This window comes from Chelon labrosus (genome assembly GCF_963514085.1).
Source record: "Chelon labrosus genome assembly, chromosome: 1".
Classification (NCBI taxonomy): domain Eukaryota; kingdom Metazoa; phylum Chordata; class Actinopteri; order Mugiliformes; family Mugilidae; genus Chelon; species Chelon labrosus.
In genome coordinates, this window is record NC_140337.1 from 3,488,312 (window position 1) to 3,555,910 (window position 67,599).

The following is a 67,599-nucleotide window of genomic DNA, read 5'->3' on the forward strand; positions in this document are numbered from 1 at the left end:
TGTCATCATCTATCATTTGGATCCTTTGAATCTGGAGTTTTACACTCTGTGGTGCCCAGAGCCTTGTCCCGTCTCTTCGCTGTTCTAGTCAAGTGCGGACTGTGTATAATCTGAGCCTCTGACTGATTTAAGGGACGCTCTGTTCTGTTCTCCATTGTGCCTCAGAGTGAACACACTGTGATCCGTTATCTGTCTGCCCAATTTCTCCACAGCGCATTGTAATGCCTCCGACACAACGGCGAGCCCACACACACTTGCCAACACAGAAACAGCCAGTTATCAGGCTGTGCATCTTTTTCATCTTCTGTTCTTCTTTCTGGCCTTCCTGCTTTTGTACTTTTTCCAGCAGTTCACAGACACAATATCTTTCACTCCTCTCTTCCCTCACAGATGGAAGGATTATGTGGTATCACTTTAGCAGAGCAACCCGTTATTAATGGCCTTCACATCACCCATCAGAGAATAATGATTTGACTCTTTAAACACATCCAGACTTCCGCCTCGCTTGCTCTCTCGTCTCTGCAGTTAGATTTTTTCATTAAAATCTTGCACCGGTTAGTTTCAGAATATCTGAAATATCATTTAAATTAAATGTGAATTTGTACGTTTTCCATCAACCTGCCGAATGTGAATACAGTCAGGAGGACGTGCCAAGATTAACAACTCCATCACACCGCGGCATTTTAGTGCTGCTTCCCACTAAAATTATTCATGGTTTTTCTGCTTTTATTTATTTATTTTTAAAATGAGTCATTTTAACCCAACACTGCGAGAGAAGCTAATTTGAATTTGTAGCAACAACACAGATGAAAGGTGTGAATTACAACTTATTAAAAACATTAAAAAAAACTCTGCTTGTGAAACTTTTTTTGAAAGTTTTATTTCAATAAATGTACTCCGTGAACTGTACAGTAAATATGAAGCGACTGACAACAGAAAGCCAGAAAGTTTATCAAAGTTATGAGGTTGCCAACAACATACGGTACAGCATGTTAACTCGCGAGCTTTAGCGCTGCTGGTACATGGATTGTTTATGTCTTCAAATCGAACTTGTGAGCTTGTGGTCACAACATGGCAAGTCTTGTACAGAAAGTTCTTGCCGATCAAGCGGCAACATAAGTCACAATTCGCCACTAGGCAACTGTTAACGTTTAACAGCCACCAAGGCTTCTAGATGCCAGTTAGCAAAAGTTTACGACCAGATAACTTAATGTAAGAAATGCATCGGCCATTAGGAATATCAGACATATTATAAAAAAGCAACTCAAACACAAATTACAAATACAGATTAATTGCAATACATTAACTTAACATCGATCTCCACTATTTCTGAACACTTAAGCAAGCTAACGCTAACGTAGCTGACACTAACAGGTAAACTAATCTAGGAAATGAGCTCTGACCTTAATTAAAATTTTCCACCTACTTTCTTCTGGCCTCTTCTTGTGGAAATCGTAAACACAACCCTACTTTAAGGCAGTATGTGTAGGATATAGTTGAGTTAGCTGTTATGTTTGACAACACAAGGTAAGGTAAGATAAGGTGAGGATGTTAGCTTTAAATTTACTGTGATGTGAGATGGAGAATCAATTGAACTATGGATAAAAGTTCTAATTTATATCAGAATTTATTATGAAAAAAACTACAAGAAAATGTTAAATATATAGTAAATATATAGAGTAAAACACGTTTTAGCCTAGTTAAAGCAATGCACATTCTCTGTCTTCTAATTCATCACATCAGCTGACTGACGGGTGTCACTCCCTGACTTTAACACAGCCGATTTTTTATTTAGCTGTTTTTCAAAGCAGTGTCTTTGGTCCCATCCAAGCAACAAACTTCCGAGGTGAAGAAATCAAGTCAACAAGGAAGTGCCAAACAATGCAGTTCCTCAAATGGCCACTTGAGGCTGGCTCTAAAAATGCGTGAATAACCGAATGCCTCCTTTAACTTACTGCGGAAATAAACATCTTTACAGCCTGGCATAAAATAAAGTTTTGTACTCTGTAGCTAACTTCTGCTTTTATGACAATACAGAGATGAATTTTTATTCAACTCACCAGTTTAGAGTGTATCAAGTATTAAACTGATGGGTAATTAAGACGTCGCCTAATTTCACTTCATTCCTGGATTTTCTCCATGCCCTTTATTGATTTTCTTTCTGTCTTTCTCTTTCTTTCAGCTTAATTCAGTAAACATATTGATTTGTCTGTTTGTTGAAAATATAGTTGCACAAAACCAAGAAAACCTTTCTCTGTCTCCTTTTGTCTGTGAGCACAATACGTCTGGACCTCTGGCGTTGACTTTTCCTCCCTGCCCAAACAAAAAATACTATTATGACTCTGCAACATACTTGCTTGCTTACTTTTTCTTCTCACACAAGCTTTTCATTCGTCTGTTTGCTTATTTCCTCTGTATGCTTCGGAGTTATTCTTGACTGAAAATCTCTGATTGAATTTGAAAACCTAAAAACTTTTTTTATTTCGTTGAATAATTCAGAAAGAATGAGAAGAATTTCAGGGTTAAGACGAAACTTTAAATAGCTAGTGTTTTTCTGTGTGTGTGTTTAATCAAAGAAACTATTTAGTGTTGTAAGTAACCCTGTAACAAGCAACAGTCTGTGAAGGTTATTGTGAATACACCCAATTAAACAGCATGCAATTAACTTTTGCTTTGTTTCCCAGCACAGACACACCTGGTTACACATTGTTGTGGAGCTACGTCCTCATATGTTGGTGTCATTTTCAGTCACAGCTGGACAGTGTCAGCGTGTAATCAGTTGAGCTTTTGCTTCTGCTCTTCCTCTTTCTGCATCTGTCTGTTCAACTGCCATGCTCCGCCAACCCCCACCACACAACCTCCATCCAGTCCATCCATCTTGTTCTTGTTAATGGTGCTCCATCTGTGCGGCCCATTAGGTGGCCTCACGGCTTACTGGCCACGCTGATGAAAATGACCCCTACGACAGTCAAACACAATCCCTATCTGTCCAACACTCACCAGACGTGCATCAGATAGTATCACGGTTGCACACCAGGAGACTTGTTAATGGTAATATGATTTGAAAACCTTGCAGTGTTAACACTCTGACGTGACCTTTGGCTGTGTTTTTGTTAGATTTAAAGATTTTAAAAAGGTTTTCTTGTGTAATATGGAAGTCACTAAGTGTCCAATGTGTTCTAGTCCATCGCAAGCACCAGTTTGTGGCTGAATCTGGAAGAACACAACATATGGAGTGAGCAAGGAAAAGTCCCCCACGGTACGATATATATAATTTATATGTTACACATAACATCACTTTTATCTTAACAGTACAGACACACTAAACTCACTAAAAGCAAAGAACTACCAGAAACGAAGGCAGACTGTGACGTCGCCTCGTGTCACCTTTGTCTGGACCAAAAAGTTGCACTTGAACACAAACCTCCAGTGTATTCCCATCATTTTGTTCATGGTGCCAAATGTGGATAATAAAATACATCTTGTAGATGTACCCAAATAGGCAGACGGATAGAAAACTGCATTGCTTGCACTTGAACACACCACAAAGTCTACAATCGCTGCCACATGCTCCCTGCACCTATGCCGAAGGAAATAACCCTCCATACCAGCAGGTGGCAGTAATGTGTATACGTCATTCAAAAGGGGAAACGGGAAGAGCTTCTTTTGTTTGCTTTTGATACTTCTGTTTCTCTTCTTGTGGTTTGATTTCTAAGCTGAACAGCCAATCAGAGTGATATCTGTCAACAACTCATTCCACTGCTTATTCAACATGTCCAATTCGCTGAAAAGCCTAACAAGGTGAGCGGTGCTCCAAAGTTAAGGTCACAGACAGAGAATTTCTGTGTGGTGTTCAGTGTCTGGGTGAGGTGCAACTTGCGGTTCAGTGGTCGAGGACATTTTGACATGTGGTCCAGGAACCTGGAATCAGACCTCTAACCCTTTGGTTCACAAACAACCTGCTTTAGCGCCCAACTGTGACCGTCTCTCGACAGCATTCATTCTTGTTCTGGCGATTGTGTTGAGACGTGGAGGGTGTTTAATCTGCGTTTCAGTGCATGTGATGATTGAAAGACCTGAAGATTAGTGGCACATTCAGTTGTGTTGTTGCTTCGTGTAGGAGCCAGTGTGGTTCCGGAAAGTTTTCAGTCGCTTTTACCTCAGTTTTAAACAGAAATGTTTCGCAAAGGAGCATCAAACGTGTGTGTGTGTTGTTTTTTTTTATTATTCTTTCCTTTGCTTCCCCTGCAGGCAGATGGATGGTGCTGATCCGTCGCTCCGGAGGTGTGGAGTGACAGATGACAGAGGGATTGATTCAGCGGGAGAGAGATCGAAAGAGAGAGGCGACGTCGGAAAGAGTCCCAACCGCCGGTAACAGAAAACAGCAGAAGAGGTCAAGCACATCGATCGGGAGGCGAGGAGAAGTAAGTGACCAGATTTACTGATAGCGGAACGGCACTCTCTCTCTCTCTCTCTCTCTCTCTCTCTCTCTCTCTCTCTCTCTCTCTCTCACACTCTCTCTCACACTCTCTCTCACTGTCGCTGTCTTTGCTGCTGCCGCTACACTACACTCCTCCCCTCGTTTTCTTCTGTTTTCTGGTCATCCATTGTCTTTTCATCCCTCTAAAAAACACAAACAGCCTCCACGGAGCACCGGCAGTACTCCAAAGTGTTCAATAATTCTGACCAAAGCAGCTTTAAAGTTGTACTCAATGCAGCACATCACTCGGGCTTTTTCAGTGCCATTTCTCACAAGGCGGTTGTCTTAGCTGTAAAGCCCGCGGCCGAGGGGGATGTGCCGCCACAGCGCTCCGCTACACCACAACAGTGACTCAACTTATCGTCAGTTCATTTACTATTTTCTCCGGCATTTGAATTATGCATTTCGGTTTTCACGGAGGCGCAACAGGAATTTGTTTGGAAGGAGCAGGAGCACCAGACAAATAAATGAAAACCACAGAATCTGGGTTTTTATAATTCTGCTGACGATTCACGACGCTTAGACTCGCTAGGGTCTGCTAGACAGAGAAAGTGGAAAGAAGCAAAAAAAAAAAAAAAAAAGATTGTGTATCAAATGTGTTTATTTTCTTGCAAACATGACTTCGGGTTCATATTTTGCAAACCGCATTCATGCGTCCTTCCAACACCATTCTTCCTTCCAACGGTTTGTGCTACAGTCCTAAATTAAATGAGTGTGTGGGATGGACTGACCAAATTCTAGAGATATGTAATACTGAAGAGGGGACAGTTCAGACATAATGTTACATAATGGTAATGAATGTGCACAGAAAACAATCCACTGGACCCTACATCTACTATAACCTATATTTTATCATTTAATTGTGTGAAATAGACAATGGAGCTCCACTATAGCTTCATGTACTTGATGTAGTGCTTCATTCATTGCTTTTTAACATTTGCTGGAAGATACGAAGCTTGCAGCAACTGAAACCTTGACTGAAACCGTGATATTTGTAGCAAAGTCCAGCCAGGACCAGCAGCTACACATGTCCAAAGTAATTTCAGTTAATTGCTCTCATATAAAAGGATTAAGCACTTGCCTCATCTGCCCCGCTGCTCTTCCACTCACTTGCCAAAACATTAGGCACATTAGTGCAATTGAATGCATTCTAAAGTGACGCCCTTCGTGACTGTTACAATGTCCAGGAGGTGTCAGAAAGTGTTGAGTAAACAGAAACCTCTTCAAGATGAGAGAGGATTTCAGCTTGTCTGGTGATCCTAAGCTTCTCCTGGAAAGAGGACACTGTGATAGTCGGGCTCAGACGTGAGGAATGGAGTTTATTTCAGCATAACAAGTTATGCAGCAGTAAATCCGAGCTGCCTGCGGATGACAGCTGATTTGTCTTTTGCTGTGCACCTCGTTTTATAGCAAAAAGAGATCATCCCTCTGGGCTGGGTTTTTGCCTAAACCACTGGCTAGTTTCTTCTTGTGTCACAATAAAGACATATTTCTTTCGTAATGGAAAGGTTCAGGCACAGTCCAGGCGTGAGCTGATGCAGAGCTCTCTGCTTCAAATCCCCCTTGCGGCTTCTCGTTCTGTTCTTCACTTCTGACTTTTACCATAGGCAAGTCTATTCTACACTACACCAGTTTATTATACCTAGCATGTACACGACCAGCCATAACATTAAAACCACTGACAGGAGAAGTAAATAACACTGACCATCTTGTGACAATACAACGTTATGCTGGGAAACTTTTGGACCTGGCATTCATGTGGATGTTACTTAGAGCCTGACACAGACACACACACAAAAACGCTTTAGGAAGAACTCAAAAAACATGAAGAACAGCACAAGGTGTTGACCTGGCCTCCAAATTCACTAGATCCCAAACTGATCAAGTATCTGTGGGATGATCCACAGAGGCCCCTCCCCTCAACCCATAGGACCCAAAGGCCCCCACTAACAACATTCTGTTGCCAGACACCACAGGACAGCCTCAGAAGGTTCATGTCCATTCTCTGAAGAGTCCCAACTGTTTTGGAGGCACAAGGGAGACCTCCACAATATTAGGAAGGTGGTCATACATAATGCTGTGACTGATTGGTGTGTATGTCTTCAATACAGGGTATATCTTTTCAATACAGGCTGTATTAAACCAGATGATGAGTAATATTCTACTGCCCCTAAATGATGACAGTGTTTATTTGCAGAGAGAGTATGAAACTGATATTGGATCTCAAGTGCTGGTTGGGGACGAATGGGTGTGAATCTTTTCTCCTAAACCAAATCCTAAATGAAAACCTGACTACCTACCCAAAACTAAAATACTGTGAAGCTACCCCCCCGTTTCTAATGTGTCTATGCAAATCAACATCTACCCAGAGTGATCGCAAGTGACCAGACCTGGTATTAACACGCGTCTCCAGATGCATCTCCAGATCCGATCTCAGTTCCGTACTCTGTGTGCAAATAAACCCAGACATCATCTGGGGCACAGTACAATATTTTAACAGCTGCTGTCTCTAATGGCTCTCTACCGCTGCTCCATAACCGAGAACAGCGCTTTTTTTATGCGTGTGCGTCATGACTAATTATTTAATCATCTCCGATCTCCTTAGACCGTAGACGGGTACTTGATGTCAGTTCTAAGGTGTTAACAGTCACTTCACACAAAGACATAACACAGCGAACTGCTCGGCAACACAATCAACAAATAACACAGCAAGCACGTAGCATTCCAAAGATACGAGAGCTCAAAACAAAGGCGTACCAAGACAACAGTCTGGCAACATGCCTTTTGGATTTCACTGTGAGGCATGTTTCAGTGAGTATAAAGAAAACAAATGCCTCTGCATGTAATTGGATAGACCTGCAACCAACCAGAGGCATTTACTTGTCAACAAATTAAACTCTATCAGGCTCGTGTAGGAGGAGGTGGATGGCTAGAAATCCTGACTAGAAGGTGCTCTTAAATACTAAATTAGTGCTACTAATTTAGTATTAAAAGGTAATATGAGTATCAATATCAAGTCTCAAACTATACGTGCATTTTTGCACAATTAAATACACAATTAAATATCAGTATGCGCAATTTATCAAACTTTCTGTGGCAGAGTAGATTTTTTTGTGTTTAAACATGCAAGAGTTTGTGGTGGTTACAGTTTTGTTACAACTCAACACTAGAGGTGGTACCAAGCCATGACGCTTTAAGCGGGAAGTCGACTAGTCGCTGATCATGTGACAATAACAACACAGACGCCTCCGAGAAGACAGGTGAGGAGCCCAGTGGGTCATTGCAGCAAACTAGCAGTGGTTCATCAAGTGTGTGGAAATAGTTTACTAAAGATGAAGCCCATTCTACCGTGGCATGCAGAATATGTAAGTCAGTCCCGAAATACAACAGAAGTACTACTGCAATACACACTCATCTGAAAAGGCATCCGCTAACGCTAGAAGAGACTAGTCCATGTTGACTAGACTTTGACCTCATGTTAGTCGAAATCCAGTCATTCAACCCCTACTCAACACGTGATTTTATTTGTTTAGGCTACGTATTATGATTATAAAAGAGTGTGAAATTAAATCCAGTTTTAGCTGCTAGTTGGACTGACAACAGAAACTGTCACCCTATATGACAGCGAGCAAGCAACACAGCAAGAGGCTAACTGACCTCCTCTTGTCCATGATGTTAATTTGGCAGTGGAGGATCTCTACATTACCCATCAGTCAAGAGTCAAAATTAAACCATTTCATCTTGATGGTGTACACACTGCTTTTGTATTAAAGGGGAACTACTGATTTTTACAACCTAGACCTTATTTCTGGCATAAAATATGATCGTTTAATCACCCATATAACTTTGGTGTCATTTGGAGTCGTTCGTCAGATATTTAGATCCACGTATATCCATATAGTGGGAGTGACTGGGGCACCGAAACTCAGCCTCTAAATAACGCATTATCTGCTGTGAAACTCGTTCATTTCAACAATATTTTGTTACGATACGCTAGTGCTCCCCTTTAATAGAATGATTGCACACAAACCAGAAAATTCTGTCTGTTAAATGATAGGTTATATATCAACGATATAATGAATTGATTCATTTGTGGTCTGCTATTTGATAGATTCCCGCTCTAAGCCACTCTGTCTCGCTCTACCCTGCTCCCCCATTCCAGTGGGGCAACCCGAAATCAACCTCCCACTGTCCATATCTCCCACTAGGTATGTGACTGACATCAGGGGCGGAGTGGGGCACTAAAATCCACCCCCCTTAATATAATACTAAATAATATATATACGGGAGTATTTGGCCGCTATCCGCGGAGAATTTAGTAACGTCAATGATTCTGATAAGCTCAGGCCGGTCGCGTTCGCCTCACGGCCGCTCAATTTGTGATCCGCTGCGTAAATCCTTCGGCCGGCCGACCGGGAAAAGTCCCGGTCGTCCCGATTGCCACTCCGCCCCTGACTGACATCTAGTTGGAGGGCGTCCACTTCAACCCACAAAGTGAACTCATATCAAATTGACATGACGTGGCGTGCAGGGGGATAGAAAACCTCTCACACAAAGGAAACAAATAGCTCTGGGAGGCTGCCCACGTCACCAGTACCTTAATCTGCCTCTGTTGGTGGTAATGTAGTTTAATACAACAGGATAGAATTTTAGAATTTCATTACTGCTAGTGATGTTGCATCGTTACACGGTATTTGACAGTAAAAAATATTGAATCTTGAAAAACCGAAGAGGTTTGGTTTGAAACATTTGTTTCAAATGTTTGACTTGTCCGCGGTGAAATTTCAGTTGCCACTGTTGAAAGTGAAGCAGGAAGTAGAAGAAGTAAACAAAAATGAACCCGACTGACGCAGCGCCGACTAGTGTTTGGGTGGCATTTTTACAGTTCGAGCCAGGCTGATGAGCGCACAAGTATAAATGGCTCACACCGGCGTAGGCCAAGTGTGTAAGTTAAGGCGTCTATGTCCAGCGGTACTTTAAATGAGCCTTTACTGTCTGCTGATAATTCTGCTAACTCCTACAAAGCAAGAGAAGCACATATGTAAACAGTGAAGAAGAGAATTACCCCAACAAGAGGTATTGTCCTCACAGAAGATGGGATTCAACCGTTTAACAGCAATTATAGGTGCTACTTTTTCTGGCTATGAAACGTAAGCCCTAAATGTTAAGCATCAAACAACACGAAGTGGTTTGCTTTTGTAGGTCCATCTAAGAGGAAGCAAATCTTCCATCCCATTTCCCTGCCACCCACCACTGTTTTATCTCGGAGAACAGAAATGGCTCAAACAAACAAAAAGTGCAGCAGCGGTTTCTCCCCGCGGTGAAAAGTGAAGTGCCATCTGCGCCCTCACCGGGCTCCGGCAGCACGATCCCCTGGCAGTTTCCATCCGCATCTGTGTGACTCTCTCTGGGAAGCGAGGCGGAGGCCGTCTGTGCGCTCACACCACCAATTACACTCTGTAGACGATGTGTTAGGTTAGCCGCGTGCGCTCGCTCCGCGGGCCGCTTCTAATCTTTGGTTTGAAACTAATGAAGTGTGTGTTTTCATGCCAGGTCCAGGATGATTGAAAGGAAGAAAGATTATCGTTGTGAGAATAACAAGTTTGTGTCCTGTGGTGTTAAAAGGTTACACTTTACGTGTCTTTTTATTCCATCTTCCTCTTCCCCCTCCTCACTCTTCATCCTCTTCATACTCCATGAAACACTGCCTGGCCAAAAAAAAGTTGCCACCTGGATTTAACTAAGCTAATAGATACGAGCCTCCTATTGGATAATTACTGCATGGGTGATTATCTTTCAGCTGGCAACAAGTTGTTTAACCCCAACTGATGCAATGAGTAACTTCTCATTTCTTAAACAACCATGTTTAAAGACACATCCTGTTCAGTCCCAGTCCCTTTAGAAGGGAACTCAAGGGACTGGGACTGAACAGCTGTGTAGCCTTAAGAAAACCACTAATCAGTGAGGCCAACCGGGAAAAAATGCTTCAGTTTGCTAGGGAGAATAATTATTGGACTCTGGAGCAATGGAAGAAGGTCATGTGGTCTGATGAGTCCAGATTTACCCTGTTCCAGAGTGATGGGGGCATCAGGGCATCAAGAAGAGAGGCAGATGAAGTGATGCACCCATCATGCCTAGTGTCTACTGTACAAGGCTGTGGGGGCAGTGCTATGATCCGGGGTTGCTGCAGTTGCTCAGGTCTAGGTTCAGCAACATTATGTGTCCAAAGAATGAGGTCAGCTGACTCCCTGAATATACTGAATGACCAGGTTATTCCATCAATGGATTGTTTCTTCCCTGATGGCACAGGCACATTCCAAGATGACAATGTCAGGATTCATGGAGCTCAGATTGTGAAAGAGTGGTTCAGGGAGCATGAGACATCATTTTCACACATGGATTGGCCACCACAGAGTCCAGACCTTAACCCCATTGAGAATCTTTGGGATTTGCTAGAGAAGGCTTTGTGCAGTGATCAGACTCTCCCATCATCAATACAAGATCTTGGTGAAAAATGAATGCAACACTGGGTGGAAATAAATCTGGTGACATTGCAGAATCTTGCAATGGCTTGCCTGCAGTGCTGTTTAGTTTCCTGCAAACTATCCTGATACTCTCCCTAAGATGAGGAGATGTGAAGCAGCCTGTCTGTTACACGTGGAGCACTGCAGCGGTGATAAACACGCACATTCGTGCACATACATATCCACACATATACTTCCTCATTGCCCTTATTTAACCTTGTTTACATTCTTTTCCTTGGTTGAATTGTGATCATGAAACTTACTGTGATTCCGTTGTGCAATCACACAGCAACCTAATTAATGGATGCTCTGTGGAAACCTCACTACTCTGCTGTTTTATTGACTTTATGCTGTCACGTTTTTCAAGTGTAGAAGCAGACTAGACAAATAATCAATAAATCCAGATAGAAAGAGTTCTTTTTTTTTTTTTTCCCAGGTTCTTTCTATCCTCTTTCTGAAATAGGAGATTTCTTCTGGTTTTTCCTGGCTTACTCTGTGGTTTCCTTTTGACTGAGCTAAAAGCACATTGGGCTAAAAGAGTATTGGTGTCAGCTTGACGTGGTCCAAGTTGAAAACCAGTGAACCAGATTATGTTTCCGCATACCACACCAACCCTAAACCTTTTAGAAAACACAGATTACATATTTATCAAAATGTTGGATTAATATGTTCTTTATTGTCCAACATTTAACACATTATGATCACCTTCGGGCAGCACAGTGGCAAGGTGGTTAGCACTGATGCCTCAGGAGGTCCCAGGTTTGAATCCATGGGCCGACTGGGCCTTTCTGTGTGGAGTTTGCATGTTCTCCCAGTGTCTGTGTGGGTTCTCTCTGGGTACTCCGGCTTCCTCCCACTGTCCATAGACATGCTTGTTAGGTTCATTGGTGATTCTAAATTGGCCTTAGGTCTGAATGTGAGTGTGAATGGTTGTCTGTCTTTGTGTTAGCCCTGCGATAAAATGGCGACCTGTCCAGGGTGTACCACGCCTCTCGCCCGATGTCAGCTAGGATAGGCTCCAGCAGACCCCGCGACTCTTACAGGAATAAGCGGTTACAGAAGATGAATGAATGAATGAATGACCACCTTCCTAATATTGTGTAGGTCTCCCTTGTGCCTCTAAAACAGTTGTGACTCATCAGAGAATGGACATGGACCTTGTGAGGGTGTCCTGTGGTGTCTGGGAACAGAAAGTTGTTAGTGGGGGGAGCCTCTGTGGACCATCCAACAGATATGGGGTGGGGGTGCCTGGTCTGGTCTAGGTGGGTGGTACATGTCTAAGTAACATCCACATGAATACCACTTCTAAATGTTCCCAGCAGAACATTGAATTGTCACAAGATGGTCAACGTTATTTACTTCACCTGTCAGCGGTTTTAATGTAATGCCTGTGTATAGGTGTATATCACCTGGTCATTGTGTAGCCTCTCACAACTTCCAGCTCAAGTTACAGCTTGAACTCCATGAGTTCCAGAAAGCAGTTAGCTGGCATAGAGGCTGAAGACAGTGTGGGAAACAGCTAACCCTGCCGTCTCCAGAGTCTGTTTGATTATGTTCCGACACAGAAGTGAGATCAGACCAGAGCTTCAAAAAAATGTGGTGTATTTCCTGGCCAGCTTTTGCACCAAGAGAGCAGAGACTCCCTCGGTGTTTCCAGCCATGGCTCTTATCCAAAGGTTGGGCTGGTCAAGGCCGTCAACCAGTAAAAAAGACACTTGCACTACCGCCGCAAGGCCAGTGGGGGAGCAGGGGCAACATAAAAACTGGGAATACCAGTAGGACATGGCCACCCAGGTTGTCTCCAGCAGGAATGTCCAGATCGAGTTTGTACCCCGATATCAATCAGTATCGGCCGATCTGAGTCTCGATCCAATCTTAAATAAACAATATTTCCTTCCTTGCAGATTCATAAAGGCTTTTCTTATCTTCCTAGATCACGTGTACACTGTGTGTTTCCTATTGGAAAGTTGTGGTAGAGCTGTGGCTGACATGCAGTGTGGAGAGGGTAGCTCTTACCTTGGTTTCAGAAGCTCCAACAGAAAATTTGTGTTCTCTACTCCAGAAATGGCCTGGTCATCCAACGCCATAAAAAATCTGTAACAACCCCTGACTTCTGTGATTTTTGACAGCTTTTACACACGCCATCCATTATTGAAATAGAAGAAGAAGTCTCGGCGTTGGAGTGACATGGTTTTGGTTTATTGCAGATAGGGATGCACCGATCCGATATTGGTATCGGGTATCGGCCCCGATATTGGAAAAAATAGCTGGATCGGGTATCGGTAAAATTAACCGATCCACGGGCCGATCCAGTTTTCTTTTCTTTTCTTTTCTTTTTTTCCTCCGTGGCAGCAAATCCTTCGTCATTCGTTAGCAGCATGGTGGAACGAGTTGGAGATCCTGTAGTAGTCCAGTAGGTGGCGGTATGTCGTAAAGATATGATCCGCCATTAAACAGAAGAAGAAGAAGAAGAAGAACGAGCTGGAGCGTTTAACATGGAGCGAGCGAAAGAGTCGGGTGTGTGGAGGCATTTCACGGGTTATATTCTCAGGTTCAGCTGCTTTTGTATTTTGAATTCCTGCAGTACTTTGCACTTAATATATGTTTTACATGTTTACAGTGTTTGGTAACTTGTTTTGATTACTGTTTTGTTTCTACTACTACATTTTATTTAAATTTATTTTAAGAAGTTTGATTACATTTTATTTTCAATTTGGATGCACAATTGTTCAAATAACAAATAAATAAGTATTCAATACATTACATCTATGTTATTTTGTCTTAGTTAGGAAAGTCTGGTGCCTTTAGATTCTTCTACATGGTGGAAGGAAGGTATAAGGTGGAAGGTATGCAGTTTATTATATTAATTCAATGGTATCGGATCGGTATCGGGTATCGACAGATATACAAAGCCCAGGCATCGGTATCGGTATCGGGACTGAAAAAGTCGGATCGGTGCATCCCTAATTGCAGACCTAAAACAAATAACTAGAAAAGACCAGCCTTCAGACCAGTGATCTGATCGGATCATTTTAAAAATGCCTGGATTGGCCCTGGTACTGATCTCCCAATCGGGTCATCCCTAGTCTCCAGGGTCAGCCTATCACAAAGCACCTACAAATGTTTATAAAGTAAAATAATTACTTTGTTTAATCTATAATCCATGTTGGTAACTCTTTTTAGAACGTAATGGATGCAGAAATAGAATTAATGGTTAATAATATTAAAATGTATTGTATTGAGGGGTGTCAAACTCAGTTTTGATCAGGGGCCACATACAGTCCAATTTGATCTCAAGTGGGCCAGACAAAACATTTTATGAACAACCTGAATATTTTTGGAGTGCGAATTTTGGGTGCAATTTCATTTCATTTCCATTTCATTTCATTGCTGCATCTACTGTTTAGTTCTGGGTCTCTCAGGTTTGTGTTACATTCCTTACTTTTTGTGGACAAACAAGTAATAGGTGCCAATTTCCTTCTTCTGCTCATCTTCCTCCTTTTCCTTGTTCCCTTCTTCCTTCTCCTTCTCGTACTATTCCTAATTTTCCTCCACCTACTCCTCCTCTTCCTTCCTTCCCTTCTTCTTCTTCCTTCTTTCTCCTTTTCATCTTCCTCCTTCCAACCCTCTTTTTCCCCTTCCTTCTTCTTCTCTTCTTCCTTTGCAGATTCTTCCCATGGCCCAAATTGGGCTCTCTGGTGGGGAGGTTTTGGCCCACGGGCTGCATGGTAGACACCCCTGGTATATGGGCTCCTGTTCTAGCATATGACTTCCAAAAATCCAAAAATAAAAACAAGGGGGGAAAAAAAATACAGAAGAAGAATGTTGTTGTGCAGATGTCTGTTGTGTTAATAAACCAGCTGATGGCAGAGCAACACTTTTGGTTATATCTTTCCATCTCAGCACAACAGAATTTTGTATTAATAGATATGCAAGAATATCATATGCAGACTGCTGTCACAGTACACGCTGTTCACAGTTTCCAGCAGCGAACCTCCAAACAAGGAGGAACGTACAAAAATACCACATCAGTTGTTGTGAAGTCATAAAACAGGTACAGATCCATTTCATTTTTGTCCAAAAAACAGAAATGTTTCTCAAAATTCGCTTTTTTTTTTTTTTCACGAAACTGCAAATGTGGAAGATCAGAAGTGATGAGAATAACTTTTAACCCAGGAAGCCAACAGTGTGTTTAATTTTTCTGCACTCAAGTGCAGGCAAAGGCTTGTTTCGAACAACACAAGTAAGAACCCACACTGTGTCTGCCCACACGCACATTAATAATCTGAATGAGTGATAATGTTTGCACACAATCACACCTCGCCAATTAATTTGCATGCGCAGTAATTTACACAAACAAATGCAAAACAGAGACAAATGAACACACTCGCAATACAAATGTTAACATGCCCACGCAGTAGGAAAAAAATAAAATAAATGCAGAGCAGGGCTACTGTTAGCGTGCATATAGCAACGAGTGAAACATGTATACACACACACACACGCATACACACACACGCTCGGAGCGGCTATTCTACTCTCCTTGATAATATCATAGACTCACTGCCCACTAAACTATCGCAGCTGGAGCCCTGGGATCCCTCTGGGTCCCTTTTTTATCTGAAATGGGCTCTACACTCCCACACGAATAGAAGAAACCAACACACTCGGATTCACTTTTCATTCTTAAACATGTCCGCACCTTCCAAAACGTGTCTCACTGGTTTTCACAGTGTTCCACGCTCCATCTTGACTGTTGGACGACATATGTGCACGCACACGTTCAAAGCGCACAGTCGGACTCCCTCCACCTATCCCTGAAGACGTTTATGAGGTGGTAAATCAGTAAGATGTCTCAGTGGTGGGGGGTAATAGAGAGGACAGCCAGTGCTTCAGCACACATAGGGTGTAAACATCAAAGCTTCTGTTTCATTTTGAACTCCATCGGTTTGTTTTAAATGACTGTGCTGTTAAATGTTGGCAGCTGCGCTCTCTGCTTTATTAGGAGTGCAGATAATATCATGAATTAGTCAGGTGAAGCAAGGACGACAAGCGCAGAAAAGAATATATGATGGGGAGAAGAATCCAGTGGGCTCCATGTTAATGGATGGCTGAACAGGGAGGAAGAAAAGGTGGAGGGGAAGATTTAAAGAAGCAAAAAAGTTTGTATGATGGAGAGAGGTAGAGGAAGGGAGCGATGGATATTTCAAAGGAAGCCTATAAAGGTCTGCCCTTGTGTATTATTTAGAGGGAGTTGGAAATTCATCAAGATAGCACTGGAATGTGAGAGAGGAAGGATAAACGACTGTAATGTGAAGGACTTTCAAACTAAATAACCTCGTCTCTCTCTTCGTTCCACAGTTCAACCTGTTCACCAGCTCTCATCTGAAAGAAGGCAAACCTCCCGGACAAAAACCTCGGACACGACCAAACACAGCAGCAAGATTTAACTCCAAATGCACAAACTGATTGATACTCATTGAGACCAACTGGCAGTGATTGGATGGACGTGTGGGGCGGCCAGCAGCCATGGATATAAGTGATCTAATTTCCAGCTCTGAATTAGAAACTCTTAAAGCCTCCGTTCCATCAGGGGGTAGATGTGGCTGAACACCAAAGGGCCGATTTGGACATTTTGGCTCAACGCATAACTTGAGGACACTTTGCCAATGACTTGTTGGCAGGAGCTGGCATGTGAAAACCTTAGAGAACAATTTGAGACAGTTTGTACAATACAAACTCAAGAATAGTTGTTACTCCCTATCCCCTGTTCCCAGTTCCCTGTCATTCCCTACCCCTAAAGTTTGTCCATCCTTGTTTGCTCCCCTTCCATGAAATCCCATTCATTATTATTGGCGGCTTGTGATTTCTAAAAATTCTCCCTCAATGCTGAGAGAAATCTCTTTCGCCACCTTCGTCTTGTGAAGAGGGTTAATTAAAACAAAGGGATTCTGTCCTCGTTCAGCCTCCAATAGCATTATCATCTCTCTCTGGAATGGGTGGCCCAGCGAGATCTCTTCTTGGTGGGTTTGGCACCACCACCTCCTCCCTGGAGGTTGGGGGTCAGATGGCTTGGCCAAGCAACAGCCCTCTGGACCTCAACCAAACCCTGCCATGGGGTATAGGACTTGGAGGCAGCAGCGGAAGTGTTGGAGCAGCGGCAGCCATGACTTTAGGTCTGGACAATTCCACTACTTCCCAGGAGTCTGTCTCCAGGGCTGTGATCAAAGAGAAAAACTGGCCGGCGCTGCTCATACTCGTCATCATTGCGCTGACGGTCGGTGGCAACATTCTGGTGATCCTGGCGGTGTCGCTGGAGAAGAAGCTCCAGAATGCCACCAACTTCTTCCTGAGGTCTCTGGCCGTGGCGGACATGCTCGTGGGCATCCTGGTCATGCCGATCTCCCTCATCAACATCCTCTATGGTGAGTCATGAGTGTGCAAAAAAAATAATTAAAAGTAAACAATAGGATATATTAGCTTGGACAATGCTTTCATCCATGCTGTAGTGCAGGGGAGTGTATGAGCACTCTCAATTGATCTGTCCTAAACCACTTCAAGACATCAAGGAACAAGACTACTCATGAAAATGCCACTTCACAGACATAAGTGATGGGTGAGCCCCAATAATGATAAAATATATTTTCGCACATGCCTTTCAGTTGTGCATATAGTTTTGGTTTTGGGATGAGATATTTCAATGGATACACAGAGAATTACACCTGCTGATGTCATTCAGGGGTCACGTTAACCGAATATTTTCCATCATTAACTGTTTTTTTAAAACTGTGATGGAAAAAACTGAGGGTCATTTTGACAGATTGCAATTCACACCCCTGACCACTTGGTGGCGAGTGACTTTATTAGTTGGCTCTTGTCTCTAATTGCAGTTTGCGTTCCAAACATCACGGAACTTTTGTCAGTGCATGATTTCCTGGTTCACCGATTACACTGACGCACACGTTAAAGCTCGGCTAACCATATATACAGTATATATGTATATATGCAGCTAACGGCTACCAAAATGGAGGAATTGGGTGAAAGCATGTTGCTAGGACTGATAGAAGGCAAATTTTATTTTAAAAAACTGCCTGATGGAAGCCTTGATGCAGAATTTTGTGCAAACTGTGCAAAAAAAAAAAAGGTTTGCATACCACCGAAGCACTTCAACCTTACGGTGCCATCTAAGAGCTGTTAGCGCTAGCAGTCCTGGTCCGAGTACGGACAAGACTTGTCGGCAGCCCAAACTTTTGTTTTGGTGTTCAACCCCAAAGGTTACAAATATCTAAAAAAAAAAATAAATATGTCAAACTCATGGTGGTACTAGAGGAAAAAAATCACTGGATTGCAAAAGTGGGTTGGTTTTATCCTCTGAAGACCATGAATGAATAAAGAAATTGAAGGCAATCAATGCAATACCTGATGAGATATTTTAGTCTGGACCAAAACGAGTGGACAGCAGTCAAACAATGTCGTCCTAAAAGCCATGGATACCACTATGTGTTTGTGATAAGGGCAAAGTGGCTCTTTACATTTGGAAACTATAGCAATCAAAATGATTAGCCAGAAAGCTGAAGAGAAGGTAACAAGAGCAATCACTCCTGCAGTCTGTCTAAGTTTGGTGTACTGGAGTTTTTGTTACACGTATTGCCAAATATGCTGTATTTATATTCAGTTCAATTCAATTTTATTAATATAGCATCAATAACAATACAAATCGTCTCAAGACGCTTTACAAAAACCCGATCTGAAACCCCCAGAGCAAGCCTGAAGGCGACGGTGGCAAGGAAAAATTTAACAGGAAGAAACCTTGAGCAGAACCCAGCTCATATGGAGGGACCCATCTGCCTAAGGCCAGCCGGGTACAGACATATGTATGCATTACTTACATAGACGTATATGAACCCTCTGTTTAGGACAACAGATGATCCAATTTGTTGATGTGCTTGAAACCATTGACTTGTTTTAATCATAACTAGACAGATACGTGCCAGTAGATTTCACCCAATATTTGAACAATCTTCACTGCAGATTTCCACCACTGATCTTGGCCACCCACCCACCCACCCGCCCACCCACTCGCCAGCTGTTGCCAGAACACAGTGACACGCGCCCTGTCATTATTTCAAAACATTTTTTCAGTGCAATTATTGAAATGATTATCGCTTCTCCGAGACGCGGCACACTGTTATTTTGCAAGTGATTCAAGAGCCAGAGGATGCCAGCTTGGTAATTGCAATATCGTAGCAGTAATCGACTGCTGTTCTTGCTTTCCAAGTCTGCGCCAGGGTCCCGCATGAACACCCACATTAGCATAATAAGATGGTGGATTGTCCTCTCAAAGGCTGTGTATTGAATTCCTTGTCTAGTCCCAGAAAAACATTTCATTACAGAAAGCCTGTCTTCTTTTAACATTTGAGCCAGGTCCCTGCGTTAACACCTCAGAGGAGACCAACATTTCTTACGGTGTACCCGTAAATGTCACGGCCACAGAAGTGATCGCCGAGCTGATAGTCAGAGAGCTGCAGATAAACAGACATTGACCTTTCTGCTTTTCCGTGACAGTAATCTTTGTCAATGCTCATGTCGCTGACTTCCATGAACTCTCGGCACATTCTGATGAATCTATCGGTCATTTTCAGATGATGCCATCGCCACAACCATTTGAAGCCCTGTTTAAAAGCAATTTGACTCATCTGTTTGGTATTTTGAGAGAAGTGGGGACATTTTACCATGATGATTGGTAACATTTGAGAGCTTTCATAAGGTCTTCTAGTGGAGGTCAAGTCACACCATTTGAACCAAGGCCAAATCTGATCTCAAGTCTGCTTTTTTTGCACAGTGGAATCCTTTCCATGTAGGCCTAATAATAAAAACATGAGGTATCTTGACACGGCCTGCCCATCTTATAAATTTTTTATTGATCTGGAGTCTTACTAGGTCAGAACCTGAGATTTTATAGGTTTTCTTTTGGGTCTCGAGTAATTCTGACAGCCAGGAAAATAATAGTTTTTTTTGTGACTTGAAACTGCATTAAATCTGTTGACATCAATCATGAGAATAAACTCCAAACACAACATCTGGTGTATTAGCCACTTGTGAATCCAAGATGACAAAGCTGAAACAAAGGCAACTGGACTTGTTGAGTTTCTTGAAGACATGTTGCCACTCATGCAAGTGGCTTCTTCAGTTTCTTCAGCTTGTGAAGAAAGTTGAAGTTATTGTGGATCGCCTATTTCTACATCCATAATGTGTAGAGCAACATTAGCACTAACTCACAGTCTTGTTTGTAGCCACCTGGGGGATATAATAATCACTGTTTTTTGGTTTTGGTCAATTTCTGAAGGAAATAGTTGATTCTTTTGCAGCTGGTTTAACCTTTTTCCAGGCGGGTTGCTAAAAAAAATTAAATAATATCTCTAGAGCCAAGGGGGACTACAGAAACAGAAACAGAAAGGAATCTGTATGGGTTCTTCAGTATGAAAACCAGAGCACTTTGTTTCCATTTCCTTGGTGTTCATGAGTGAATGTGAAACAATCTAAGCTAATCTACAAGATTTTGTGCATGCAGTTTGATCATATTGGATTAACGAGTCTAATACCAGATCTTGATTTAAATTTCACTAGTTTCTAATGAATATGTCAAGCAATCTACTTGAAATATGCTAAATGGCTATCACTGTCACTCATAAAAAGCTTAACCTGTTTATACACTGATCCGGCATAACATTATGTCCTAACATTGTGTAGGTCTCCCTTGTGCCTCCAAAACAGTGACTCATCAGAGAATGGACATGGGCCTTCTGAGGGTGTCCTGTGGTGTCTGGCAACAGAATGTTGTTAGTGGGGGCCTTTGGGTCCTATGGGTTGAGGGGAGGGGCCTCTGTGGATCATCCCACAGATACTTGATCAGTTTGGGATCTAGTGAATTTGGAGGCCAGGTCAATACCTTGTGCTGTTCTTCGTGTTTTTTTTAGTTGTTCCTAAAGAATTTGTGTGTGTGTGTCTGTGTCAGGCTGCATCCTGCTGGGGATGGCTGCTGCCATCAAGGAGTGTCATTGCTATGTGGTGGGGGTGCCTGGTCTGGTCTAGGTGGGTGGTACATGTCTAAGTAACATGTTATTTACTTCCTGACAGTGGTTGTAATGTTGTGGTTGATCAGTATATTATAAAATACATATTTGTGCTGCTTTTATGTCCAGCTTGAATCCGTGTCTACTATTTTACACCAAATTGCAGCCTGCTGTAATACATGTATTGATTTTAATACTTGTATTAAAACAGAACTGTATAATAATCATATCTAGTTAATTTCATAGAATATTTGTCTGCACAGGAGTGACTTGCGAATGCATTGCGTCAAGGGATGACAAACCAGACGTCATTCCACTCTGTTCATGGCCAAATATGAACACTCTGACGTCTCATTACAGGCTTTGAATTTGTAAAAAATAAATAACGTTTAGCCTCTGCTAATGACTTGCTAAACGATGTGTGATTTAATTTAGATGTTTGTGCATCGGGCTGTGACGTTGTTCATCAGCCGGTGTCGCGTGCGGTCATCTTGTCTCTCTGAGGAGAAATGATTCGATAAACTGGCACCAAACAGTGGCGGTGTGTGAGTAAGCCAAACAGTATAACCTGGAGGCTGAGAGTCTGTTATTTTATCAGGGTGACAGCAGAGGAAGACAGATTCGAAGAAGTAAACATGGATGTCATTTTGACAGTCCAGGGAATATATTCAGAGTTTGTGCACTTTACTAAATTTGATGGAATTCGCTTTTGGGCTTGAGGCTTACAAACGTCTCCCATTTATTTACCATTGTCGTACATTGAAAGACCTGTAATGGAAGATTTTAATCAAGCTCAATTCATACATTATTTTTCTTCATGACACGTGTTATTTAAATGATTCCCAACCCACATTTAACTTTACTTTTTTTACTTTTTGGGTTTGTTATTTTATAGCCTCAAGCCTTTGGCCTCAAGCAGCTTTCTAAATCCACATCTCTGACTTTATACTGACTTTATTCAGTTTTAAATCTCCTTTTCATGTTCCCCAGTGTTAAGGCCAGTAAAAAAAAAAAAAAAAAACTGTGTGTCACTTTTATTTAGCTGAAATATGTTTGGAATAATTTGTACCTACAAACCCAAAGAAACGCAAATGTAGATCTATACATGTGGGTATTCGTCCACAGCCCCTTTCTATCTTCAGCGCAACTTGGCCAAACTTGCGACTGCTTCACAAGCCTTTACTTTGTAGCTGTCAGGCATCCTTTAGGAATACTAAGCAGGACGGGGATGGTTGATTGCTGCTTAATGGGCTGCGTATGGTCAACGGACACACTCGCTCGCTCACTCTGTGTCTGTTAGTTCAGGCTGCTAGCGCTGCTGATTGCTCACTGTGGCAATCAGTGCTACACACACACACACACAAAGAAACACTGACAAATCTGTCTCTTCCTCTCTCCTTCTCACAAACAGATGCACCGACACCTCAAGACAGATCGGCAGCCTGCCTCTCTCTCATTTATATACACATCCAAAAAAAGAGCAGTAGTCTGTGCAGACGCACAAACGCTCTCGCACACTCGAACGGAGCGTGGTTGCAGTGTTATCCATCAGACTAGTACTTGACTGCGCTGATCGCCACTGCTGGCTGAGAGATAGACTAGACACATGCACACAAATACACACTGGCACATCACACAGTGTCCCCGCACCATTTAAATTGACAGTGATTTGTTTCCGGTTATGGAAATGATGATGGTGGTGAGGATGATTACGATGATGAATAAAAGATGATGTGGACTGTAATTTAGCGTATTTTTAAATCATTTTTTTACATGCACACACAAAAACGAATGTCTTCGTATTGCTTTAATTGGAAAAGTGATTAAACACAACTGCTGGAGTCTAAACTTGTAAAAGAGCCAGCACACACAAACGCACATACACAGGGAGGCTATTCGTAAGGGCCCAAAACAAAAATGATGAGATACTGTAAGTGCTCCTGGACAGGAGTGATCCTTCTAATCATCCCGATCAAATCGCATTTCTTTGATAAATCTTTGGGAACGCTGTAATTCCAGACGACCTTCAGCCAAGTTCGCGTGCAGCTGCCACGGTGTCCACCATTAGACCAACACAGAACCTCGCTTTGTCTTCTGCAGCTTGTAAATGTTGGGAAAAAATGTATGAGTGCAGCAGTTATGGTGGAGACAGAGCAATTTCTGCTAAAGAAAAAGACATGCATCTGCTGTAGACAGCCACATAAGGAGGAAACTAAAGGTCACTTGGAGACTTGAGGAGTACTACTGCACGGAGTCAGATCAGTTGCTCCGAGTGATATTACCTAAATCTTCTGTGGTGGGAGCTGAAGAGTTTGGTGATATCTGTAGATGTGGCATATAAGAAATGCTCTTATCAGGCCTCATTTCTGCTTGAGGCTACCTTGCATTGCAAATCAATTACATTGTGGGCAGTGTAAGATGATTTTGACGCATAACAATATTTTTTTGAATATATGTGTTAAGTCCAATACCATTAGAATCAGAATCAGAATCAGAATACTGTATTAATCCTTCAAGGAAATCGTTTTGTTGCTGTTCCTACCATTAAGTGACAGTTGCTAGTTGACAGAGCAAATACAATACAATAAAAGTAGTACAAAAATATACAAAAAATAAAGTAAGATGCATTTAAAATAGAAGAAACAATATTGCACAAGTATTCACAATATACAGAGGTAAGAGGCTGCAAATAAATTAACAGCATCTGAAGTGTTGAGAGTGTTAAGAGTGACCATCACTCAGCGGGAGGAGTTTGATGGCCACATGCAGGAATGACCTCCTGTGGCGTTCTGTTGTACATTTGGGTAGAATGAGTCTGTTACTAAATGTACTACTTAGACTGGCCAGTGTGTTGTGGAGTGGGTGAGATGAGTTGTCCAGGATGGTCTCTACTCTTGCCAGCATCCTCCTCTCTGAAACTGTGTTCAAAGAGTCCAGCTCCACCCCTACAACATCACTGGCCTTGCGGATCAGTTGGTTGAGTCTATTAGCGTCTGCCGCTCGCAGCCTGCTGCCCCAGCATGCAACGGCATACAGGAGCGCACTGGCCACCACAGACTCATAGAACATCCCCAACATTGTCCAACGAATGTTGAAGGAGCTCATTCTCCTCAAAAAGTAGAGTTGACTCTGGCCCTTCTTGTAGAGTGCCTCAGTGTTTTTTGACTATTATACAGTCATGGACGAAAGTATTGGCACCCCTGGAACTTTTCCAGAAAATGCACCATTTCTCCCAGAAAAGTGTTGAAATTACAAATGTTTTGGTATACACGTTTATTTCCTTTAAGTGCATTGGGACAACACAAAAAAGCAGAAGAAAAAAGCCAAATTTTACATAATTTTACACAAAACTCAAAAATTGACTGGACAAAATCATTGGCACCCTCAGCTTAATATTTGGTTGCACACCCTTTGGACAAAATAACTGAAACCAATCGCTTCCTATAACCATCAACAAGTTTCTTACACCTCTCAACTGGAATTTTGGACCACTCTTCTTTCGCAAACTGTTCCAGGTCTCTCAGATTTGAAGGGTGCCTTTCCGCAACAGCAATTTTTAGATCTTTCCATAGGTGTTCTATGGGATTTAGATCCGGACTCATTGCTGGCCACTTCAGAATTCTCCAGCGCTTTGTCTCCAACCATTTCTGGGTGCTTTTTGAGGTGTGTTTTGGATCATTGTCCTGCTGGAACACCCATGACCTCTGATGCAGACCCAGCTTTCTGACACTAGGCCCTACATTACGGGCCAGAATGTTTTGATAGTCTCCAGATTTCATGATTCCTTGCACACAATCAATGCACCCAGTCCCAGAGGCAGCAAAACAACCCCAAAACATCTTAGAACCCCCACCGTATTTGACTGTAGGTACCGTGTTCTTTTCTTTGTAGGCCTCATTCGGTTTTCTGTAAACAGTAGAATGACGTGCTTTGCTAAAAAGCCCTACCTTAGTCTCATCTGTCCACAAAACATTGTCCCAGAAGGATTGAGGCTTACTCAGGTATGTTCTTGCAAACTGCAGTCTTGCTTTTTTATGCCTCTGTGTCAGAAGTGGGGTTCTCCTCGGTCTCCTGCCATAGCGCTTCATCTCATTCAGACGACGACGTATTGTTCGAGCTGACACCGTTGCACCCTGAGTCTGCAATTAGTGTGGAAGTTGACTGAGGTTGTTTATCCACCATTCGAACAATCCTGCGTTGCATTCTTGCATCAATTTTTCTCTTTCGTCCACGTCCAGGGAGATTTGCCACAGTTCCATGGGTTAAAAACTTCTTGATTATATTGCGCACAGTTGACAAAGGAACTTTAAGATCTCTGGAGATTGACTTGTAACCTTGAGATTGTTGATATTTTTCCACAATTTTGCTTCTTAAGTCCTCAGACAATTCTCGGCTCTTCTTTCTCTTCTCCATGCTTGGTGTGGCATACACAGGCAAACAACACAAAGGTTGAGTCAACTTTTATACATTCCAACTGGCTTCAGTTTTGATTTTTATATTGCCAGCACCTGTTACTTGCCACAGGTGAGTTTAAATGAGGATCACATGCTTGAAATGAAATTATTTACCCACAGTTTTAATAGGGTGCCAATGATTTTGTCCAGTCAATTTTTGAGTTTTGTGTAAAATTATGTAAAATTTGGCTTTTTTCTTCTGCTTTTTTGTGTTGTCCCAATGCACTTAAAGGAAATAAACGTGTATACCAAAACATTTGTAATTTCAACACTTTTCTGGGAGAAATGGTGCATTTTCTGGAAAAGTTCCAGGGGTGCCAATACTTTCGTCCATGACTGTAGGAGTACAATACAGTGTTAAAAAACTCTTGATATGAGGGGATGGGAACCCATTATCTGATGACTTTTCCTCTAGTGAACAACATGTAGTGCGTTGGGGCTTCCATTGTAGCCAGTGGATATATGGATAACTTACGATATATAGGTAATTTGGGCCAAGTCTGAATGTTTTGTGTTAAACCTGAGACGCAAGAATGGATTTTCAGTTGGTAGATGGTGAATTCCAATCAATCTTCATGTATGCCATTTCCTGTGCCCTCCCATCAGAAAACTTGCTGCAGTCTGGCAAGAGTGATTTTGCATGACTAGTCTCGCAAGACCACGAAACAAGATCAGTCAATATGTGAGGGGAGATCCAAACCATGACAGTGGCTCCAGCTCTGTCAGGCCAGAAAGGTGATGTGTGGTAATGTTTTAGATTTTTTTTTAAAAAGTACGCCAAACAAGAGCTCCATAAAAGCAAAACCATATGTAAGATGCAAAAAGTAGAGGTAGAAATATTGTGGAAATACTATAAATCTCTGAAACCAATGACAGTTTTGTATTTTTGTCTCTTTCCATACTTGTTTTGGAACTGAAATATCTCAAAGTGAATCGATGTTGAATTCAGTCGAATCAAATTGAGACCTCGTGAAACGGACTTGATTCAGGAAATCAGTAGTGATACTCAGCCCTGCTCAGTAGGCAGTTTAAAACCACAGCAGCAGCTTTGTTTAAAGTATTTTCTGGATAAATGTGATGGTAGCTTCCTTGCCGACAGGGTATAACAGGGCCTTCAGCCTTACTTGCTCTCTGCGCAAACTGTTTTCCTGCATGCAACCAAATTGTGTTCGAATTAGATTGATTAATTTTACTACAAAAACAAACTAGAAAGGCCTCACCACCAACATCTTGTCCTTTATCTACAGATTCTTCATATTTATATACAGTTTATTGGTTTACAGACGTCAGGGAAGATGTAACCTTTCACATTTGGTTATTTGGTGATCATTTTCTTCCAAACAAAATAACATTAGTACTTTGTAACGATAGACATTTGATTATGACAAAGGTTCAGTAACATTTCCTGTGATACAGTTTGGTGTTTTGTTGACCCATCCATCCAGCCCAACCTCCTCTCTTTGCAAACTTCTATAACCTCATCTCACCTCAATTTTCATTGTTGCTCCCTGGAAAGTGAACATAGCAACTAGAGTGATTGTCTTTTTCTGCATTATAACAACAGAAGAGAAACATCATGTCATGTTCATACTTGAACAACAGTTTTTTTGTTTTTTAAAACCAAGTCTTTTATTGTAGCGTGAGTAACGACACTTTCATCTCTTGTGAAAAGCTCTTGGAAAAAAGACCTCTATCACATAGATAATGTCTTAATTTTTCATTTTGCTTTTCAAAAGTTATCTAAGGTTTTCCATTCACACAAAGTGACATCTCATAAAGGGAGAGGAACGTTTCAAATGAGTGTAATTTAGATGAATTCAGCTGGTTTCATTTCATGGCTCTTTGTTTGCACTGCGATAAAACCCGAAAGCAACAATGAAACACAGATAATATATGAAGTGAGGAAGTGTATTTATTTTTGCAGGTGCGACATAAACCAAAAGAAGTGTGCGTGTATCTCACCTCAAATCTTACCACCGGACATAAAATAAACACACAAACAAAAATCTATGAATTTTTAATGTACAGGAGGGCAGAATAGATAAGTAAGGATTGAAATGAGAACGAACAAGAGCAACAGAGAGGAAGATGATATCTTTTAGATTGAATTAAGTCAGGCGTAGATTTCTCACACAGGAACATACGGTCTAAAAGTATATCACCCTCACGGTCAACTCAATCAAAGTTATCACCACAGGCCATCTCTTTGCTTGGAGCTCCAACTGGCAACACACACTTGTACGAAAACATAGACTTACACCACTCCCTGACAGAGGATCAACATAATAAGTGTCAACTCCTCTTTAATGAGTTGGAAACAGACCAACAATTCACCACAGACGTGGGACTAATATAAAAGCTAAAGTTAAAAAGAGAGCAAAATCGAAATGGTGCAGTTGATTACCCTCATATATTATAATCTCGGTTTCATTTAACTTCACCGAAGACACCTTTCAAATTGAAAAGCCTTTAATCAAAAATTGTTTATGAGATACTTCGTCTGTGATGTATGCTAATTCTAAAGCCGTAAAGTTTATTCATCCTTGAACCCGAAGATGTATGAGAGTATCGCAGCATGAAGGCTCCTGCGAGGATTTTCTCAGTGTGCTCTGGCATATTTTCATTTCAGACATGAGCGAGTTAGCGGCATTATGCACCACATTTACATCTTTTCAGTCCAGTTTCCCCTGATATTAGATTAATATTGCACAAATCTGCAACAGACTTTGAACATCCGTTGCCTATGATCAGTACCAGAGGCAATGATGATGAAGCGTCAGGTGCGTAGCATATCTAACAGTTAAGCATAAGTACCCACAGACCTAACTTGACCAATAATTCATTGAATCTGGGCAATCAGAGGAAACAATGAAAGCCATGTCTTTGAGCAAGGTTGACGTGGTTCAAGGAGGCTAAAAATGTCTTGTTTGCTAGTTCTCTGGACAAAGATTAAACCACATATTGTCAAGGCTAACGTTCATAACTTCTTCTCCATCATTACATTTTTCATTCTCGCGCACCCAACACTTTGGGAATCCCTGTTGTCCTGTGAAGACTTTTCACCACTCTGACTTAGCTTCTGACTGATGGGGAGTTGGGATATCAATAGGAACATCTGTGGGTGTTGCTCATCAGAAACTCGTAAGACTAAGACAGGATCAAACTGTTTCTTCCTACTACCGGTAAGTGTCTGGTCATTAGCAGACACTAGTCATACGAGTTTCTGGTAAATACACTGAGAGACTCACATTTGCCTCAAGTGCAACCATCATATAATTAGACTGTGCATAGTGTAAGGAGGTCATGATTCAAACCTAAGAGTGAATCATAATCAAATCAGATCAAATAGGGATTATTTTTTTCATCCAAGCTACTTGGAGGAGTCCGCTTGGATGAATCCAGCTGCCTCAGTGATGTGAGGGGAGGTTTGTGGGCGGTGAAGCACTGACTCTATCAGAGTCAGATTTACAAATGTGAACCCAGTTGAATAGCTTAAATTCACCTTTCAATTGGCTGCTCCCACCCTCACTGGTTATGTTCCATATCTAGTAACAGCATTCTTTATGCAGATTTAGGTGAGATACATATTGGGCCAAGGAACAACGTTAAAACTTTAGCAGTTCAGAGAGAGAGAGAGAGAGAGAAAGAGAGAAAGCAAGAGAGCAAGAGAGCGCACATTTGCAATTCCACAATTCATACTCATTCAACACAAATGAGAGTACCCAAGGAAAATGTATTTCAAGTTTTGACAAAAACGAGACATAAAAACAAATACTTGAATTTAAAACTGTTAAGCAGGCCGTTCAATACAAATGGTCTTTATTATTATTAACCACTTCCTGTTTTGACTCAAAGTCCAGTTTTGAGCATTTCTCAAGCTTAGATATTCAATCCTCCGTTTTAAAAATAAATGGACTTCAACCATGCACTTGACTCTGTATAGAAGAAGAAGAACAGCAGAACATGCATGACCCTGTTACTCACTAGTGCCCTCTTCCTTGAGGCAGGAGCACTGGCGGCCTCACCTCGTATTTTTTTCAGTGCGGTTTAATATCAGATCAGCAAGAGTAAATAAATATGTTGCACATACATTAAATACATCACCTAGACTAGGGAAAGTTAGGACACATGATAACAGTGTCCACAAACATTATTAGAGACAGACAGAGAGGCATGAACCCAATGCAGTTTGTGAGCAATCCTAGGTGAGGATCAGCTCATTTCTACCTCAACTCACGTATTTGGACACGAAATTCAGTGATTTTGACTACAAAAATTATAGAAATGATTGGAATCATATGGGAATTACATTTAAATCACAGACCAATGGACAAATATTATAATTAAGGTGAAGCATGTCCACCTTCTCGCCCGATGACAGCTGGGATAGGCTCCAATCCCCCCCCGACCCTTCACAGGACAAGCGGTTACAGAAGATGAATGAATGAATGAATGAATGTCCTCACCTGCCGCCCCTGACATCACATCCCTGCCTTGTTTTCAGCTTTTAGATATACGATTACCCGGATGACTGAAAACCTTCACAGACATGCTGGTTCCTACTTCTAAATTCACCATGCTGATAGCGACCTGGAGTGAACCCTGATGGAGCGGGGGGTCATTGACTGAATTTTCTTTTCAGACAGAGAGTAGAAGAAAGATTTGGGGTGGGAAATACAAAGAAGTTTACTGAGGCAACTTGAGTCTGCAACACCCATTGGCAACCAGCTGAACGCGGGGCTTTAGGTACGGGTGCTGATGCAACTGACACTTTAAGAGAGAAAATCTTTTCTTTTGTTGGAAGCTGATGTTTCTCCAAGCTGACGTATAAAATATAATCCCTCTTTGATCTGATTTGATTGTGATTCATAATTATGTTTGAAGCATGACCTCCCTACATTATGCACAGTCCAATTATATTCTGGCACAACTGTAAAACAAACAGCATATTTGAAAAGCACCATGAACCCCAAGTGCTGTTACATATTTGAGAACCAGCATTCAGCCGCGGCACTCACGGCGATTCTGAGTATCACAGCGTGTTCACCAAAACAATCCAACGCGCCCGCTAGCCAGCTGAGTAACACCTTGTGTGTGTAAGAGTGTGTGTGTGTGTGTCATGCAGTGCCCCCAATAAGTATCTGACCTCTGAAAAGTTACGCAAGCTTCCTCCTCCTCTGCGCACACACACAAAAAAAGTACGTGATTCATTGCACATGCATCACATGCAGAACATGCGGCTCATCCTAGGAAACAGAGATTAAGTAATCGTGCACATTTGTGTGTGTGTGCATGTGTGTGTGTTTGAGTGTGTTTAGCTGGAGGTCTCGTCCTTAGCAAAGAAAGGGCTGTCTGCGGCCATAGAAAGACAAGGGGAGACACACTTTGAGGTGTATGTCCTCTATAGAAGGCTGACACAGCTGGAATTAAAACATAAGCAACGCGCAAAGGCGCACGATCAGCGATGCGTATTACACTTTTTTTTTTCGTTCTGCACTGGACAAATTTTTAGGGGAAATAACTCTCCCAGGTGATTGCCTTTACCAAATGATTGAGTGCCTACCTCTGCAGCTGGGAAACACTGACATAAATTTCAGATAGGACATTTTCGAAGAAAGTGACAAAACTATATGAGATATATTAGCCGGCGTGGTGAAAAACACAAAAGTAATAAGCTTGACTGAGCTCATACACTTTGTATGAATAAATATTGGAGCATTTTATTTGGTATTTGGAGAATTGTAGTTGAATTGTGGCTTTCCTTGTTTGATTTTTTTTCAAAAGCCACTTGCTTCTCAGTCCTCCAGGTCATGGTTTATCCAGAAAACAAGATGTAAACAAGATGTTTCCGGAAGATGTTTCATTCAAGTAGCTCCTTCGGTTCTAAAAGGTTTGGTTCCAGTTCCTTTCATGCAGAGTAAAATTGTATCAGGATATTTATCCCAGTCAAGCAAAGGTTAACCCTTTGATTTAATTCTCTCTCAACTGGTCTCTAGCAAATGCTTCCTGTTGTATTTTGTTCTGCTGCTTTGTTGTCATCCCAAGTGACAGATTGGCCTGGTGCTATGGATAGACCCCCCCCCCATAACCCAAAGTGTTGGTCCTGCAGAGCAGTCGGGCAAGGCGCTGACTCGCTACCAGGGTGTCACACCGGCACTAGCTTTGACCTTTGATCTCGCAACAGAGTGGGGGCGAGTAAAATCGGAGCACACCCTCAGGGATCAACAGAGCCAACAGAGTCACTGAGAACAAAAGGCTGCTTCTTTTTTAGCTTCTCAAGCGATAAAGTGTATCTGATGCCGGCCTCGGTTTCCTGCTGGGGGGTAAATAACTATTTCACTCACAGTTGATGAACTGATAAATCACACTCAGTGTGGTCAGGAGACAATTTTTATAACCCTTGGTTGTCTTGAGTAGCCGAAATAGCTCAGATGGGAGAGTGTTAGACTGAAGCTCTAAAGGTCCCGGGTTTCTGCAGCTTTCATTTATGTCTCATTTGACTATACAGTATACGCATGACTGATAATACCTTTAACCTGGTAGGACTGACAAATGATAATAAACTCCATTGCATGACTTGGGAGGGTGCCATTCTCTGACTCAGGAAAAACATATCATATATCATTCCAGTGTGAGTCTTTTAGAATCGATCTTAGTGATTCCTTTTAAAGCTCTTCAGGCCCGTGCCCCACAGCTATAGCACTGACCTTTTAGCACCATACAGGCCGGCACATACCTTAAAATCCTCGGACTGTCTGTTCCAGGGGCCTGGCTAAAAACTTAATGGGCACAGGGCATTTGCAGTTAGGGCCCCCACGGCGGTGGAATGATCTGCCTGAGGAAATCTGGTCAGCAGACTCTGTGATCTCCTTTACGTCTCTACTTATCAGAGAGCCTTCCTTGGTTTTCAACAAGTTTTAACTGAGATTTAAATTTTTAACTGTATTTTCTTGTGCGCCTAAGATTGCAGAATTAGTTTTAAGTGCTAAAAGATTATTGTTATTTTTATTATGAACCTAGATAGATGTGAAGAATCTTTTCTCTGGAATTTGTCCGTCACACGTTTCTGTAGCACAGCTTCATACTTATATGTTTATCTGTATCATAATCACAATAATGATGAACTATTTATAATTTTCATCTGATTTCCTATGGGACCTGGGAAATTTAGTGCCCTTAAAACATGCTTTGATGTACTCTATGTACTCTGATTAACTTAAGTTCGGCATCTTAAGCCCTCATAGTCTGCTAACCTTGTTGACATCCACTCAGCCAGGCCCTCAGAGCAGACTGAGCATAATTGCATCACCACTTTCAGAGTATCATCTGCAGTGGGGTAAAAAACAGCCGGCAGCAGCCGAGAGTCGACGTCTGCGTAATAACCAACCACGCTGTGCTCTGTCTCCGTTCCCTATCCCTGCAGACTACGCCTGGCCCCTCCCCAATGCTCTGTGTCCGATCTGGATCTACCTGGACGTGTTGTTCTCCACCGCCTCCATCATGCACCTGTGTGCCATCTCTCTGGACCGGTACGTCGCCATCCGCAACCCCATAGAGCACAGCCGCTTCAACTCCAGAACCAAAGCCATGATGAAGATCGCTGCCGTCTGGACCATATCTATAGGTATGACATACGTTAAACATGTTTAAACTGTCATAAAGTCTTCCTAATCACAAAACTACATGCTAATCACTGGATCGATTACAGCTAGATTTGCATGATTGTGCCGTTTACACTCATGCTATGACAGGAACCTCTGTTTTAATCTTCATATGCATTCTGGAGACACCTATGACCTTTACCTCTTTAGCATTATAGTATATTAACCCATTAAGACCGGATCACGCATCTATGCGTAGTTACCATTAAGGCCGGCAAACGCGTCTGTGTCATTTTGAGCGTTGTCGTCTTTTTCGAGGCACATGGCTAATTATATGCACTGTGATTGGCTGAAATATTCTTGGGTGAGTGACAGAGATGCTTAGGGATTTTTTTTTAAACTCATGTGACTAATAAAACGCTTTGTGATTGGTCGAAATAAGCCTACACGTGGAGTATGTTTTGATCGAAAATATTAAACACCGTGCTAGCGATCCGTCACGGCTGACTCAAGTGAAGGAAGTGATATTGACGGAGTAATTGAAAAAATAGATCTTTACTGATTTTCAAAATTTTCAAAATTTTTGGAGTTTATTGATTTTTTAAAAAAAAATGCATTTGAAGATTATGCCCTAGCAAGTCAGTCAAGTTGAAAGCCAAAGCATTCAGTAATACACAGGATAAGATGTTATAATCCCTTGTGCCAAAATCCCAGGCAAAACACATTTAGAGGCCCTGTTCAGCTAAGAGACCCTACCTAACCTATGGTCATATAATATGACAATTAACCTATAATCTACATAAACTAAGTAAAAGCTGCTGGCTTGTAAGCCCATTGAGCAGCATAGTTCAGACATTGTAAAACATTAACTAAACGCTGCTGGCTTGTATGGCCCGCTCAGCAGCTAACCATAGCTACCACGTAACAAGAAGACAACAGCAGTATGCAGCATGTCATTGGGGTTTTCAAGTGGGCACCTCCCTTCACCGATGTTTCGTTAAGTTAGGCCCACGACACCTCGAGAAGGCTTAACAGTGATTTCCAGCGTCCTGGAGTCACCCCCCTCCACACCGCCACTGCACAACCCTGTTTCCCTCACCATTCGATGTCTATCAACAGCTAATATAGTAACTAATAACCACGTAACAAAAACAAATCTACCATGATTCGCCCCGTTGATGCGGACTGAACCACGAGCCAAACAAACAAATCTACCATGATTCGCCCCGTTGATGCGGACTGAACCACGTAACAAACAAACAAACCTACCGTGATTCGCCCCGTTGATGCGGACTGAAACACGTAACAAAAACAAATCTACCGTGATTCGCCCCGTTGATGCGGACTGAACCACGAGCCAAACAAACAAATCTACCGTGATTCGCCCCGTTGATGCGGACTGAACCACGAGCCAAACAAACAAATCTACCGTGATTCGCCCCGTTGATGCGGACTGAACCACGAGCCAAACAAACAAATCTACCGTGATTCGCCCCGTTGATGCGGACTGAACCACGAGCCAAACAAACAAATCTACCGTGATTCGCCCCGTTGATGCGGACTGAACCACGTAACAAACAAGCAAATCTACCGTGATTCGCCCCGTTGCTGCGGGCCGAAAACACGTAACAAACAAATCGCGTAATAAACAAATCGAGGCCTACATGCGGCCTTCCTTACCTTAGCTAGTTCCCCAGCTAGCATGCTTTCTGCGCACCCATAACCAGTCGCTCGCTCTCTCTGCTGCCCGGGACATGTTGCTAACCGCAGTCCTCTGGCTCCTTCCTCGTCAAATGCTTTTTATCTCATGTTTTTATCTGCTACAGAGCCTGAGAAATTAAGGTTTAAGTGTTGACATATTCTGAAAAACCTCAGGTTTTGAGAGGGGGTTTACAGAAGAGTGTTTAGGCCTGAATGGGTTAACTACTAATTGTATATTTATAGAGGTTTGTGAGAAGAAGTGATCTCTATTTATTCAAACAGCAGACCGGATAATGTCATCGAATCATAAAAACCCATATTTTGGTCTGTAGCCATACCATTTCTGAGATGTAATTTTCCGCCTCAATGCCAATACAGCGGGAGGCCGATCGCCAACTCGTCTGAACTCGCCTCTCATAAAATGCAGCGTCTGGTTTTAATTGGAAACATCTTTTTGGGTGTACGTAGAAACTTAACAACAGTTGTTCGCAGAATTCGTTTACTTAGCGGGTAAAATGAAATGCTCATTTACTCTTGATAACTTCATGGCCAGCCGCCCTCACTTAATTAGTCTGCAGAAGAGTTTTGAATAGGCCCGACTCAATAATCTGGAGCTTTTAATTTTTTTTTTTATTCAATGTCACACTCAGTGCTTTCAACAAACTTTAAGGCAGTGATTTGAAAAGAAAATAGCACTGCTGCATTCTTGATGAGAGGCGTTTGTGGTGAGGTCTATAGGTCATTGCAAACTCACAATGCTGCTGAATTTTTAAACTGTACCATGTCAGTACTTCTTTCCTGTGGCTGATTCAACTTTAGTAAGGTTTAAGCTGTAGGTCCCCAAATATTGGTCCCTGGACTGGTACCAAGCCACAAAGTATTTGCCACTGGGCTGTGAATCACTTAATAAATCCCTCTTGAATAGTAAGCATAGTATTCTAGGATACTTTTTGCTCACAACCAGAAGGAGCTGACTGGGCAGGGCTTTTAAACCACTACAGACATTTCTTTCAGAGACAAAATCACTAACACTACCAGGAGTGAATAGAAGAACTTGATCTTCAACTTGCTCTCTGAACCCACTTTGTCATTTCAGGGATGAATGACAATTTGAGCATGGCCTTGGTTCAGGCAGGCCACAAAGTCAAACTCAGCTCACAATCCCAGCTACTTCAGATGAGAGTTAACCTATGAGCCAGCCCACATTAGCTGAGGCATCAGCTCATTCAGGGTGGCCTTACTTATGCTCCTTTAGTCTGCCTACCTTTTTGGTTTTTCCTTGGCAAGCTGCTTTGTGACCCACCTCCACTCCTGCTCCACCTTTTACGCTGTTTTGGTCTTGAGCAGTTTCATTTCTGTGACACTTATGTCTCATTTGTATCTGGGGGGGTCTTTGCTGCTGATTTCCCTGTCTAAAGTTTGGTTCATGAACCCGCAACGGGCCTATGCAGGGACAGTCTATGTCGTAGGTGCTATGTCGCTGAAACCCTACTTCTTAGTAGTAGTTTGTAAAAGAAAAAATTGAGCAGGATTTTCTGTGCATGTCAGACCTTTGAGAACAAGGAGATGCATTTCGGACCAATCACAGCTGTGGTGGTCTATGTTGCCATGATGCATAGTTCCATTTCTTGGGAGGTGTACGTCAGGCTACAGTGAGCTACACCGTACATGTGATGTAAAAGCTACCTGCGACCATAAATCTGGCTTAAGACTTTCCACGTACGCACATGGAAAGGGCAGGGAGGACCCAGGACTGGGCCGTGCCACCAAAAAGAAAATACTGCAAATCCAAATGAGGTTTCTTTGACTAAAGTGGTCCTGACTGAGCTGTGTTCAAGGTGGCAGATAAAGTGTAAAGCATTCAAAGCCAAACTGGGGCCCAGCAACATTCTGGGCAACATTCCCAACATTAGCTAGGGATACTGGGAGAGATTCGGGCTGGACTTTGTTTTTTGCTGGTCGATCAACAGAAACATTGTCAATAGAGTTTGGCTGTTAATTGAAACCGTAGACGACCTAAGAAATGTAAAGGTATAGATCCCCGGACCATAATCAAGCTTGGTGTCCTGAGACAACCACAAAAGCACTGGAAGCCTTTTCCAGTCCATTTTCACTATCATATCACTGTGATATGTCGGGATCTCTGCTTTAATCTTCACATATAAAAGTGAACAAATTCACTTCCAAATTTGTGGTTCATGGTTGTTTTCTTGCACTTTGTTCCTGTTAATTTGTCCACCCTCTGTAGGCAGCCACAGGCAGACTGTTCATAATGCCTTTTCAGGATCCACTCGAAGTTTAGCATCTTCCGTCTTCCTGGAAGAGTGGGAACAATGTCCGTTTGTTGACGCCCAGAGCACATTGTTACAGCTGGAACTGATTTGCATCACATACTTCTAATCCCTAGAGGACAACGCAGCACTTTTCATACTCATCTTTATTGCCGGCAAATTCACTAATATGCAAATTAATGAAATATGTAATCTGAAAATTGAACGGGTGGCCGTAGCTAGGAGGTATTACAACATTAGGAGATGGTGACACTGCACTTGTACAGTCTGTGTGAATATTCATATACTGATGCCTAAAAGGCAGAATTTACAACCACAGGAGCAAAACCAATCATCCGCCCCAATCCTATGATGTTGTGTTTTTTCATTGATATTTTATCACATTTAGCGTCTCATTTCTTCTTGAATCCTCCTAAGAGTGCAATAAAGAAATGACTGGACTGGATTATTTTGAATTGCAGAAATACATCAACATCCTGTTACTTTCTCAAATAACAGCAATATTATGGAAAAAAAAAAATGTGTGAGTAAAATCTCCAAACCATGAGGTCGTTTAGGAGCAGTTGTGCAGCTTTTTCTTCACATTGCGTCTTTAGATGGAGTCTGGACAGGTTTGGATTTTGTAGGCGTTATAGTTTTTGTTATTCAAGGTTATTCTTGATCTAGTGGCTGTTCTGGAGCTTTGGATCGTGATATGATTCTCATTGGTAGCTGAAAATAAGCTTTTCCTCTTTCCAACCTCCACTTCCTTCCCTAGCTCTACCTCTTACCTTGTTGGAGCAATCTTTTCGACTGTATAGGCGACTGGGTAATCTGTTCGTCAAAAGTGCGTGCATGTTCTGGATAAGAACGCTGCCTCCCCTCTGAGGAACGTGTCGAGGGATCAGATGACTTTCAAAACTTTTCTCACAGCCCTCCCTCGGTCTGTCTGACCTCCAGCTTCCGCTGATGTTGCGTCGTGCCCTTTAACACCCAGGAGGGCTTCCATGTCTTAACACACACACATACAGATCATCTGAGTGTATCCTTACATCCTCTGGCCCTACGGTAAATGCAGGTCAAAGTCATCGGATTAGCACATAAAAAGCCCAGGGATAGATTGTTGCTGCATGTAAAGTCACAGTGTTCTTCCAAGAGGAAATGCATAGTATCTGCTCTCTTAGATTCATATGCGGGACTTATCGTGAACTCGTTGACCAAAGCTTTAAGGAGCAGTTGTGATTCTTGTGGAAAGGATGTAAAGTGAACAAGAGTGTGTGCTGTCTGGATGAACAGTTCTATTGTCTCTATCGGTGAAGGTTCTCAATTATTCAAGTCATGGTATATCCAAAAAGAAGAAGCTGAAACTGAGGAACTGAAGAAGTTACTTGGATGAGTGGAGAAACATCTTCAAGAAACCCTAAACGTACAGCTGCCCTGATTTCAGACAGTTTTATTCAATTGTTAGTGTAAATACATCAACGTAATCAATGATACAGCTCAACTCGTATTTGTCCAACGTGTGGTTGTTGCGATGACTTGAGGGTTAGAAAAACTGATGATTGGCTCATCAGTGCTTTCGTAGGTTCCTCTAAAGTACATTTTGCCAACTATAAAAAGGTGTTTCGCCATGAGAGATCACTTCTTGAAAGCTGCATTTACAGACTGACATGACCGATGCTTCCAGTTACTGGGAAGAGTTCTACCTTACCTTCGATCATATGCTCTTTACTCGCTCACATCCAGCTATTTTTTCAATCAGAAGAAAGCCCTGTTTTCCTAGTTGCCATTTCCTTGACCCCTCAAGTGGTTCTTCACTGCAACATCCAGGCGCGATTGAGGTCTGAGAGGGCTTACGGCCATCAATGCTAAAGGATTAGCAATGAAACATCCAACAGAAGATGCATTAGTGTACTGTGAAGAGATTTTCTGCCTCTTTCTCGCCTTTTTTTTTCTAGTTTTTGTGCCGTTTCTGTCTCTTTTTGCTCTCAGATCTATTAGAAGTGATACATCTACTCTTAAATACTAGTCAAGACGCTACAGCTCCCTTTTTTTGAAATGCAGTAGCTGCCATGCAGAAATTACCTCAGGGCATTTTACCCACAGCCCTCACGCATTTAGATGCGTGAGGGCTCTTGTCAGAAGAGCTGCTTTGAAGTGAGGTTTTAGGTCTGGGTTAGTGAGTGTTTATTCCAGAGGTGTGTTCAGCCGGGTGCATCTCAGACCACTGAAAGAAATACTGGAGCTTTGCAGATGTCTAACATTAATCTATCTTCAGTCAAGTTGGAAAAAAATACTTAAATGTTTTTGTGTTCAAGTCTCAAGACTTATAAAGTTCTGTAATACATATACAATATAATAAAGCTGTAATGCATTCAGAACAAATGCATGGAGCTGGTATTACTCTTCTTTTACTTCTTTGACTGTATGCAGGGAAGCAACAATCTCTAAAATCACGTAGACCTAGGCACAAACAGGTAAATATGTGTTGCTTTATTTCTTCTAAGATGCACTGACAGATCAAGTAGACTGACCCCTCCAGATGACAGGTGACTTCCTTCACTTTACCCCTGTGGCACTTCGCAACCTGCTGCTCTTGAATCATAAGAAATCCCCTAGTTTCCTGCTGGCATTTCCTTGACCCCGCTAAAGGTTTTTCGCCGCAACACGAGGCAGTAATTGAGGTCCGGGAGGTTTTTTACCAGCATCAGCTGGAGGATTAGTGGCGACACATCCGACAGAAAATCCCTGCAGCCATTCTCTTGGACTGCACTGCACAGACTCTGGCCAGTTTGGCCAATGCAAGGAAGTGGGCATGCATTGTCCATATACTCTATGCTTTCTACATTTACTGTTCAGTCTTGTGTTCCTGCTGCACTGCAATTTTGTGTAGTTTATCACCAGCATTTAGACAGATATTGCACCATGAAAGAAAATATGGACGTACACTGCAGGTTTTATGGCACTTTTTATGTTCCGAATATTCATTGTTGTTTAAAGTTGACCTAATAAATCTGCTTAAAGGTGACCTAATATAACTTCTCCCCGTATCTCTTTTTTTTTTTTTTTTTTCTAAGATTCCCTCTATTGCTTTTGAGTGAGTTATGACGCAAAAAACATAGGGATATACCTTATGTCAAATTTGATGATGACTGAGGCCCTAATGATCTGACATTTTTTTATTGACACATAAGCTATTTGCAGAGAACTTTGATGAACATCACCATGCGTTCAAAGTATTAACAACCAAAGAAATAACAGTATAGTATGCCTTCATTTATTATGTTTTCATTGATTGCATTGGAAAAAATAAATGTTTTTGAAAATGTATTGTTTTTCTTGAAATTAATTATTCTATCATAATTTCAATTACTATTGTGCTATAAAGTTATATTCAATTATTACATAGATATTAAATTTAGGGATTAGAACTACCTAAATAAAAAAGTAAGTAAAAGAAGTGTTATTTTTCAAACTGTGCAGTTAATTTAACCCGTTTAGTGAGTTAAAAAGGAACTCTGACATACTGTAAATGATAAATCCCTTAGTGTTAATTTAACCCAGTTTGGTGAGTTAAAGAAGGAAATCTGACAGAGTGATAAATAATTAATTAATAATTAATTTTGAAAATGTTAATTTAACTCTGTAGAGTGTGGAGCTATATAAACCCTAAAAAGGTATAAAAACACTCCAGTTTTTGTTTTTGCTGTGCAGCCAGTACTAGAAAACTCCAAAGTAAAGAAAAATAAAGGTACATTTACTCAATTTTGTCTTTTTTTTGTGTGTTTAACACATTTAATTACATTATACTGGTGGGAAAACCGAAGTGCTCGGAGTAAACCCCCCAACCATATATTACAATTTCACTGTTGGTAACGTGATAGGGACGGGATAGAGCAAATAATCAACGGGAGCGGGACAGAGCCGGAGATTAAATTAAAAGATGACACATGTACAGGGGGGCAAGTCGGGCAATAGACTCTGATAACTTTAGACAACAACATATGGAGCGGGACGGGATTTGGGAGTCTTTCTCTCGGGATTTTGCGGGACAGGATTTTTTTGGGGGGGCAGTCACGTGATCGGGATATGACGGGAGTATTTTTGTGGGCTCTGGATGGGATGGGAGCGACAATTGATTCCCGTGTCACCCTCTAATTACTATATACAGTATACTCATGTGTGTTTCAAGCCTGGTGATGATATGTCTTCATTGGGATGCCGCCGACTACCATTAACACTGGAAACAATGGCTAGATATGCCAGAGGAAGTTATTTTTGTTTCTTGTGCCTTCGATCACGGAGACCATTTGTGTTTGGTGGCGTGGTGTCTACTGTTTGTTTAACTGATTTCGCCTTGCTCCTGTGTAAGTCACGTTTGGTGGTATTCTAGAGGATTTCTTTGTTTCTTTCTTTTGCTCTTGGATGCCATATTTCTTTGGTGCAGAGGTGTCTAATAAACAGAATTAACCGATAATAAACCGATAGACATGACTTACCCGCTGATGTGCTTCTTTGGAGGCTTTCAAATAGTTGATAGTTTCACACCACAGACAGATGAAATGCACGTCTGACGGTTGTCGGCCTGTGGTTCTTGGGAGGCTTTCAAATAGTCAAGTCCTATCTCAAAATGCTAGTCAAGCGTCTTCCACACCACAGCAAGATGAAATGCACGTCTGACGCTCGTTGGCCCGCAGTTTTATACAAGATTTTGCCTACTAAACCCCGCGATTGCATGTATGGAAGGAGGGCCTCTTCCATAGACAGGTTGAGGAGGTCAATTGACCCTCCTATCTATCTATCTATCTATCTATCTATCTGTCTATCTATCTATCTATCTATCTATCTATCTATCTATCTATCTATCTATCTATCTATCTATCTATCTATCTATCTATCTAATCAACTGAGTTTCACAGGAGTTTTACACAGGGCTCTATGTACTCCCAAACGTGACCTTTGACCACCACCATCCTGCAGCTGCTGAATACTGCACTGAAACGCCATCAATTTTCTCTGCGCCTTCCATACTGGGGCTTCCTGAATGACGCTCACAGGCGTCTCACTAATGATCGTGGACGTGTACGCACTCTTGCTCATTTTATCTTTTAAATCTGGCTCGGACTGAAGCATGAAGCACTGAAACTATCTCATCGACAGAAACTATCTTTAGCTAGCGTTAGCTTTTCACCGCACTCAGAACATGGGCGGGCTCGGTTGGCATCACGTGATTGTATAGAAATATGTCTGCGCATGCTCATAAACTTCCAGTTAAACATTGTCCCGGCTTGTCCTGGCGAGACTGCACGTATGGGGTGCGTGTGTGTGTGTGTGCGCGCGTCTGCATGTGTGCGCATCTGCATGTGTGGCAGAGGGGCACCCCCATATGGATCGAGTCACGTGAGTTTCAAACGAGTTTCACACAAGGCTCTAAGTACTCCCTAATGTTCACCTGTGACCTCCACTGAATTATCCATTTAAATACGTAATACATAAGTTAAATACGGTAATTTACAGTATCCTCCTATCCCCTGCCCCTTGACCAAGTTCACCGAGTTCATTCAGATCATTAGGGTCATCAATCATCATTCAATTTGACATAAGGTATATCCCTATGTTTTTTGGCACATGTAAATCCATTCTCTTAAATCCAGTGAGTGAAGTGTTGAGGCCTCACAATGCCGTTGGCTGTTGTTGGCTGAGGATTTCTCGCGCAGCTGACCACCTGATGATTTTGCAGATCTCCGCTTGTTGCCACAGCAAATCATCCTGCAGCAGCTTCCTGCCCTCTAACAGAGCCGCGCCTCGATGTTCCAGCGAGCGAGCGTGTCCGTTTACCACGTCATTGTGCTCTCTGTGGATTCGCAGAGTGGGCGAGTAGCTGTGGCTCCTGCAGATAACTGCTGTATTATCCCCCTCGGGGAGGGGAAATCTGCTGCATTTTTAGAAACAGCTCGGCATGAAGTCTAACTTGTGACTGTGTCAAACATCACCTGCTTCACAAAGTAGAGGGAAGTTATGTTCAGACACTGCTCCACCTTAAAGGGTTTGTCCATCTAATTCAAAAAAATATATATATTTTGTTACAGCTTATTTGCCATAAGTGGTGTCTGGACGTAGGTTTTATTTATGATTTAATCCAATTTAATGGAAAGGAAAGCAAGACGGCTCCAGAAGGGCCTGACGGGTTAGGGATACACAGGTGAAAACATTCACAAGAGAAGGAAGCAGAACTGACAGAAACACAACGAAGGCGACAGATAATAAACTAAAACAGGAAACAAAACCGTGACCGCTCCAGCCACCACCTTGGCAGTGCCTGACTCTCCCTAACTCCTGGCTAGTTCAGAAATGGAGGAGGTGGAGCATGAGTGGAGCTGAGGAGGGCTGGTGACGCCTATGGTACACTCATCTGTCACTTAAAGCATCCACACCTTAAATTATGCATACGTTTAAGCCTTGATACAATTTAAATTGTTGAGTTATATCAAAATTCTCCTACATATTGATTTTGTGAGTGGTGAATGTAGTCACTGGGTGCCAGGCTGTAAACATGTTTATTTCCATTTTAACGTGAAGGTCAACAGGGATTGGTTCACATTTGGAGCCAGCCTCAAGTGGTTATTTGAGGAACTGCAGGTTTTATCACATGTTCAGCCCTGTAGGTTGCCACTTGTGTATGACCCATGAAGACTGCCTTTAAAATAACATTGGTTAAATGAACCTGAGTTGTGAAAGTAAGGGAGGAATGTCAGTCAGCTGGTGTGATCCGTTAAAAGCCAAAAACTGAGCTTTCAGCAGCCTCAAGTGGCCATTTGAGGAACTGCAGTTCCAGCATCATTTTTCAGTCTCGGCCGCCTTCTTTCCACACACAGTTTGAGATGATATCAGGGAATCGTGACTAAGCCAAGACCACTGGACTGCCTCATTAGTCCAATTTATTTGCATTCACAGGTAATTTGTACGTTCAATGAAGATGAATGTCTGCACTTAATGCAAATAAATGTATCCTTCTGGGTGAAGTGTGTGGGCTGTCAACTGCATTAGGGGAGCTGCCGCTGCTCCAAATTGCATTTTGATGTCGGCCCAGTCTCTAGGAGTGCAAGAGAAAACGATGTACCTTGCACGTAATGTATGCCAGCCCACACTGTGACAGAGCTGGGAGGCATCCCGACTTGTCTGTGAAACGCTCCGGTTGCCAGGAGCTTTAAAAACCTGGTGTTGCGTCTCTCCTCCCTGTCTTGTTCTGAAACGGAGCCCAGGTCCGCCGCCACTTTCAACAGAAAAGCTTTTTGAAATCAGAAGCGCCACATTAGTCAGTATTATTATGACGGGTCAGAAAATCAGCTCGGCTTCAAAAGGCTCCTTCTCACCTTGGTCTTTCATCAGCACCATCGTCTAACAGCACCAAAGTGCCACTACGAGCATCCATTACGCGATGATAGATTCTAAGAACCCTAATAGCGTATTGATTTATTACAGGTGCAGCTCTCATTTCCTGTCTAATAAGTTATTCTGCAATGCTCTATCATTATTTACTTTAATCATCATAAAAATAATGTGATTATGATAATGATTTATGATTATTGCTCTGAAATAAGCCCCTGTGTGCACAGGTAAGGAGTCTGGCCATTAGTGTTTAATTTAAAATAAATTTACCTTGAAATTAAGTAGTAACAGGATTCTGGAGAACCAATTTCTAGTTATACAATAAAACAACAGTTAGCGCTTCTATGAAGCCTAATGCCATTAACCTTTAGTTTAGTTTACATACTGCTCCATGCATATGTTACAATACATGATCAGAATTCACCTTCAAAGAAATGACCCTGTTATGAGCCTACTGTTCCCATATGAATTTCATTTAATGTCCCAGCTCCATAATTCTAACCTCTTTCCTCTTAATACATTTTGGATGGAGTTTGCCTTTTTCCTAGCACAAATGCAACAGGAAATGATCTGAAAACAAAAGACAGGACCAACAAATAGTAACATTAAGACCCAAGGCACCTTGTTAAAATCGAAGCATTGTTTGAAAACTACTCAATAACGTCTATTTGGTCAAAGCTGCAGACATTACCCATTTGCCCATTTGTGACTCATCAGAGAATGGACATGGACCTTCTGAGGGTGTCCTGTGGTGTCTAGCAGCAGAATGTTGTTAGTGGGAGGGCCCTCTGTGGATCATCCCACAGATACTTGATCAGTTTGGGATCTAGTGAATTTGGAGGCCAGGTCAACACCTTGCGCTGTTCTTCATGTTTTTTGAGTTGTTCCTAAAGCGTTTTTGTGTGTGTGACTGTGTCAGGCTGCATCCTGCTGGGGATGGCTGCTGCCATCAAGGAGTGTCATTGCTATGGGGTGGGGGTGCCTGGTCTGGTTTAGGTGGGTGGTACATGTCTAAGTAACATCCACATGAATACCAGGTCCAAATGTTTCCCAGCAGAACATTCAATTATGACAAGATATTGTCAATGTTATTTACTTCTCCTGTCAGTGGTTTTAATGTCGTGGCTGATTGGTGTATAGTAGTTTTAATGCCAACAGCAAGTGAAAACGAAACTTAACTCCAAAAATCAAATGAAAGTTGGTGAAAAAAACTATTTTCTCATGCAGTAGAAAGTAGTGTGGCTTATGCCTCTGTAAACCCTCTAGCGTCCTTCTAAGGACATTTTTGTGTCTTGACATTAATGCCAAAGGACACCAGGCTCCACTAGCTTTACTAAACAGCAGTACTGGATGTAATAGAAATGGGAATACATTGGCACAACCTTGCTGAATTAGGAGTTCTCGCTTTGGGTGTGACAGGTTCTTGCCCATCTTTGCCGGGAGTAGTAGTTAGAGAAGCATCTTTGGGACCAGACTCTTCATATCAATAGCTAAAATATAATGGCGGTGTGGGGTTGTGGGAACACGTCGTTGCTCGTGTCACATCCTGCTCTAAAAGGGAAGAGCAACTTTGCATCTGGTTCTAAAGGACAATTCACACGTATGTTGTATAGCTATGGTTGGGGTTGACCAGACAAGTATCATTATTGGTATTCGCAAATTGTTCCAAAGAGGTTCTAAAAATGTGAAATGTGAAACTCGTTCTCTCACTGTCTTTCTCCATAGGCGTGTCAATGCCTATTCCAGTGATCGGTCTCCACAACGAGCAAAAGGTTTTCGTCAACGGCATCTGTGTCCTCAACGAGGAGCGCTTCATGCTGATTGGCTCCTTTGTGGCCTTCTTCATCCCCCTGGTCATCATGGTGGTGACTTACTGCCTCACCATACAGGTAGGCCTTCATAGGTGTGTTTATGTTTTCAGCTCGTATGCTAGCCGCCTGAACATTTCTCCGTTTCCTGTTGCAGTATTCTTACTTCACTTCTTTCCAACCTCTGATCTCCAGGTTCTTCAGAGGCAGGCCACAGTCTTCCTGTGCGAGGCAAAGACTTCCTCCCAGCAGCCTTTGCACACACCAGCAATGACAAATACATTGCAGCCTCCGCCGAGCACCTTCCCCCTCCCTCAGATCAATACACCGGACTCACAAGGTAAACACTGGTCAGGACTTTAGCAGCTGCTTTACGTTAAAAGAAAAATCCCCCATTAATAAGTGTTTAACCAAGTGATTAAGAGCAAATATGCAAATAATCCCCAGTACCGGCCATGCATTTAATACTGTTTAATTCGAGTAAGAATAGCCATTGCTGGTGACAATTCTAATATGCTTTATCATTTCTTTAATTGGAATTTTTAGCCACTGCAAGCATTGAACTCATCACAGATTAAACCGAGAAGGAGCACAAAACAGACTGATGGCTTTGTGCTTTCCACTGTTGAGATAGCTGAATAAACGCCTACAGTCTGCATTTCTCTTGAAATAATAACAGTGGCTTCTCCAGCTACTCAGACCCATCAGTATGCGCTGCGGGCACGCGTTCAGTTTTCTATGTATTTCTCCTTGGCTCCAAGTCCTACAGCTCTTTCATTTTTGATTTGAAAAACACAAACATAAATAAATGGAATAAGGCAAGTGGGCGGATTGGGCGAAGTTGCATTTTAACTTCGGCACAGGGTAAAAATAAAATGGACCATTTTCTAAATCCTTACCCCGAAAGTAAAAAGCATTAAATGCATTAAAGTGTTTTTTTACTGGTGTAAGCTACAACTGTTGGCATGTATGTGCAGTTTATATCTCTGTGACCTTGCACAGACCCTAAAGCCTGACATGCACCTCCCCAGAAATGACTGGTCCACTTGGTAGCTGGTAATTGATTGTTTTGGATCAACAAAGGTGAGACGCATCGAGTAAAGGTTAGCTGAGGAGGTTCAGAGATACAAGCATTTGAATGCCCCCTTCCTTGTGGTATTCACAACTTTGTACCTGGAACTTTTCGGAAAGGTTCACGGGGTGTTATGTGTTTGCTGCCGCTTTCAGAAATGGTGGAGGTGAATGGTGCGTTAAGAAACTGTGATTTAGATATATAGGACTACCTTCCGCCTCATCTGCCTCATCTGCCTCATCTTTTCATTATGCATTTCCTACATAAAGTTACCCGGTCGCTTCTTAGCATTGGTGGCTTTTTTCCAAGCAACAGTTGCCTAGCTGATGTTACGACTAGAAAACCAAGCATTTTGTGGAAAAACTTCTCAGCACAAGTTCCATTTGAAGGAGGCATTGGACTGACAAGCTTGTTATCCTACACCTCCTTTGTTACCAGATCACCAAGTGGTGAGCATACCGACTTTTTGCTGCAGTCTCTTAGCACATGATAAAGTGCATACCCATCAAGCCAATAATTAATACCCCTTTCACAAGATTCCTCGACAGATTCCTCGATGGGATAGATGCCTTGTATGCCTCCTCTCTGAAATTAAGACTCAATTATGCCTGAGCAATGTTACTATAATTTGAGTTAATTTGTAGTATTAAAGCTGCCATTGTCAAATATGTGCTGTGTTGCTAAGTGCACTAACAAAAACTAAGTGGGGAAAGGCTAAGCAAAAGTCTCTCCAACACTAAATAGTCAAAAAAAGAAGCAAACTATATGTCAAATATTTCACTAACATCATACCGTGGTGCTGAGCAGACAGCAGTTATCTGATCGGATGAGATCGTTTTGGGCAGCACATAGACGGCTGGTCCCTTATTCCAAGCCAAGCCTTACCTTCTCCAGGAGAGATAAAAAAAACTTTAAGACGTGTCAGTCTGCGCCATGAATTTTCCACCTTATCCTCTATCCATCCTGGACAGAGAATAGTGTAAATGAGATATCCGCCTACTGCTCAACCTTTTCATCTCCCCTCCTCCCTACAAAATATCAGCAGCCCTGTTAACAAGCAGTCTGGCGTGCTTTCAGTGGTTGCCGTACAGGCAGCAGTTTTCTTGGCAGCTCAGCTGGAAGGGTAACACACTTAAATGCACGTCATTGCCTTCGTATGAAGTTTGTCTGCAGCCTGTGGCATACAAACTTAAGACAAAATCTTAATCAGTCTTTATTGCTTAGTTGTGTTTGTTCAGCCACAAACCTGTGTTGATATATATGCCTGAATTGTCTCTTTTTTCTTTCTTTTTTTTTGTTTGGCCCTCCCAGCAGAGGTAAAGCCCCCTCCCGTTCAGAGCAGACGAAACACCCTGAGCTGCCTGAAAGGCGCCGAGCCCAGCATTCTGCTCAGCGCCTCCACATCGGACAGCATAAGCATCATCCCCAGCTCAGAGGTGGCGTCGCAGCTCAGCTCGCCAGCCGCCGGGCCGGGAAGGAGCGACGCCTCGAGCTGCCACGGGAGACGGGGGATGATGCAGGCCATAAAAAACGAGAGGCGGGCCTCAAAGGTGAGAACAATGAGTGGAGGTTAATAAGTAGAACAGTGATAATGATAAGTAGTTCACTTGTTACCTTGTTGTGCCGACGAGAGCGAAAGGACAACGTAACAGTGGAAGCGTTTCCATCTGCTGAAGTGATGTAGACGCGCACTTAGAGGCGTGTCAGTAGACCATTACGTCACAGTGGGGCGTGGCTGCAGTTGCCACAGAGAACTTTTCCACCAACATTCATTGCATCAACTTAACAAAAACCTTCAAACTAATTTTAAGTTTCGTGTCTTGACTTTAATTGAAAAAGGAAAAAAAACAAGTTTTGTATTTTGGTGAGTTATTGAGAAATAAAGGTCAATCGCAAGTTAAAGCCACTTACACAGGAAGCTGGACATTATAGGGGAACTACTGTTTTTTACAACCTGGACCTTATTTCTTGCATAAAATACGATTGTTTACTCACCCATATAACTTTTGTGTAATTTGCAGTCGCTCTGGAAATATTTAGATCCACGCATATCAATATAGTGGGAGTGACTGGGGCACCGAAACGCAGCCTCTAAATAACGCATTATCTGCCGCAAAACTCGTTTATTTCACCAATATTTTGTTATGGTACGCTAGTGCTATTCCCTTTTGAGTCCAGAATTACCTGTTATCATCATCCGGATAACATAATATTGGTGAAATGAACGAGTTTTACGGCAGATAATGCATTATTTAGAGGATGCATTCAGCTGCCCCAGTCACTCCCACTATGTGGATATACGCAGATCTAAATATCTCCCGACTGACTACAAATTACACAGATGGGTGAGTAAACGATCATATTTTATGCCAGAAATAAGGTCCAGGTTGTAAAAAACGGTAGTTCCCCTTTAAGAATTGTAAATCTACATTGTCTAAAGACTTTACAGAACCCAGAGTCTGTAACTCTAGACGACCTTTTTACTGGAAGATACCTTGAGCAGCTCATATAGGAGGGGCACTTCGGCATCATGTCGACTGGGTAGAGAGCCAGAAAAAAGAGGGAAGGGAAGAAGAGAGTGATAAATTCCCGAACAGTTTTCCCATTGCACAGATTTATGGCCACCCAGCTCTCATTCTCCTATCCTATATCCTCCACTCCGTAGCTCATAGATGCGTCGCTCTGCTGACCAGATAGTTGGTCATTTTGTGTGTTTGGTGGTTGTTTCTAAGCAGATGGCAGAACACTGGGGTTACTCTGAGCTTTATTGCTGAAAACAGCAGCCGTCCACCGCGGGAAATGAGTTTGACCAGTTTGCAGAGTTGAAAGAAAACACAAAATTTGTGGACCATAAAAACAAAATAGGAAACTATAATGGCCCATAAAGCTAAACGTAACTGCGGAGGGTCGTTTGTGGCCATGTGCACGGCACACGTTGTCATTAGCGTCTCTAAGAACAAGATTTGAGCTTGAAATGTGTAAATGTCTGCTGGAGCTGGCCCTTTCAAAAGAAAAACGCTGAAATTTGCTTTCATTTCTCTTTGAGGACGAGGAATGACAGTTTTTTTTTCTGCCAGATGTTTTCCTCACAGCCGGTTTCAAATTGTCTCCTGTGAAATATTTAGAAGTGCTCTTGTTATCAAACCCAGCCAGACATGTTGAGCTACGTCGAAATGCCTGAAGAGCTGCCGGAGTCCCGGAGTCCTCTAAAGGCGGTGGTTTCAATGGATTCAGATTTATTCTGGATGAATATCAAAAATGAAAATCCCAGATAGAAGTGGTGCAATCACAAGAATATTAAGAAAAACATCAGTTGGAGGACATTCAAGGGGTTCAGACACTTGAAAAAAGTGTTTCTTATTCCTTTTCTCTCTTTTGTTCTGTCCTTCCTCTTCCCTCAGGTCCTGGGAATCGTCTTCTTCCTCTTCCTCATCATGTGGTGCCCCTTCTTCATCACCAACGTCACCACCGTCTTGTGCGGCAGCTCCTGCAACGAGACGCTGCTTCACGACCTCCTCAACATCTTTGTCTGGGTGGGTTACATCTCCTCTGGGGTCAACCCTCTGGTCTACACCCTCTTCAATAAGACCTACAGGAGAGCGTTCTCCAGCTACATCCGGTGTCGGTATAAAGTCGGGGCCAACGCAGCCACACAGGGTTGCAAAACCCTCCTGGTCCCGCCGCCGTGCCCGTCGCACGCCGTGACCCCCCTTCTGATGGGCGGTCACGGGAAAGCGGGGGTGGACCGCAACAGTAACTGTCGCAATGGCGGCAGGGGGGATAACGGGAGGCTGGCGGTGGACCCGGAGGACACGACAGATGACGGGACGCAAATCGGAATAGTGTCGCAGAGCCTCTCCGAGTTCCACAACGTCGGCATGCTCTCCGAAACGGAGCCGGAGACGGAGGTGGAGCCGGAGCTGTCGCTCATCAGCTACGGCCCCGACTGCAGAGAACACACGAGCAGCGTCTGACTGCTTTTACGTCTTCTTTTATTCGACCTGCAGGCGCTGGGCCGAGCTCGGAGGCCACAGCCCTTCCACTGGTAGTGAGTACTGTGAAAGTCTTGTGTGAGGAGCCTTTTCTCCACACGGATGTGCACTACTAAATGGAGACAAACCAGAAGGGTGAACCTCAAGGGTGACAAAGGAGGATTTTCCACTCTTGTTACGGAATGAAAACCAATGTTTCCAGTGTGTTTGTTTTCTATTTAGCTCCAAAATGTTGGTTTTCATACCTTAAATGGAAAACGAAGGCATCCTTCAGGCCTTTCTAATGTGGTATGCTTCATGGGGTCTAAGGCATCTTCTAGGATCCAGACGGGGACGACGTGAAAAGGTCAATGAAGAGCTAATTCTGACTGTCAGCCTGGTATGAAATCAAGCGGGTCTTCGCGGAGTCCCACTCATGCAGGTGACAGAGCCGAGCACCGAGCACGAGGTCAGTCCGGTCCTCTAGGAGTCAAAACCCAGTACTCCGACCTCTGGTTTCACGCGGACCCTCTCCGCACCAAACTAAACCAAATATATTTTTGTGCCACCGGAGCCCGACGTCATGAAATCTGTCCAGACCCTCGTCCGCCACGTATAATCAGACTCTCGGCAGATGGGGCGCTCCTCCGGAGAAAACTTTCTCAAGACTGCAGTCACAGTTGGTCTGAGATGAAGGAATGTACAGCGGCCGCTGGTCTCTGTTGGACTCACAGTGCCACCTGGTGGTCGCAGGACACAGAGAGCTCTCCCTCCCCCTCCTCTGGATTGAAGGAGGGGATATAGAAATAAACAAAAGAAAGAAAAAATAATGCTTTCTGGCTGCCAGGCTCCTGCTTCGGTTGTAAAACCACTTCTCTGGAAAGAAATCAATTCACAACTTCCAAAAGTTTTTTTTGTTTTTTTTAATCTTCAAGTAAATCTAAATGTGTGATTAGATGGAATGTTTTTAATGGAGTGCAGGACTGTTATGTCATTTTTAAATGAACGCATATTGATTTTCCTCACATCAACCATGCTCACGGCTAATAATTTCATTAATTGTCCTCGATATCAATGTCACAAGTTAAGCTCACTTTATAGGACCTTCCTCTGCCTTTATCCAGGTAAAATTCAACACGAGTACATTAAAAGATAAAAAAGGTACAGACACGTGAACCTGCGTGTTCCATCAAATTGATCTTCCACTTCAATTTATTTCAGTTTGATTAAAAATTCAAATTATGACTGACACGAGATCACAACTCCTGATAAGATGACTTAAAGTTACCCAGCAGCTAACAAATGAGAATCCATGTCTTCTTTAAAAAGGCCGTCTTGAACATCTAATCAGATTATCAGATTATATATCAGGGCATTCATCATCTGTTTGATATTCCCTGCATCTCTGACGGAGACACCCTTGAAAAGGAAAGAACGTCAAAGTCAGCCATTAGATCGTTTGTCTTCAGAAATCCCTCCCTCAGCCAAAACGTGCTCTAAGCACAGAGAACAAGGCTAAATAAAAACAAATGATCAGGTAATGTGAGCATTACTGTTACACGTACGGTTTTATGGAGAGAAGATTGGCTCATCCGTCCGCCTAACGCTCCGTTCGCCCTGAGTCAGCATACCCCCTTTAGAAGTGTCTTGCAAGACGGACGGAAAGTCGATACACTAAGAGGCAAACCTCTCACGATCGAGACCTCCCACCCTCAGAGCTCTGCCACTCTGGCTCTCCATCCGTCCTCCGACGTGTTATCGACATCTGACAGGCGCAGTAATTCCTCCACGCTGCATCTCCATCACCCGCCTCGTGAAGAGTTTACTTTTTCTTACAAGCAGATTAGACGAGGGTGTCACTGTGTTTGTTCCGACTAATGCTAATGCTCTCACAGGATCACTTAACGGGGCACTCCAGTGGTTAGTACACTTGTGGCTGAGACTACGAATGATTTCTGTGGCTCTGGGGGAACTTTCCAAATTGAAAACCTGCTTTAGTAGTGGGATTTGAAAGATGTAAGCAATAGGAGGGACTTAAATGAAGGACGCTTAAGACTTGCATCCTGGCAAATGTAGTGTTTTGTGTAGCTTGATTCATACAACACACTAAAACTAGTATTTCCTCCTCTGTTGCTTCCATTTTAGCTAGTCTAATCAATTTGCTTCTTTTCAGCTTTTTTTTTAATTCAAGTTACTTTAAATACCAAGAAAAGAACAATGATTGAAATCAGAACTTCAGCAGGACAGACTTGAGGCCTGAGACCATAGACTGTATAAAAGATGGACAGCCGAACAGTGAAGTCAAAGCAAGTAGAGCTCCCCCTGGTGTCTGGCTGCAGTATAGGTCATAAGCTCCACCCCCTCCATGTTAGTGGATGGGACTTGGGTCAAACTAAAAAAAATGTTAATGTAATACTAATGTTAAGTGTCCCTTTTTTCAGATTTTTCAAGTTTTGTTTTATTTAGTTATTTGACGTTACAGAAACAGCATGTGACATCGTGATCACTACAAGTTGCCATGCCAACCACTGTGAAGTGGTTCCGTACAGTGTGTAATCCAACATTTCTTTGTAACTGGTGGAGGTAGAGCAGAGCGCAGTATAAATTTAGCGGAAACATTTAACGGAAGTGTGGGCGGGTCATTGACAACGTGGCTCTACGAGGCTAGCGTCAGTTTAGTCAATGTAAGGAAGTGGGGACGCGTTGTCCATATTTATATACAGTCTATGGTTTCGACCCTTTTATTACTCACAATGCCCCTCTTCAAGGTCAACGAGTCAAAGTGGACCAACCGAACCCGGAGCCTGAGGCCTGCAGCCACCTCTGCATACAATCAGAATGAAATGTGACGGCTGGAGGTCCCTTCCTTCTGATTCTGTGCTTCTCTGTATAATTTATCCACCGTTTGTATGCTACAGATTCACACAGTGGCCACTTGCACCACTTCTCTCTCTCCGCAAGGAGAGGTCTTACATGAGCTAACGTTGGCAAGCCACGCATGTTTGAAGAGTCGTTCAAAAGGTCCTCTCTGCCTCACCTAGATTCTCTTTAATACTCAGAAGAAAGAACAAAACAGCAAACAGCATGCAAATCCTGCGGGCATTTCACCTTTATCATCAGCCAACAGTGGAGAAAAACAGAAACAGAGGAGAAGAGAGGACTCTCTGAACTTTGAATGTTGGATTCGTCCAGATGTGATTGAGCGAAGAGCTACAGCCAGGCCAGCCAACCCAGTATGTCGCAATGTAATAACTGTATGTTCCTTGTGTACCAGTGTGTGTGTGTGTGTGTGGGTGGGTGTGTGTGTACCCAGCTCGGCTCAAATTGCTATCTGAGATTGATTCAGTAACTTCTCTGGGTTATTATCGATTGTGGCGTGGATTGAACATGAATGTCCCCTTGTTCCTGTCCTGTTCTTTCCTCGTGGTCCAGACGGATGAAAGCAATCGCTCTGAAAAAGTGTCTGGGAAGATTTCAACTAACAACTGGATCCAGGTCAGGCATGTGTAGACGTAGCTGGAGCCGTTTGTTGACAGAGTTCCTTCTGAATGCACGTGAGAAAGGATCACTTAGGCTTTTTACCTCTTCAAAAGAGCGTTTCGCTTAAAAGACAATGGTCCCAGAATGTATCAGCACAAATCAGAAAATCAGAAAGTGGCCACGTGTTTCACATTGCTTTTCAGTTTTCATTTAATTCGGTTTTGCGACAAAGCTATGGATTTAAGGAAACGTTTGACGTCACGACAAATTTTCTGTCTTGCTTAGAGTTGCGTTAGAAGATAAATGACTCATGTAAAGTCTTGTCCTCAAAAAACAGGAGAGACTTAGCTTAGCTTAGCTTAGCTTAGAATAAACATCATGGACGCTGAGAAAAACTAGCTAGCATGGCTCTGTCCAGAGTAAAACTAATAAACAAATGAGCACATCACTTTATGTGCGCCGAAGCCAACAAGTGACAAACTTTTTTTAATGAATTCAGCAAACTAGAGAGCCAAGCTAACTGTTTCCCTCTGCTTCCTGTGTGTATGCTTAGCTAAACAAAGCTAACCATCTGCTCAGTTATGTAACTCGTAGCAAGAAAGCAAGCACATTTCCTAAACTGTCATCATATTCTTCTAAAGCTAACAGAATTAGCAGCAAATTGCGACATTAGACAGAACAAATTTTCATATTAGCTCCTGATAACCGTGGAAACGCTCGATCTGATCATTTCCGGAGGTAGGTAAACAGCCGGAGGTAGGTAAACAGCCGGCTGATCAAACCAAGGTTTGAAAAGCTGAACAAAGGCAGAATGTGGGCAGCAATGTTGTAAATATGAATCCTTCTTGGTCAATCTTTTTTAACTCACAAACTTCTTCTTCTGTAACATTTCAGATTCTATGCTCCATAACAGCAGAATCTCTATGTCAATAAAGTTTTGTAGTGATTAATATTTTGGGGGCATAATCAGAGTGATTTCAATCAGGCTGAAGAAGTATTTTCCATGCAAACGTGTCCTGATTCCTCAGCAAGCCCACATTTTAATTCTGGCTTTCCTTTCTCCAAATGCTTTATCCTGCTTCCCATGCGACTCTGTCACCGAACGGCTCTGAGAATAGCCAGAGCGGCAGTTCGCCCGAGGGCCTGACCCGTAGCCTCACCCCTCTGGCTTGTCTCGCCCTCGTGCGCCCCGCCGCCCGTGGGTTACAGCGACCTTTTTCTGTGTTGATCCGTCTGTTCTGTTTCGCAGTGGCTTTTATTTTTATCTTATTTTATACGATTTTACTTGTGAATGTTTGTCTACGACACATCTTCCTGAGTTCATATCGATGATCGACATCCACACAATGTATATTTCAGTTTTTATTTTCTGTGTGATGCTGCTATTTATTTATTAAAATATTATTCTGATGTGTGGACGCTCGTCTTATTTCAGTCCGTCCACTCTGGAAAGCGGGTTTTATTGACAATGTTATTAAATTGCTAAGCTCTGTATCATAAAAATGTGCTTCTTATTACATTTATACACTGTTGTAAAATCCTCAGTTCGATGTGATTTGAGATGAAGTGAAGCGTCTGAGCTGCACATCATTCCTCTTCGATGTAATTTGAGGTATTTAATAATAGCAGTATAGGTCACATCTCCGTGATGAGCTCTACTGGGGGCTTTTGTCCAAAGTGCTTCATGAGTGGAGATGAACCTGGACATAATTAAAGCCTTGGCTCTGCCCACTGAGCCGTCTGGGAAACCCTTCTGATCTGATTACTACTCCTATACCTCACCATTTACACTGCCTGGTCAAAAAAAAAAAAAAAAAAAGTCTCCACCTGGATTTAACTAAGCTAATAGGTACGAGCCTCCTATTGGATAATTACTGCATGGGTGATTATCTTTCAGCTGGCAACAAGTTATTTAACCCCAACTGATGCAATGAGTAGCTTCTCATTTCTTTAACATCTTTTCCACGACCACAGGATGTGTCTTTAGACATGGTTGTTAGTCTGTTTGAGAAGGGTCAAATCATTGGCATGGATCAAGCAGAGAAAACATCCATGGAGATTGAAGAAACTACTAAAATTGGGTTAAGAACTGTCCAACACATTATTAAAAACTGGAAGGATAGTGGGGAACCATCGACTTCCAGGAAGAAATGTGGTTGGAAAATAATCCTGACTGATCATGATCGACACTCACTTCAATGTTTGGTGAAATCAAATCGAAGAAAAACAACAGTAGAACTCAGGGCTATGTTTAATAGTGAATGTAAGAGCATTTCCACACGTACAATGTGAAGGGAACTCAAGGGATTGGGACTGAACAGCTGTGTGGCCTTAAGAAAACAGCGAATCAGTGAGGCTAACTGGAAAAAAAGGCTTCAGTTTGTTACAGGGCATAAAGATTGGACTCTGGAGAAATGGAAGAAGGTCATGTGTGACCATTTCATGTATGGAAAAAAAAGTCTGTCTTGTTTAAGGTTGCATTAAAAGATAAATAACTCATGTCATGACCTCTTGTCCTAAAAAAATTGGAGAGTTAGCTTAGTGCAGCTTTAACATAGGAAACGGAGGGGAAACAGGAAGCCTGGCTCTGTCCAGAGTAAAACTTAAAAGAAAATTAACCTTATATTTAACACAGTTTTCATCACTTTATGTGCACAAAAGCCAACAAGTAAAACACAAACTTTTTTTTATGAATTAAAGATTATGTTAAAAATTAAAGATTTGCAGAGCCAAGCTAACTGTTTCCCTCTGTTTCCTGTGTTTATGCTAAGCAAGCTAAGCAAAGATAAGCAAAGCTAACCAGCTGCTCGTATTTATCAAACAGATCAACCAGATCCAGTGCAGCAAAACGTTCTTCATTGCAGCAAAAGTGAGAATGCAACACTGTCTGGTATTTGTAAGCTTTAGCTGTTTTGGTGTGACTGCTGCTCATTTTTAAGTATGAACAAAATTTCTGGGGCTAAGAATTAGGCCAAAAGGGGTGTGCAGTCCCTCAAATGGCCACTAGAGGCTGGCTTCTAAAGTGAGCTTGTCCTCACAGACCTCTGTGTTAAAACACCTTGACAGCTGACAGCAGATAGCAGAAATAAACAAGTTTACATTGTGGGACTGTTTTTGTCTCCAGATAATCTCTCGCATGTTTAAATTATTTCAGGACTTACAGTTATGCATAATAAACAGGTGGATGGCCTCACAGATTGCTAACTGTCTGCCACAACTTCACTCATGCTCCACCTCTTTTGCCATTTTAGTTTGTAGTTCAGTGGAGTCCAGCACTCCCAAGATGGTGACGTCCGGAGCGACCTCGCTGAGCTTCAAAACTCTGGAAAACCTGTGGGCCACGTCACGGAGGGCCATCAAACTGCCACAGGGTAAAAGGTGGCAATTTTGCAAATTACAAAAGAATGTGTACAATTTCCAGAAGTTTTGATTGGTTAGAGGAGCACTAAACATGATTGCACATGAACTAAGCGTGCAGCTTTGGCTGGGCCGTTAATCAAATACTCAGTGATCACCTGGTCTGGTCTCTAATAGAACACACTTCATTTGATTTTCAAAAAGGCCTCAAGCTGTTTGGTGATTGTGCCGAGAGACTTCAAGGCCACCCTCACACTGATCTGGAGTGAAAAATGTGACTTTAATCAACAGTCCACTCTCTCTCTGCTGTCCCTACTGTTTGTTGATGGAGGTCGATGGAGGTCCTGAATTAATTAATGAGCGACATGTCATTACATTTTGAGCCGCAAGGAGGCACCCGAGTAACCCAATCCCCATAAAGAACATAAAGAAAGAGCCCCAGTGAGTTTCTTGCTGCCCTTTTTGTCTTTTATTCCCAGCTTTTTGTGCAAGTATACACCTTTGATTTCACAACTGAATGTCTGGAAGGTGTGCTGTACTATTACATTCCGTAAAGCAGATGGTTCTGTGGACTATTAATTAGAATTGCACTGCTAGACAAAAAAAATGGTGCCAAAAGGTGGACTTATTTTAAAATAAAAATGATAAATTCACCTGCGGAGATGTGGAGTGACCAGGATGCACATGGTTCGAGTGGTGCTTTATGACTCTGTTATTTCCCCTGATGGCACTTTGGATTGATTTGCTTTTTATAAGGGATCAAATATAGGGACATTACGAGCATAAGTAATTTAATTTGGGCATTTCTTTCAGGAGTCTGTATATTCAATGAAGCCAACTATGTTGCCTCCTTGCGATCAGCACCACGGACAGCGACAGAAAGTCAGATTGAAACATGGGCCAACAGCGCCGCTTAGTGGCGAATGTGGGAAACCGCAGCACTGAGGTCACTTCAGAAGACAGCATGAAAACAAACAGATTGGGTGTTATTCCTGGGGTTTTACAAGCTGTTGACATCTAGTAAATAGACCTAAAACTATTCTATTTGTAATATGGACTGTACTGATTATATAATAAGTACAGTCTATGTTATTTGTATATTTGATTAACCTTGTAATCTCAAGATTTGCAGTGCAAATAAAAGATATGTATTATATAACATTATACATATATCGTTTTACTAAAACTACACATATCTATCAAAGTTCACTAAAACAGTTTTGGCGAACTCTGATTTGTAGTGCAGAATTTTTATGTATTGTTTTACCTCTTTTATTAGTTTTATTTTATTTTATTTGTACATAATTGATTACATAAGAGAGTCAAATAATTAATCTAATACATCGTAAACATGCAAGTAAAATCTGCTAAAATGAAAAAGAAAACTAAAGAAATAAAATGAATATGTTATAATTACTGTATCGCTTTCAGATCCTTAATCAAAGCCAAACGAGCCTCCAATCTTCGTGTGTTTAAACTGAGGTGTCATAATCCCACAGGCCTGCAGCAGCTCTGCCTGCTGCTCCACAGGGTGGGTGGTGGTCTCGGCTATCGCCGGCAAAAATCGGAACACTTCGTGTACGCATGCGCCTTTCAAGCTGCTGCGTCTCGGGCTAGTTGGTTTGAGCCGACATCTGCGTCAAGCTAGCGAAGGATAGGCTACCGATACAAATAGTAGCAGGACAATGAAGCTTTCACTATAAAGACTCGAAAACCAAATATGATTTCATTCCACCTCAGTTTTAATGTCATAAAAGGATTTTCAGTAATATAACATGTGTTGACAGACGCTTCATTATAGCACTTTAGCACACGCACGATCCTGGCAGTCAAAGCAGTTGGAAAAAATCAGTCAGAGGATAAATTAAAGTGAAATAAATTAATTAAATTCAAGTAACTCATAGTCCGTATTTGCAAACTTTAAGTTTTAAGTTAACCACTATCAATAACTGAGCGAAAATGAAATATTTATACAAACCAAATAAAGTTTGACATCAGTGCTAGCATGATAATAGTAAAGCTATCAGCAACAGAGCTCTTTTAAAAAGTGGATAAATATTCCCCAAGTATGATTCAGACAAAAGCAATACACCGTAATACAACTACAGCTGTTTAATAAACAGTAATGCGATATTTTGGTGCACACAAAGTAGTTAGAAATATGTACATAGATAGATGTATGTAAAATGTACAAAAGTATACAAAGTATATATAAAATATACAAAAGTGTATATAAGCAATACAAACTATATGTACAAAATACAAAGTAACAAATATATATATATACAACGGTATATACAAAGTACATGTATATAAAATATACAATTTACTAAACTACATATTAATATATATAAAGATTGTTTTTTTTTTTTTTTACATTTAAATGTTTAGTTGTTTGTGTAACAACAAAACAACCCAACAAATATGCAAGGGCTGTACTGTAATAATGGTTGTCGCTTAAATTTGACTTTTATTTTTGAAATTGAAACCGGAAGTAAACTTTGGTTACGACAGCCCGCAGCTTGACGTTCGTCAGGTCCACGGACGCTGCCTTGGAAACGACATAAATCCAGTCCACGCAGCTGGGCTGTGAGCAGGGACCCCATAATTCCTCACTTCAAAGGCTTCCGCTCCTCTTCCTCTTCCTCTTCCTCCTCCTCCATCATCCCTCCATCTACCCATCCATCCATCCATCCAGCCCGAGCTGCAAACATGGATTGAAATGGAATAGGGAAGGAGCGGAGAGAAGCGTTTAAATAAACGAGACAAGAAGAAGAAGAAGCGGGAGGAAGGTGTCGGCGGAGACCGCAGCCAGGTAAATCTGAGCGGATTTAAAAATCGGCTTTGCGTGTGACAGCTATGGCGTGGACGCGTGCCTCCCGTGGGAGCACGTAGCCCGCTGGGAAGAACAGGGGCGCATTTGTTGTTGTTATTATCGCATCGTACACACGCAGAAAACACAATGCGCCCGCACGAATGGAGCGCCGGCGCTGATCTATGCGTGTTTGTTAATGTAGAGTCCATTTATGTGCAGGCTTTGCTCCCGATCTCACACCATCTTCTGTCGCTGATCGTCGCTTCCAAAGCGCCGGGCAGGTGCCCTCGTCTGATTTCTATTTATTTATTTATTGTATTTTATTTTATTTTTTTCGGCTGCAACATAATGTCACCAGCTGGCAGAATTTGACACGGGATTTGGCAAGAAACGCGCTTGTGGCGTCTGGAAAAAGAGCAGTGGGGCTTATGCAGGAGGTGTGCAAGGGGATTAGTCTGTGGCAGTCTGTCAGTGCTGCTAACGTTACGATAACATACAGCATGCCCTAACATATAGAATGAACAGCCTTTAGTCCCAGCACGTGCGTTTTCTAGGAATTCCTGCAGATATTTTGCATTTTAGGACATCCAGTGCATCGACATATATTTAAATATCATGCATAATTATGAAATGGGCCTCCTTAATGTTACATGGCTCACGTTAATCTCAACCATAAACCAGCATAAATAATTGGTGCGCTCAGACTCAGGCTCTCTCTGCTTCAGCTCTGAACGATGCTCCTGTTGCTCCTGTAGATGTGCTGCTTGAAGGCCCGCTGACATCTGAACGGAGAAAACATGAGCCACCTGGTGGGACTGGTGCAGGTTATGGTCCTCGCGTGATGTTTAATGCAAAGCGCCTTACTATGAACATTCCCTTTGCTATTTAAAACCAGACTTTTTAGATAGTATTCATATATACTGTATATTTGATATTGTTTCTTAATTCTTATGTTCTTTATTCCACCCAACACAGAGATGAGAGATGTATGTGGGTGTGGGAAACAAATCAATCAGTTTAGAGCAAATATTTGACAGGAAGTAATGTTTTAAGGATAGATATTAAAATAAATCTCGTTACTAATTTGGATAGAATATGAGAAATGTGATAGACTTATTCCTTCACACCTCTAACAGTTAACCCAGCTGCTGCAAGTTAAGTTCAGAAAACCATGTCATCGATTGACTGGGTGAAGCAAATATTGGCAGGAAGTTGTCATTACTGTCCAAATTTAGAAAACAAAAGTCGAATACTATAATCTCACCTTGTTATATTTCATACACTGTCACTCAAATCCTCATAGAGCTGCTGATATTTACCTTTAGTCATTAAGGCTGGTGGAGCAGCATCTACTAAATGATTAACTAAAATAAATTCTAAGATGATTCTAACATGCCATTGGGATTTCATAGTGGACAATGGTTTCAACCAATACAGAAGAAAAGTACCATCTGTAGTCGTCTGTCGCCACATAAAGTCAGCCCAAACAGTTCGATTGGCGCAGCAGCGCTTTGTTGAGCATAATCGGTTCCCAACGGAGAGACTCCAGGCTGACGGGTAGGGGCGAGGCTATGTCGTGTCCTAGGGCATTGTACTGCAACTGGGAGCGTTTCCCTGTCACGTCTGTTTATTTGGGCCGGTGTGAACACAGCAATGGCAGTCCGAACATGCCGGTCATGTTGAGCCCGGTTAGAACGGGTGGTCTCGGACCGATTGCAGTCCCACCCCGGAGCGGTTCACTCGCAGTCTGAACACACATTAACCACAAGCCCCTTATAGTTACATAACCATGATGTTTCCCTTATGCGTCTTTGGAAGAGTCCATGTACACTTTAGGCAGATATGTGTATCTATGACAGATGTATGTTTACCTTGCTGTTCTCTTCTCTCCTTCTTCTGTCTGTACCCGGCTGGCCTTAGGCAGATGGGTCCCTCCATATGAGCTGGGTTCTGCTCAAGGTTTCTTCCTGTTAAAAGGGAGTTTTTCCTTGCCACCGTTGCCTTCAGGCTTACTCTGGGGGTTTCAGGCCAGGTTTTTGTAAAGCGTCTTGAGACGATTTGTATTGTTATTGACGCTATATAAATAAAATTGAACTGAATTGAAAATTGAATTGAATTGAGTGAATACCTGACATTTTCTCATTAAATATAGCCTAGCCTAGATCCTTGACCAGTCCGAACGTGTTCATATAGAAGACTGGAACATTAGCCACAGTGCAGCTAATAATACCAGCGCCCACACTCGTGGGCTGATGCTCCTTTATCTATTAAATGATTTCCCAATTTCCTGATTTTTACCGCGAAAATCATAACCAACCAGAAAACAGTTTGTAAGCATGTAGTGTCAGAACTTTGACTCGAATATTTTTGCTTAATTGCCTTGTGAACACGAACTGATCCAAGGTAAATGCAGCATTGTAACAATACTGCAACACCCTGAATCTGGAATAAATGTGGAAGTGAAAACACCCACACATGACAGAATCAGATTCTAGATTAGCTGTTGTTTCCAGTTGTGTCATATTATGTATATCTGGAAAGTTGAGTCAATAAGCGACGTACTGGAGCTGTTATTTTACCTCGTAAGCAAGGTTTGCTTCTAGATGCCCAGTAATCAAATTCACAGGGCCCTGCTACACACTAGCATACAGTACAAACCACACAGTAAATCATAGGAATTAAATCTGATATTTCAAATTGAAGCACTGATAATAAGCGCGCTGTAAATAACAAATATACTGAGTCAATTTCTCTGAGTCCTTTTAAAGTCTAGACTCCAGCCTGCGTGAACGGCGATTAGATAATAGCGTTCTTTTATGTGTGTTAGCTGCTACAGTACAGAGTTGTATTCATAAGAGACGGTGCTCAGACAGGCTTGCACTGATTCCTTACATAAGCGAATCATCAAGGAAGGCGGGCGAAGAAGGCTGGGCACTAAATAAGCATAAACGCTCCAACAGGGACACAACGCACACACGTTCCCACCCACAGTAACTTAACTTCAGAGAGTAAAGCAAAGACAAAGGAGGGTTGATGCTAGAGTGGCTGACAAAAGTGTGTCCTCTGCTGAGGGCACAAAGGATTTTTTAGATGCACAAGTCTTCTTTTTTTTCCCCAAAGCAATTTCTAGTTTGCTTGCATTTACAGGTGCCTTCACCACAGCCCATTGTACAGCCGGTATCACTAGTGACAGTGCATTTTTTATGTGGGAAACAAACCAAATAAAGCACTTAGTTTTGAGGAGGTCGTCTTTAAAATGACATCCGAACTATCTAAGCTAATTTAGCACAGTTATTAGTGGAATTTATTCAACTGAAACAAGTCTTAAAATAATTATCCCAATTAAAAGATATTTTAAAAATAATGATCAGGAGATTAATGGAACTTTCATGTGCTAAACATGAGCCCTGAGCCAGCATGCTATCAGCTCAGCAAAACGCTAGTGAACTCACAGTAAAAGCACAACTTTGTGTTCATGTTCTGTTTACGTACAGATTAAATTGCCACGTGTTAATTATTAAAACTGAGCAGTGCTCGAAGGCAGACTTTGTTTAACAGAAAAAAAAAAAATAACAAAAAAGACTTTTGAGCACAGCTGCTAGCTATGTCTGTTCCCAGTCCTTATGCTAAAGCAGCAATCTCAAAGAGCGCCGTTCTGTTCTCTTTGGCGACACCTCTGGCAGTAAATGGTAATTGCAGGTTTTTGAACCTCACTAGCCAATAGCCAAACGTCGACTGTGCGACTTCATAAATCAGCTGAAAATTCATCTCTGTCTATTTTCTTCTGCCCAGTTGCTGATGGTTGTGCAGGAACATCTCCACAGACACCAAAGTCTGAATACTGTAAATGCAAACTCTTCCGTATAATTTAATTAGATGGCCATGGCTCAAACACCATTTTATTACCCGATTTTGCGACAGATACTGAGTTATACATAAATTTTGAGGTGTGTAGGAAATCGTAGAGTTTCTAGCTTCTGATGTAGCCTAAAGACAGGCCAAAATACAATAACAGTGTTTTCCAAAAAATTTCCAGAATTTGTAAATCATGATCATATTGGGCCTCCAAATTTTGTTCATTAAATAATCAGAAATTTTAAATCTTTTGACCAAGTTAAGGAATTACAGTTTCACTTCTATGAACCTTTTTATGAATAACTGACATAGTGGACATCGGTAACCATCAGTAAAGTGGCATAATTCCTTTAGTCTCCTTTCACTGAAATCTTATACACTTTCAGTATGGAAGACTTGGTTTATGGTCAATACAAGGTAGAAAACCCTTCTTTTTCTTAGGTGATGTTATTGGTTTCATCACTAAAATTGTAAGTACATAATATACTGACCATAAAAATAAAAAATTGAATGGCTGCCAGCCTGGAACAGCCTTTAATCTTGGATATGTTCAAACTCTTTGCTAAAGGTTAAGGCCCCCTGGGTATTCTATATTTTTTCTCTGCTGAAACTCGGAACATGATTAGGATTCCAGAAGTACGCAGTGTGTTTTCATAGAAATGTGTATTTCAGGAGTCAGCCACTCAGGAGAGCCTCTTTCTCCCTGGGTAGAGGACACATTATATGTTTTCAAGGCTTGTCTTTCCTCTTGGACATTTGCTATTCTCCCTTCCCGAGGAGCTTGGTCTTCTACTGAACCTCCAGTCTGTTCCTCTGCTTCCTCTTTGAACCCGATCTGGTCATTTAAACGTTCCCAGGTGAAAGGAAGTGGGAAGTGATTGTGTTAATACAACAGATCTCTGGCTTCCTTGGATGTTTCCCTTGAACACATGTTGAGCCGTGGCTGATGGTTTAAATTAACTCTGAAGACATACAGCTGCCTCTTCAGGGTGCACTCAGACTGAGCGATGCGGCCACTTAGAAATCCACTCCGGGTCTATTCATAGTTTGAATAACCATCTGACGTGTTGAATGGAATCAGTCTGTCCATGTATTTCACTCTGTTCTTGCTGGAGGGTGGTTTTGCTTAAAGCCTCTTAGTATATGATTTGAAAAAGTACAACTCTGCTAAAATGACTGCTGAGGGTAATACAAAGAATGCACATTTTTCACAACTAAAAAGTGGTCACAGGGCATATACATTATGTGTGAGTGTAAATACATTATATGGCATTTACATGTCCATGCCACTAGTATTCCAATTACATTACATGTATAGTTTCAGGAACATAATTAAGACCAAATATGCCAGCTGGAGCAACTCAGATTGAGAATAGAACACCTTATCCATGATTCTGATTATCCATTAAGCATTCATGTGCACAGGTGCATCTTCAACTCATGCAGTAGTTATATGGCAAACAAAGATTTTTCGCCATCTTCTGGGGGGTACACCCAGGAAGACACTACCAGTGATGTGGTGACAAGAGACCATAGCAAGTTACAGCGATGACAGATGTGAGGAAAAACCTTTGGCGACACATAGCGGGAGTTACCAAGTTGAACTTGTCGCTCTGAGGTGACGACCGATGGGAGAGACTGATGCAGCAAATGGGAGGCTAGGGGCATTTCGTTAACCTAGATGTGACGAAAATATGGCAACTATACAAGAGGGTTACCTAGGCAACCAGAGCCTAGAAGTCCACTAAAATCCAAATGTCAACCAGAGCCTAGAAGTCCACTAGCATCCAACGGTCAACCAGAGCCTAGAAGTCCACTAGCATCCAACGGTCAACCAGAGCCTACAAGTCCACTAGCATCCAACTGTCAACCAGAGCCTAGAAGTCCACTAGCATCCAACGGTCAACCAGAGCCTAGAAGTCCACTAAAATCCAAATGTCAACCAGAGCCTAGAAGTCCACTAGCATCCAACGGTCAACCAGAGCCTAGAAGTCCACTAGCATCCAACTGTCAACCAGAGCCTAGAAGTCCACTAGCATCCAACGGTCAACCAGAGCCTAGAAGTCCGCTAGCATCCAACTTTCCACTACCGCTGTGAGTGGATCTCTTTAAGTTGACGTGGGTTTAGACTTAGATTAGACCAACCCACAGATAAAGTGAACTATACTATTTTCATAAGCTGTTTTCCAAGCTCCATGGGCCAACTGGGCCTTTCTGTGTGGAGTTTGCATGTTTTACCAGTGTCTGCGTGGGTTCTCTCCAGGTACTCCGACTTCCTCCCACTGTCCAAAGAAATGCTTGTTAGGTTAATTGGTGATTCTAAATTGGCTGTAGGTGTGAATGTGAGTGTGAATGGTTGTCTCTCTGTGTTAGCCCTGTGATAGACTGGCCACCTGTCCAGCGTGTACCCTGCCTCTCGCCCGATGTCAGCTGGGATAGGCTCCAGAAGACCCCGCGACCCTTCACAGGAACAAGCGGTTACAGGAGATGAATGAATGAATGAATGAATGAATGAATGAATGTTTTCAAAGCAGTGTAGTAATTAGTCAAAGTACTATAGATGTGATGTCACATTTTAGACTAATTTTGGGCGTAGTATTTACAGTGATGCTAGAGGAAATATTACCACTGGAAAAAACTGAAACAATGAAGTTTTAAAACTAGCCATTTCTTGCTGAAGTCTTGGCAGCACTGTCTAGTTCCATTTATTACCAGTTTACTTCTGCCTCACAGCTCTTTGGGTGCAGGC

At 42.2% G+C, this 67,599-nt stretch overlaps 1 protein-coding gene across 1 annotated transcript; it reads left to right on the top strand.

The window, feature by feature from the left end:
* Positions 1-16,974: 16,974 nt before the first annotated feature.
* LOC311486258 (5-hydroxytryptamine receptor 2C-like) lies at positions 16,975-51,346 on the top strand (the record flags this gene model as incomplete). Its single annotated transcript, XM_084542050.1, has 6 exons — positions 16,975-17,429; positions 32,955-33,155; positions 46,218-46,381; positions 46,496-46,562; positions 48,687-48,922; positions 50,774-51,346. The coding sequence occupies exons 1-6, from the start codon at positions 17,000-17,002 to the stop codon at positions 51,344-51,346; spliced, it is 1,671 nt and encodes a 556-aa protein (XP_084398176.1). The 5' UTR covers positions 16,975-16,999.
* Between the last annotated feature and the right edge of the window lie 16,253 nt (positions 51,347-67,599).